The sequence below is a fragment of the Panthera leo genome, chromosome C1 (genome assembly GCF_018350215.1).
Source record: "Panthera leo isolate Ple1 chromosome C1, P.leo_Ple1_pat1.1, whole genome shotgun sequence".
Lineage (NCBI taxonomy): Eukaryota > Metazoa > Chordata > Mammalia > Carnivora > Felidae > Panthera > Panthera leo.
Window position 1 is genome coordinate 17,668,545 of NC_056686.1, and position 56,388 is coordinate 17,724,932.

Here is a 56,388-nt window from a genome sequence, read left to right on the forward strand (position 1 = left end):
TCTTTATTATTTCCTTTCTTCTGCTAGGTGTGCATTAAGTTTGTCCTTCTCTATTTCCTTAAGTTGTAAAGTTAGGTGGTTGGTTTGAGATATGTCTTGTTTTTTAATGTGTTTATATCTAAACATTTCCACCTTAGCACTGCTTTCACTGGGTCCCCAAAGTCTGGGTAGGTTGTACTTTCATTTTTACTCAACTAGTACCTTATAATTTCCCTTGTGATATATTTTTTGACCCATTGGTTGTTTGAGAGTGTGTTGTTTATCTGTCATGGCCGCATGCACAGTTAGTGTTGTAGTGAGAGGGTGAAGACCCTGAACCAGAAGGGAGGTGTAAGCCGTCTCTGGGCCTTTTGTGGGGGACCTACATGGTGTTGCCATTGAATTTACACTTGCCCCAGTATATAAACTATTAATTATGTGTTTTTCATGAAATTGCCAAAACACAGTAACATGTATATAATGGCATAAGACCTTGAAAAAAATCTATATATTGTGCATAAATAATATATATTGAGAATAATATATTTGAGAATTTTCCAGTTTTCTTCTGTAATTAACTTCTAACTTCATCCTGCTATGGTCCGAGAAGATACTTGGAAGGATGCCTAGGTTGTTAAGTCTATTGAGATTTAATTTGTCACCTAAAAGGTGATCTATCCTGGAGAATGTGCATTTGAGAAGTGTTTGTCCCACGTGCATTTGGGAAGAAAGTGCATGCTATAGTTGTTGGGTCGAGTATTCTCTACATATTTATTAGCTCTAGTTCATTTATTATGTTGTTCAAATCTTCTATTTCTTTACTCATCTTTCTTTCTGGTTGTTCTATCCATTATTGAGCGTGTGGTGTTGAAGTCTTAAACTATTACTGTGGAACTATTTCTCCCTTCAGTTCTATCAGTTTTTGGTTCATACATTTAATGGTCTGTGACTAGTTGCATAAACAACTTCTTTTTCCCCTCCTCCTCCTCCTCCTCCTTCCTCTTTTCCTCCTCCTTCCTCCCTCCCCACCCCTCCTCCTCCTTCTCCAAGATTTTATTTTTTAAGTGATCTCGACATGCAGTGTGGGGCTTAAACTCACAACCTGGACATCAAGAGTTGCGTGCTCTACCGACTGAGCCAGCCAGGCATCCCAAACTTATTCTTCCTTTAAATATACTCAAGGCTGATAATTCTTCTCCAGCCAATGGGCAAATCATCCATTTTCATGGCAAGGTGACCTTTTTGCTTACTGCTAGGGAGGGCTGACATTCAACCAGTATGTTCCTGATGGCCCTATTGGCTGTCTAATGTTGATCGATCAGATGTCTGATTGGATGTTGTGTGTGCGACACTAGTTGATCTTTTCATTGTTACTCTTTCTTTTGGGTAATAGAATTCAGCGGTCATTTTAAATTTTAAATTCAATTTTGATTCAGTAATTAAAATTGGTCAGCCCAGGGAATAATCAGAACTCTGAGCTTGATTGACAGTTGAATGCTCTGTCCTTCCTTCCTCGGCCTTCTGCAGCTGGCTAACTGCCAGATCCCTGACATCTCTGGGATTGCAGTCAGGGAAGAAGGGTAAAGGAGAGCAAGAAATTTCCTTCTGGACCGAAAATCTGGTCAGATGGCTTTATGGTTTCCTAGCTTGATGGATATCTAAAGCTGCCTCTTTCTATCATGGGCACTTTGGGGGGCTCTTCACCAACTCCTCCTCATGAGTTCACCTGGTTGCCATTTCTCTACGGTGGGCAGTGTTCCTCCTTAGGCCCTCACTGCTGCAGAAGCTCCTTCAGCTTCTGCCTCTTAGCAGTATCCTTTCATGGAAGGATGCCCCCTCATGGGCAGGATGCCTTTGAAAACAACTCCATATATTGAGGAATATATAAATACTCTGTTTTTTCTTTGCTTTCTTTCCAAAAGGAGTTAAGAATAGATGTGCAAGTTTACTGGGCTGATGATAGCCTGGACTCAGAAGAGTGGCTACCTCTTATTCTACAGCAAGCTGTATTCTGAGATCCTCCTAGAAATATGGGCTCTGAAGACTGTGCCAGCATAGCAGAGTGGCTACAAGCAGAGGTTTTGGTATCACACTCACCCAGGTTTGAGTTCTGAGTGTGTGACTTTGGGCAAGTCACTTAACCTATTTCTCCAGACCTCAGTTTTCTCATCTGTTAAATGGGGATAAAAATACTACTGACCTCAGTAGAGTTGCAGGGAGAAGCAAACAAGATAACGCACATAAATTGCTCAGTGCGGTGTCTTGCTCATAGTAAAGTGGTCAATACTTACTGCTAACGAGGAGCACCTTTAGGGAATGCAAAAGAAAATCCTTGAATATTCTTGAATTCTAAAAGGTAACAGTTATAACAAAATAAAATAACGATATATCAGTTACAGGCAGGGAGATGATACAAAAATTCATCCATGGTGAACCAGAGTCAAGAGATCGGATTCGGGGCGCCTGGGTGGCGCAGTCGGTTAAGCGTCCGACTTCAGCCAGGTCACGATCTCGCGGTCCGTGAGTTCGAGCCCTGCGTCAGGCTCTGGGCTGATGGCTCGGAGCTGGGAGCCTGTTTCCGATTCTGTGTCTCCCTCTCTCTCTGCCCCTCCCCCGTTCATGCTCTGTCTCTCTCTGTCCCAAAAATAAATAAAAAACGTTGAAAAAAAAAATTAAAAAAAAAAAAAAAAAGAGATCGGATTGTCCTTAGGCAGGTTACTTCTCCCCGTGGGTGGATTAATGTGGGTTTAACGGAGACTCCCTTGATGTCTGCTATTCTCAGGAGTGGGAGGCGTCCCATTGGTGTCAAGCAGGCTCAACACTTTCAATCATCCATTAAAACTATGTCAGTCTGTGTGCCTTTTACTGTTGTGGCAAAACATGGCTCTTGTGCCATGGTGGCTTGACTCACAGTCTCTGCAATCAGCTAGAGGACAAACACTGGCCTGCCTGAGTCAGCGGAAAAGTCCAGATGTTTGTGGCTCATTAACTGCCGGACTGACAGCTATGGAGGTTGTCACCTATGATGAATAAGTACTTCTTATTAGTATCAAGTCCCCTTATAGAAAGACGTCCCACACGCATAGTTCTTAAAATTGGGGGCAATACATAACCTGTGGTCTTTTAAAAAAACTTTTGGGGCACTTGGGTGGCTCAGTAAGTTAAGTGTCTGACTTTGGCTCAGGTCACGATCTCACAGTTTGTGGGTTTGAGCCCCGCGTCGGGCTCTGTGCTGACAGCTCAGAGCCTGGAGCCTGCTTCGGATTCTGTGTCTCCCTCTCTCTGCCTCTCCCCTGCTCACGATCTGTCACTCTCTCTGTCTCTCAAAAATGAATAAACGTTAAAAAATAAATTAATTAAATTAAAAACCTTAAAAATTCTTTTGACTATTTCTTTTCTATGTAAATTCACCAACTCCTCTTTCAGATCCGATGTCAGAGAAGCAGTCATAAATAACCGGGTGGGAGTATAGCATCCTTAAGGCCAGAAGCCGGAGACTGGATTTTAACGCCCTGATGGTGGGGGGGTAAGTCAGAAGTCTTACCTAGATATTTACTGTAGTAATTTCACCTCTACAATGTATTTAAAGGAAATTTATTTAACAAAATGAAGATGTATCTACAGGGACATTCAGATCAGCATATAATAGCAAAAAATTGGAAATGACAGTAGGGGATGGTGACATTCATAACACGGTCATAATATAAAATACTGTTAATGATCTAGGTAAGTATACATACACAGAAACAGGTTCACAATATATTGATTTTATTTTTTTAATGTTTATTTATTTTTGAGAGAGAGCGAGAGAGCGCATGTGGGGGAGGAGCAGAGAGAGAGGGAGACACAGAATCGGAAGCAGGCCCCAGGCTCCAAGCTGTCAGCACAGAGCCCAACACAGGGCTCGAACTCATGGACTGCAAGATCATGACCTGAGCTGAAGTTGGATGCTTAACCGACTGAGACACTCAGGCACCCCATCACAATGTATTGAGTTTAAAAGGAGGTTTAAGGGGTGCCTGGGTGGCTCAGTTGGTTAAGCATCCGACTTTGGCTCAGGTCATGATCTCGCGGTTTGTGAGTTCGAGCCCCGCATTGGGCTCTGTGCCGACAGCTCAGAGCCTGGGGCCCGCTTCAGATTCTGTGTCTCCTCCTCTCTCTGCCCCTCCCATGCTCATGCTCTGTCTCTCTCTGTCTCTCAATAATAAATAAACATTAAAAAATTTTTTTAACATGAAAAAGAAAATATACCATTCATGACCATTTTTATGAAGAGAAAAAACCCACAAAGATCAGTAATTGGAAGCTAAGTACTTCAAAATTGTTGATTTCAGGCATTGTTCTGAGTACTTCCAATATGTTGATTTGTTCAATCCTCACACTCACTGTTAGGTGTTGTGATTATCCCCATTTTACAGGTGAAGAAACTAAAACAGAGAGGTTGAAAAGCTGCAGAGCGGAGACTGCGGGCAGGCTGTGGCGTCTGTGCTCTTCTGCACACTGCCTCTCAGTATGGAAAAAAGACTGGAAGGACATTCCCTCAAAACCTTAACAGTGGTTACCTCTGGGAGGTAAGATGTTGAGTGATTTTGTCGTTGTTGATCTGCCTTCTACGGTTAATACATGTTACTTACGTAACAAGACACACTCTGACAAAAATGTTTAAGGTGGATGTCTATTGCAGACTTGAACCAGTCTCTCAGAGCCTCGGTTTCTTCACCTATAGAATGGTAATAATGCCTATCCTGTCGCGCTAAGGCCGAGATTGAGTGAGATAATGTATGCGAAAAAACTTTGATAGTGTAGATTTGGAACGTGTTCAAAAGGCTATAGGTGCTGTAATACAAGGCAACACAAAGTAGAAAGCGGGAAGACAAAAACATCCACGGAAATTCAGAGACTGTCGAGCTGAACAAACATGGCAGGAGCTTGAGTGGTTTCCTATCTCACCAGATTCTCTTTAGAGCCTTCCATGATACCTAAGGACAGTGTGTCTCTTCTTCTCCTTTTCTTTCTTCTTCTTCTTCTTCTTCTTCTTCTTCTTCTTCTTCTTCTTCTTCTTCTTCTTCCCCTTCCTCCTCTTCCTTTTCTATTTCTTCTTCTTCCTCCTCCTTCTTCTCCTTTTCTTCTTTTTCTTCTTCTTCTTCTTCTTCTTCTTCTTCTTCTTCTTCTTCTTTTCTTCTTCTTCCTCTTCTTCTTCTTGATAGTGTGTCTCTTCTTCATATCATTGGTGTGAATAATTGGGAGACAGGTATAGTCATGGTCTTACATAGAATTCGATGGCTCCCATATTCCAGTGTTTTTTTTTTCCAGTGAGTATAGTATTGGGTGTCCCAGACTTCTTGGTATCAATCTGGTTGCCAGTCTGAGCCTGTCTGGATTGTTCTTCTCAAGGTTGCTGCCCACCTTTCTGTTCATACAGCTTCTGGCCTGAAGGACTGGGAGCTCAGACCTCACAGTGGAGCAAGAAATGGACAGTTTGGATCAACAGACTAGCAAGGAAACTGGTGGTAGACCTTGGGAGTCCGCCTGTGTGATGAACACTTTAAAAAGCTGATCCAAATAACTCTGGGTGTTCGTTTTTTGTGGTTGTCTGGTATAATCACCGCCTTTGAGGATTACAAAGGACAAAGGAAGTCCCCTTCACACATACAAACCACCTCCCTCCCATCAGGGGAACTGCTCTTGGAAAAACCGAGACCAGTTCTCAACCAGAGTGAGACAGTGGAATCAGCTGTGTCGGGGAAACAAAACCTTAGCTCCACCCTCTCAGGGTCTCTGGCCTGAGAATTAAAATGACAGAAGGCATTAACAGGAGAAAAACACACAGATTTATTTCATATAAATTTTAGGTGAGAAGGAAATAAAGACCCAAAGAAATGACAACGCCTAAATGCCTTCCCATTAGGTTGAACAAGAGATAAATCGTGGAAGAGTAACTAAAATACATGGGGAGGGTAAAGGAAGGTAAGTTATTTTGACAAGGTCTGTTAGGACAGAATTCTCCAGGCCTCCACTCCCATCTCTGGTGATAAGAATGTTTCTTTCCTCCTGGTGTTGGAGGACATCTTTCACATGGGAATTTTCTGTTCTGTCTTCAGGAAGACAAAGGGAGGAGAGGTCAGAGTGGCCTTCTTGCACCTGCTGTTTTTCAAGTGCCTTTAGTTCAAAATAATCCTTATTTGCCACAGTGGCAAATCTGTGAGTGGCACATTCGCCACTCTTTGAGCTCTGCGGGAACACCCATGCAGCCATCCTCAAAGATTCTGATTCTGGGGTGCGAGTCCATGCATCAGAGTCCCTTAAAGGTCCTGGAGGCTGAGAACCCCTGGGTCAGAGTCACAGGAAGTGTGGGAGTTTAGCATTGACTTCCTGTACCCCATTTAGTAATTCGGCTGAAATGGCTGTGATGACTGAGAACTGATTTGCAACAGCTTGGGAATCTGTGAGCAACCGGGGAAGCGCAGCAGATGCTTCCCCAGGAAACGCATTCACGGTGTGTGGAGGGGTGTGTGTTCTGATACCAGTTTGGCAACAAGAGTAGAGCCCTAAGGGACATCAAAACATCAGACAGGTGTTCCACTTTGCTTTTTTGGCAAGTTCCAAGAACTCACTTCTCCTAACTGAAATTAGCCATCAGTTGACTGGCCTGCAAGCGTTCAAAGTTGTATTTTGAATTCACAGGTGAGCTTGAGAAAGACAAATAACCAAACCAGCTTGTTTTGAGATAGACAAACTGGGAGGTACATGATGAGCCTGAAAGCCAGTGGGTCCAATTAGAGACTTGTTTGAAAGGTGTGGCAAACCTGGGTGATTCCTCACTGCCCTGCCACTCACCGGGTCTAAAATACAGTAGCAGCCTGCAACTCGCCAATCCTACAAAGCCAGACTTTCCAAAACACCTTTTTGCCCCACTTCTATTTACAGATTAGGTGGGTAAATTTTATGTCACAGATTTTGTTGATTTTGGTTCCTGCTGAGACATAATTCAAAACGCATCCTCCTGGGAAAGGATTCCTTCGAGGGTGCGAATCCCTTCCTTTTCCCCTCCATTCTAGGGGGTCCGGGTATAATGTCTATAACCTGCACTCCATAGCAGGTGGATTTTTGGGTTTACAATTGGCACTGTCTGTCCTTGAGTCTTACGGGAAGAACCGAGGAAATGAATCTCCCCAGACATCCAGTTTTCCTCTCTGATAACTTGTCCAGGGAAGAGCCTTTTCTGTTCCTTTACCCTTGGGATGGAGCCTCATTCACTTTTGTATCCCCAGGGCTTGGCAGAGTGCCTGCTGCAAAGAAGGCAGCAGATAAATCTTGGTTAAATAAATGTTTTGTATTAAACACCCACATACTTATTATGCATGTGGCTCCCAGCGTTGGTGACTGATCTACATCCTGAGAGCTGTTTCTCTGTATCACCATTTTCCTGTTTGAACTGAGAACCACTAATTGGATTGTGTTGGTGGCACTGACTTTAAACACTGGCAGGGGATAGGCAGAGGCTGCAGGGGATGTCCTGAATGGGTTATGTTTTTAGCTCCTGCTCTCTGGTTCTGAGCTGTAATCAGCGCTTGGTTAAGGATGAAGGATGAGGCAGGAGCTATACCGAGAGGCTGCTGGGAGTCTGGGACATGGTAAAGGCTTTCGCAGCGCTCTCCTGAGGGCAACCTGGCTCTGACCTAGCAGAAATGGAGGCTTCCAACTGCCCAAGCAACCCCGCAGCCCAGTCAACAGGTACTCAGCGTCTGCTCTGGGCAAAGCACCTTTCAGGCACCGGGAAAGACAGAGGTGACTCAGACACAGATGCTGCAGGGAACACAGAGCCTGGGCTCCAGAGTCTCAGCACTAAACTGCCTGGGCTTCACATTCTTCATCTGCACAGTAGAGATCAAAATAGCACCTACCCCAGGATTTGTGCAAATAAGCAAAAACAATGTAGCACAGGGAAGGGGGCCGTGCAGAGAAAATAGCCAATACATTGGAAAATAGCCAATACATTGTGTGTGTTTTCAAAACACAAGAGGGCACCTGGGTGGCTCAGTCCATTAAGCAGCCCAGGCCATGATCTCATGGTTGGTGAGTTCGAGCCCTGCCTGGGGCTCTGTGCTGACAGCTTGGATCCTGGAGCCCGCTTCGGATTCTGTGTCTGCCTCTCTCTCCGTACCTCCCCGTTCAACACTCTTATCTCTTTCTCTCAAAAAATAAACACTCTAAAAAAAATTTTTTTTTTTTTTAAATAATCCAATATACTACATGGGTAAGAATCAGAGGGCAGGGCGATTGAATTCTGTAATACAATGTGGAGCCAAAGAATTATTATTATTATTATTATTATTTTTTAAGTAACACAGTAATAAGATCCTGTGGAGAGCAGAGAGAAGAGCACAGGGGTGGGAGTGGAGTAGGGATGAATTTGAAAGGTATTTCGATGATAGGAAGAAAAAAGAAATAGAAGCAGCTGCTCAGACTGAAACCGGACTGTTCACTTTACAAACCATTACATTAAAAAAAGTGTATTGCAAGGGTCTTTTTCGAAGTTAAAATCTTGAAGTCATGAAAATACAGCCTGGCAATTACCGGGCATCTTGAGTTTTTAGGAAACAGATGACACTTTGAGTAAACTAGCTGGTGCTTATTACATTCATCTTATTTGACTATAATATGATTAGCACCAGAAAGCCCCATGCTTAAAAATATCTCTTCTATGTATTTCACCAAATTAATTTGATTAACAAACTCCTCTTTTAAAATGCAGCAGCTTAAGTAGGTTTTCTTAAGAAATCTTAAGAGCCGTGACTAGAAAAACATAGGGGTGGGGGTGGGGGGATGATGGCGGCGAAAACCTGAAGTCTAAAAAACGAATTACGTGGGACTTAACAAAAAGTGGACATAAACCCGGCAATGGACCTGCTCGTATGTACAGAGAACATGGCGTTCTGTTTTACAACACTCATTTTGGGTTGCTTATCCATTTACCCCAAAGAAGTTGTCCTTTCCCTCTTCCCAGCACCTCGCTGGCATCATCACCTAAACTAGATCTTTTCTCCCCGTTCACACTTACAATTGGGCAGAAAGGGGAATAAGGGAGCCCCCGTTCTCGCCACAACGTTTTCTTGTTCGAGAGGCTCTGTTCAGAAAACTAAAAGCCGGCCTCGCCCTTCGAGGACGTGGTGGCGGGTGGGTGCGTGGGTTTCAGACACAGGCAGCCGCAGTTACCGCGCGGGACGTCGAAGGGCTCTAACTGAAGTTAAGGACCAGTGGGGGCACAAAGGAGGAAGTGATGGACTCGATCCGCGCATGTGTCGGAAACGCCTTCACAAGGGCGGCCACTTGGGGAAGTTTCGAGGCTGGGGCGGAGGACACGAGAGAGACCCGCAGGAGAACCGCAAGCTTTAGGAGCTACAAAGAAGGTCCCGTGATGTAGGAGAAGGAGAAGAGCGTCAGGAGCAAAGTGGGGAGGGGCCAGGCCTCGGGAGGCAACTTTGTTGAGTATCTTCCGCCTGTAAAAACCGGTTACGCGGCACTGCGAACCCACCTCGGGAACCGACGCCGCTTCGGTAATCCGCACCCCCCGCCCGTGGGTGGGAGGCTGGGCCACCAGGGGTCTCAGGGCCACGGGGCCCGCGCGCCGGTAGCCCAGGCTGAAGCTGCGGCCCCGAGGGCGGCTGACGCCCCCTCCCAGACGCCGAGCGCGCGCGGGCAAGACGGGCGCCTGGGGTCGCGGGCGCCGCCGCGTCCAGTGGGGCCGGCGGCAGCGGGGCAAGGCCTCCGCGGACGGACGGACCGGCGGGCGGGCGGGCGGCCGCCGGGGCCTGAGCAGTTGTTCCCGACATGCTCCTCTCGGGGAGGATTTCAAACCCTGGGCCACAAGCTCGCCTCCCTCGCCCCGGCCGGCCCCAGCAACAGGCGGTGGCGCGCGTCTCATTGGCCGGGCGGCGCGTCGGCGTGTGTTGATTGGCCGCGGTGCCTCCCGGCCCCGCTTCGGCGCTCGTCGCCTCCTCCATTTTGTCGGTAGAGGCGGAAGGAGGAGGTCGGGTCGGGAAGCTGAGGCGGTCAGCAGCTAGCTCATCGGTGCCCGTGGGTTTCGTACGTCCCGCGCCTCGTCTCTCCCTGGAAGGGGAGGGGGGCTTAGACGCCGAGCAAGAGCCGCCGCCGCCGCCGCCGTTCCGAGCTTGAAGTCGGTGAGTGGCGGCGGCGCCGCGGGCGCGGCCATGTTGGCGGCCGCGCTCCCCATTGTTGGGGGAAGGAGGGGAGATCGGGGAACCGGGTCGGGCGCGGGCGGCCGGGGAGCACCGGGGCCCCGGGCCGGGCTCGAGAAAGGGAGCCGCTCGGAAGCCAGGCCGCGTCGGAAGGCCCGAACTTTCCGGGCTCGCGCTGTGAATGACTCACGGGCTGTTAAAATAGTGTGCAAGGGCCTCTGAGCCTTCCGAAAAGAGGGCTTATTTGTTTGGGAACTTGGTTTCTTGGGGTGTTAAATGAAAACTCGGAATGGTTAATGCTCACTGTAAGGAGGCATGTCTTACAGTTCAGAGGGAACATCGGCTTGGGTTGTGACTTGGGAAAACTTCAAGATGAGGTGGAGTCGAGAGTTCGTAACTAAAGGAGACACTTCTGGACGTAGGCGTGTTGGGCGAGGAGGCTTTTCGAAAACGGATACGCGATCTCCCGCAAGATTGGAACTTTCCGAAAGGATTTTAAAAACATGGGTCTCTTTAGGAAACTCCTTTTAAGCCAGCTTCTTGGCATGGCTGCAAAAGCTGATGCTTCCCTAGTCTGAACATACTGGTGACAAAATCCGTGTGAGACTCAGAAAAGTTCCCCAGTAAAGGTAAAATAATTTGTGGGACTCGCAGACCCCCGTCCCCAAATTCCCCACTTCCTGGATCTCAAGGCTGAGAGGAGCTTTTAAATGGTGACAGTTACAAGGTTATTTTCTACCTTTGTTAGTTCAGGAAGTAGCCGTTCTTAACTGTATTTCCGCCGTAAATCTAAGTGATCGCTTTCCCCCGTGTTTTTGAGTTGAAGTAATGAACTAGTCTTTGCTTTTCTAGCTAGGACTTCTCTCATACTTGTGTGCTGAGGAGACTCAGATGTTGGCCTCAGCTCCTAGGCTGAACTCAGCAGATCGGCCCATGAAAACTTCTGTATTGAGACAAAGGAAAGGATCCGGCAGAAAGCAACATCTATTATCCTGGGCTTGGCAGCAAGGAAGGGGACAGGTAGTGGAAATCCTGCAATCCGAAAAGCAGACTGAAAGGTATAAAACTCATGTTGTGGGGGCAAACATCCTAAACCGTTTGTTTTTATTTTTTGTTTTTGTTGATTCAGATTTGTGGAGAAGCTTGTTTTTAAGGTGATAAAGGCTGTGAATATAATGTGTGTACACACATAGGATGGGGTTAAAGCAGTTGAGTAGCAATTTTAAAATGATTTCTGGAATTACAAGTTGAGGCTTATCTATAGAAGCTTATTAAAGTTTTGAACTTTTCTTACTGGAATTTTGCTCAATATTTTCCCTTTACTTACAGGTGACAAAGAAGCTGAAGATGGGTGGTGGAGAGAGGTATAACATTCCAGCCCCTCAATCGAGAAATGTTAGTAAGAACCAGCAACAGCTTAATAGACAGAAGACCAAGGATCAGAATTCCCAGATGAAGATTGTTCATAAGAAAAAAGAAAGGGGACATACTTACACCTCCTCAGCAGCTGCACGGCAGGCCATGCAAAATGGGGGGAAGAACAAAAATTTTCCAAATAATCAAAACTGGAACTCTAGCTTATCAAGTTCTAGCTTACTTTTCAAGTCTCAAACTAATCAGAACTATGCTGGAGCCAAATTTAGTGAGCCACCATCACCAAGTGTTCTCCCTAAACCACCAAGCCACTGGGTTCCAGTTTCCTTTAATCCTTCTGATAAGGAAATAATGACATTTCAACTTAAAACCTTACTTAAAGTACAGGTATAAGATAAAATACTATTTAAACTTAGTTATATTGGAGGGTAGTTGTCAATTGTTTCAGACCAAATTCACTAATCTATTTGTGTAAAATTGCTAATGAATGTAGAAAATCTAATTAGACTTCATCTTAACTTGTTTTATGTGTTGTGTGCACTGTGATGTGATGGTGGGATCAGTGCAACTTAAAATAACAAAATTATTCATCATAGTACTTGATACTAAGTGTTCTCAACTGAGTAACTTAAGTGGTTTAAGTTTAGATTTGGGGAATGGTAATCAACTTTTCCTATCTGTTGGGTGAAAATACTAATTTAAGATTATCATTCATGGATCACTAGATTGACCTGTTGAAAGCTAGTAAATCTGATTTTAAGCATCTAGTTAAGACATACAGGGACTAAGAAGTAGTTGAGTATTTGAAAGTTTAAAGTCCTAGAAACACCCAAACCAATAATATGCCAACAATCCTATGCACTGCCAAAAAGAAAATGTGACTTTTTCTTAGAGAATGGTTGCATTTTAGTAAACTGTATGCTGGTGAATGTAGAAAGGGCACTCGTGGCTGTCTAATTTAGAATGAGACCACATACGCCAATGGCCATTTCTTTCATGCAGTGAGTGGATAAGCGTCTGCCAACTAATGCACCAAAACCAGTTTTTATACAAACAGTATTTGGTGGTCACTGAGTAGCTTTCAGAATACATTTTTTGTATTCTAGCACTGCATAAGCTATTCTGACAGTGATCTGGTCTCAAAAGTTATCCCTGCAAAGCTTACTTAAGTGGGGAGCTGTATAATGTGAAAGTTTTAAGTACCTAGGAAAGAGCCATGTAAATATATGTAATAAACTTGTAGCATATGTAAAGTTTTGTTGGCATTTATCCTATAAAAATAGAATATTTTAGTATGAATTTGCTGAATGTAAGACCATGACTCTTGTTTTTTATGCTATGGCCTGATTTTAAAGGTCCAAAATAATTTGTTTTTAAGGTTTGCCCTTGTGCTAAAGTGCCGGTGTATGTATAATTGATCTGGTGGTAAACTATATTTCAAAGTAAACCCTAGTGTAATAAGTTTTATATAACTGAAAAGGTTTTTAAAGCTGCTAAAACACTTCCTATTTTTAAGAGATGTGAAATGCAGTATGGGACTATTTTAATTTTTCCTCCTTAAGCCCAAAGATTAACCATTAAAAGGTCCCTCCAATCTTAAAGATTCATTTTGGCTTTTAATAATTTTTGTAATCTATAACATGAATATAGTTTAGTGTATGATGCCAGTATATATATTTTTTGTTACTAGTAAGTGCAACCCAGGGGACCACTTAATGTAAAAGATGTAATTTCTTGCATAACTTGATAACATACTTTACCTAAATATAAATTAACCCAATAGTGAATTACAAATGTGTGTGGGAGAGTCAATTTAAAATTTCTGATTTTAGGTGCCCTATTCTAACTTGGCAGCTTTTGACATTTTAAAGGAGAAGGGTGAAGTTGTATTTCTCCAAGTAAATTCAGATGAGGTAATATTGCCCAAATCAAATAATGGTATTCTAAAGACAAGTTTACATAGTACTTAATGTACATATGCAAATTTCAAGCATGAAATTAAAAAATAAAATTGCTTCTTCCCCCCCAGTGGTTGGTTTGTATTTTGTAAAAAATTACGACTATTTTTAACGCACTCATAATCCAACTGAAGAAACGGTAGGACTGCTGGTTTTTACAAGGCAACCAATCTGCCAACTGATAGACACATTTGGATCAGTTCAACAGCTATACAATTAAACCTGCTGTTTATGACCAGCCCCCCCCCCCCCGAAGCAGGGCTAACAGTAAAAGGACACAGCATACTTTGGAAACTAAGATTCTAGTTCAAGAGAGTAAACCAGGTTTAATTCCCTGCATCTCTCCCTTTTCTCTACATTCTAAGATGACTGAGGTTTATAGAAAACAACATTCCTCAAATTGACAAGAACAGTTACATATGTTCCTATGTAAAAGTATAATTTCCACCAGGAGGCTTTGGGGGGGGGGGGGTGGGTTAAGGCATCAGAATACTCCATAGGTTCCAAGAGATAGGGGTAGCTTAAACTAGTTCAAGAATAGGTTGTTACCACGGCAAGGCTATTACTTTATCATGCAAACCATAGGAAATAAATGATTTGGAGGAAGTAAAAATTTGAGTCTCCATTTTCCCCCCATTCTGTGTAATGTCTACAGGCAGTGCCAAGGACTGTCAAATTCTTTACTATAACCAGTGGAATTTCACTAGATTTAACAGTTCTCAGCCTAAGTGTGTTAATTCTGGATTTATGCAGTATTAGGTGTTTGGTTTGGGATGGACTCCAGCGGTTAGTTGTTCAGACTTGAGGGTGGGTGTAGAAAAGGCTTCTAACTGAAGTTTTTAAAAGTTAAGGGTAACCTAAAGAAAAGGTTAATGATTTCAACATCTCACATCCCAGAGAGGTACTAATAGTTTTGGTTAGCCTACAGGAATTATAGTGACAGAAATTCCTTAACCATTGTAGTTGTGAGAACCAAAAAGTTGTTTTAGAAACAACTGGCTGAAGTCAGCCATAGCGTGAAATCTTAAGTCAGTCAATGTTCATGTTTAAATTTGTCATCTTTTTGATGGCAGTGTATAGTATGATAGAATAACTGTAACCTATCCTTACATCTAATTTCTGGTTGGTTAAGTTCTATTCTTCCCCAAAGCAAGCACAAAGTGGAAAAAAAACTGAAGGTTTGGGTAAGTTTTCTGGTTTCTTTAATTGCATTCTTATTGGCAATTACTTTGCAAAACAGGAGGGATACATCTCTAAAGCCTCCTACTCAAGTGAGGAAAGCCCACCCAGCCACAAACCTGGAGGGCAGAGTTAAACCTAAGGAAAAGAGAAAGGGGGGAAAAAACCCCAAATTGTTTGGCTCCTAGACCAGTTGTTTATTTCACTCTCTAGCATTCAAAGAGATGTGGATCTACAAAAACTAGACACAAAGGCCTTTTACTTCTTTACAAACTACTCTGTCAATTATCAATGAAAGGAATTTACATGCCTTGCTTTTTATTCCAAATAAAGATTCCCACTTTAATAAGGGTGAAACAGCCGTTAGGAATACACAGAAACACAGAATGCAATAAACATAATAACCAACACTGTTGGAGGAAGGGGCAGAGACAAAAACCCTAGAGAAGGAAATTTTTCTATAGTAACTATGTCAATAGTTGAACGAAAACAAGTAGGTTGCTTACTTCATTTATCAATGACAACAGTTTGTTCCTAAAAGCTCTGACCTGGTAGAAATGCCATTAAGGTTATTCCTCCACTATCATTGTGCTGTCTCAAATCACAGCCTCCTCCTTTCAAAGTATCTCAGGATTTTGTAAACAAGAATATGGTCAAAATGCAATACAATGCAACTGAAATTTGGAAAGCCAGGATGGAGAGCCTGAGTCACAATAGCTTGAGATCTTGGGTTACATTTAACCTCTTTTTCATCCACAAAGTACAAACAAAATACTTTTTGATATTAAATCTTTTCCATAAATCTATTAAATCTTCCCTCTGCATGAACTCTAGATTCCATTATATTAATTTTAGTAAGTTATAAAAAATCTTCCATTTGATTAAAAAAAAAAAAGGCACAAAACAGGAACCAAATGAAAAAACCGTTAACTCTAACACAGGATCTGCCACTTACTTGCTGTGTGATCTTAGGCAAGTTTGAAAAAAATTTTTTTAATCAAACGGATAAAAATACCTACATTTCATATCTCCAACCGTTATGTATATTCTGCAACTTTCAAAATTTTTTTTTTGTAAAGGCTTAAACACTTCCATACTTTTAGATGAAGAACTTCACACGAACAACTTAAAATATGTGGCAGAAATGACAAAAATCAAGTATGAGTGATGGAAGAATCAATGTATAAACAAACTTAATATCCTAATAAGGAACTAAGGAATCCAAAACATTTTTGTGATACTATAAAAGTTATTTATTCACTATACACAGAACATGTCCCCTATAAAATGTACAAGTAAATCACTAAAAAGTATAATCTGGTGAACATTTTCTCAATTACAGAACACACTAAATCAGTTGGGATAACAGCTCTCTGTCTGCCTCAAAATAATCTAATTATAGCACCCAGAGTCTCCTTTAGATCTAATGCAAAGTTACTTATTTTTGGGATTATTTCCTAATGTGTGTTTGAGGAGGCAGAGTTAACAATTTAATATAACTCTAGTATATTACAGTCACTGCACAATGAATCAGTTTATTACAGATTAAAACATCATTTTTTCATTATTTGTATTAATGGGATGCAAACAGAAATACTGGATACTTTTAAATGGCAGATAACCACAAAATGATCATTGATAGTATTCTGGGTTTTATAATTACATTAAGATATGAATGGTGTAAAATATCGTTACGAAAAATACACCTCAAAACAATGAGGCCATACTGTAATGATTGACTAGATTGTGCTCAGTAGGTATTTATTAAGTCAATTTTCTCTATTTTTCTCCCCGATTACCCAGGACAATTTTTGCCCACAGTAAGGGCTCAGTAAATAAATGTTTGCTGAATATACTGACTTAGGACAGAGGTGAGAAGAGATGGACCCTCTTAGCTAGATGTCAAGTATTCTAATTGGAATTTATCTGGAAAAGAGAGTGTAAGATGTAAACTGCACACGGCATACAAGTAAATAAACTCAGATGCCAACAAAGCAAACCATTAAGCAGAAAAACACTGGCACTGGAATAAACAAAGGCAAGATTTGCCAATAGCGAAAATGGAACTGACTTTAAGAGATAACCAAGAAAAAGTTTATATTGGACCATACCTTTTCTCACCCAATTCAGTTTGAGACAGACCAATAGAGGCACTGTAAGAGACTATGGCTGTCTTCCTTGATATTCAAACATCCTAGTTTCCAATAGTTTATTATGGACCTGTTACCCACGAATCAATATAAACCTATTCAGATTTAGGGATTAGTTTCCACAAGTACAAAGTTGAATTTCTTTTTATTTGTCCTAAAATGCTTACTTTCAAACTTGAAGGGACTTCAATTATTCCATGTAGTTTCGATAACATTCTTTTATCTTTTCAGACCAGAGTCAAAATATTCGTACAGTATTCATACTGCAGCACCTTCCACCCACCCTTTGGTCGCTTGAACTGCCCTTCTTTGGTTCTTTTTTCCGCTTTCTCAGATCTTTCTTGAAGTGTAGTAAGCAGAACTGTACTGGGTATTCCAGCTGCAGTTTGGTCTTAAATAAAAGAAGGATGTTTGTCAGTTTGGTTTTCTTTATTCTTCTCTGTGGTATACAGGATTTTGTTAGTTGAACTGGATGTAGCAGCTTACTGGGCCAAATTTGCAAGAGAATAGTACAATAGTTCCCAGGTCTTTTCCCTGGGTTGTAAACTTAACAGCTCATACTCTATGTAGCACCTTTCCTTTCTCACTGAAGCATTATCTGTCATTTTTCTTCTTGCTTACTTGGCTTCAAAACAAAACAAAACAGAACAAAATGCAGAGAGATCTTAAGTAAAAAGAGAGGTGAAGTGTCAGTCCTCACTGCGTCTTGATATGATCTACTCTAATAGTGACAACAGTGCCAGACACACAGTGGATACTCCAGAACTGTGGAACTAAGTAGCCCAAAATTAAAGCACTGTGTAAGGATCCTCATCAACTATGAGCAGGATCCTATCCTGGGTTCAACTATAATTTAGTCCTTCTGAAGCTCATTAGGTAGGTCACTTTAGGAGTAACAAAAAGTTCTAAAGGAAACCATGTGAGTCATTTTAAGTGACACAAATAAATAAAAATGAAATCATCAGGCCTTCTATTTCTACACAAAGACTGAGAACAGTTTCAATGGGCTATCCACCTCCTCAATCTATCTCTCTCAAATTACAGTCCATTAAAAAGAAAAAAAAGTCACGAAGGACCAGGCCTGGGCTCAAAGCTTCGATCTGCCTTTTTTAAGCCTTTTCTTTGTATCTCAATTTCCTTATCTACGATATGGGGTAAATCAATATCTTTCTCAAAGGGTTTTGTGAAAAATAAACGAGTTAACACAAAATTTTTAGTAGCGTGTCTGGCACATCATAAATGCTAAATATCGGCTATCGTTATCATTGTAAGTAGCTAGAACTCAAACCATAAAACACCTAAATCAGTTCCCCAACGTGGTTATCACTTAATATACTAACTGCTCACTGACATTCAATGCAAACATATTTAAAATCAAGCCATTAATATAAGGCCCAACGCATCTTGTTTAGGACAAGGAAGAGCAGAATTATTGGTCCATTCAATAATGAAAATATAAACTTACAATTTAGCTGACTCAAATTTCATTTTAATACTTAATACTACCAATAATCTCTAAGTTATTTAACCCAAGGGGCTTAATAAGCAATCATGAAACAACTTTGACATTACATAAGGAATCTTTAAGTAGTATGTAAAAGATGTACCTTTCTGGCAAGTTCTATCATTTCCAAAGTAAAAGTTAGTTGTGCCTAGTGCAACACTGTGATTAAAAATATTCCTCAACCTACAAAGGATTGTTTCCACTGTTATTTTAGAATCTCATTCAAAACTATAATAATTCCAGTTAATCATTATTTCCTTCATTTTGTTTTTATTATAGCATGTTTGCTTAATTTACAGCAAGCAGAAAATAAGCTGGGTCTTGTTTTGATCCAAACATTGATGTTTTAAAGGTTGTACACAATATTTGTTAAAAAGAACATATAAAAATACCTTTTTAGAAGCTTCTATAAGAAAGAAAATACAAAGTTTAACCCCACAACTTTCCTCTTTGCTAGAACTGCAAACTACTGCTACAGTTTTAAATAGACTTTTTGTTGTTTAAACTATACATCCAGGAAAATCTAAAAAATTAAAGAAACGTGCATATAAATGATTGCATAGCAGAACATGAACATTAACTGCAAACAGTAAAGAAATGAAAGTTAGAAATACTATCAAATATACAAAGGTTCTAGAATCAATCCTTTAAACACATTCCACAAACAGTATTTAAAAACCATCTTTTGTTCTTTACAGGCAAGGCCTATATTACTAAAACCAAAATCAAAAAAAGTAATCCTCTAAAAGGAATCGTTTCCCCACAATATTTACTTATACCTGCAAGCAAGCAATCTAAAATTTTAGAGATGCTAGCTTTTATTCTGAAATGAGATTGGACATGTCCCTTTTATTGTCCCCAAAAGATCTCTCAGAGAAATGCTAAAAATTATAAATGGTTAGGGTATTGGTTTTTTGTTGTTTTGTTTTGTTTTAGTCAGGTACTGCCAGGTACTACATTGATAATCAAACTCAAAGAGATGAGATTCCTACTGAAAATTCTTTTTCCAAAATATTTTAAATTTCATGGCACCACAGAATCACCTAGAGTGGGAGTGTTCTCCTTCAACTTGCCTCACATGAAATAAACTGAAGTGTGAAGAACAAGCCTCCTTCATAAAGTAGCAGGCAAATTTTGATACAAACGCACAGACCGAGTGCTAGAAGCATCAAAATTCAGTTTTACACTATGCATATGCATAAACAAAACCTACTTTGAAACAATTTACTTGCTGCTTTTTTTAACAGCAGTAAGAAAACTAAGCAATACGACCAACAATGCTCCTTAAAGTTTAGAGTAACTACATGAGAGCATTTTTTTTTCCCTTGAAATTATTTCTGCCATCATTGTCCTGCTCAAATTTTAAGGTTTGAGTTCTTCCCGTGTTTATATGTTCCAACTCTTCATAGAAAACAGAAAAAAGCAGTGAAGGCTCCATGTTTCGGTCAAAAACACTCAATCGTGCCCCAAATCCTACTTAACCCAGTTGGCATCATTCCCCAAGACAGTGGGGTTAACAAAAGAACTATTCCACGCTGTCATAAATTAACTATTATTATCACGGGCCTAAACATCTCAACAAGACAAAAAGGTCCACCCTGAACCTAAATGTGTCTGATCAGTCAGTGTTGTACTGTGGCTACAACTCACTTTTGTATCATTCTATCTTATTAGCAAGCTACATTTCTAGGTTAACAGTTCTACCAAATATGGATATGAAAGTTTATTTTTAATAAGACAATGTTGCAAATTATGGTCAACCAACATCTTTTCACCAATACTTCAAGCATAAAAAATGAGAATCTTTACAAAAATATACAGAGACACCACAAATTGGTAGCTGCCCATAACATTAAACAAACTGGACTCTTAAGAGTGGCTTCTCAACAGCATATCATTTTAATTATAACCATTTGCCTGGTACAGGGAAAACTGACAAGTGTTTTTTTAAGCATCATTGCAACATTGTATTCCTGATAATTTAAGTAAACCAAACTATGAGTAAATGAATGATACATGCCTAAAAATATCAAGGTTTATACTATCAGTGGCCACTGGACTTAGGACTAGTCCAAGACCTTGATCTAGATTTTGACCTAGACCTAGATTGTGATCTTGACTGAGATTTGGATCTAGGTGGTTCTTTTTTCCTTGATTCCTTTTCATATCTTGAGCCAGACTTATAATGTGTTTTGGAATCTGTTTTAGAGGTGCCTCTAGTTTTGGTGTGAGATGCAGACCTAGAACGTGATTTAGCCTTCATTTCTTTCTTGGGCTGGGACTTGGACCGTGATCTTGAATTGGATTTAGATCTTGAAAAAGATCGATTTCGGTGTTTGAATCTTTCAAAACAGAGGAGAGATACAATTAGAGTAAAAATTAGATTCTATGTTAATCAAATTTGTTATTTTTAGAGCAAAAGTTCACTCTGAAATTGAAAAATGTAGAAGTCGTTTTCAAAGCAAAGTTATTTACCTATCATTGTCGGAATGGCTTCTGCTACGCCGTGGTCTTCCAGCCGGTCTACTGCTAAAAAGTACATCAGAAAAAGCAAACAGTGACAAATGTCTATTTACACTCTTCTCAAGTTTCTAATTAAAAAAACTGAACCATAAAACTTTTAAAATAAAGCACTAAAATAATTTTAGTCTCAATGAAGCATACAATGTATATAATTAAAGTGTACAAAAAGATAAAAAAAATTAAAAGCTAACAAATCTTTTCTGACAGATTACTGTACTACACATCAAACTTACTTTCTAGGACTATAAGATCTTCTATAGTTGTAATCAAAGGACCGGCTTCTTGATCTTCTTCTTTCATAACTTCGGCTTCTAGAACGTCTGTATCTGTCATAATCATCATAGCGTGAAGAACTGTACACATTCCTCCCTTCCTTGGCTTTCATTTGATTTGGAGCTATGAAATACACAGAACGGAGATTTAGAAAACAGAGATATTTGAAACCTAACCTAGTATTTTAAGTCTTCAAATTATAGGGAAAATGTCTGCATTCTCTTCCCTTATACCCCCAATCTGTGTCAAGGTTAAATGTGAGACTATTAATCTTGGAAAAGGTATTTGTTTCCAAGGAAGTCTATAAGAACACTGTTTTAGGTTAAAAATGATACTCTCAAATATCTTCCCAACTATTTTCTTTCAGAGACCTTTCACCATCTAGCTTGTCTAAAAATATGCCAACTATTTCAACATTGAGAAAATTTACCATATTTAAAAAAAATTCCAAATTAAAATACAAAATGACTTTGAACCATATACTAATTTGGAATTATTTTGCGTGTTTTTCATTTATTAGAAACACAATTAACAACGACAAAATACTTATTGGTAACCTATGGACAATGCTTTAGCATCAAAATGCAGTAACATATGGATCTAGGGTTCTGAGATCACAACATAAGTAGAAAAGAGTGAACATTTATTGGATGCCTTAGACCCACCCACACCCCTGGACAGTCCTCAAATTCCTATGTTATCTCATTCAATTCTATGAAATGGATACTAAATGCATATGTGCGTTTAAGTAAATAACACAGTGAATACTGAAGGACCCATCACCCAACCCAAGAGCCAGAGAATTATAGCCTGTGTCTGAGCGCTCCTCTCTTCAGCAGCTATTTTCACCTCTAACTTAAAACAATTTTTTTCAACGTTTATTTGGGGGGGGGGGGGGCGGCGCAGAGAGCCCCAAAGTCAAAGTCAGACACTTAACTGACTGAGCCACCCAGGCACCTTCATCTCTTTTACTATCTTGCCTAAGGTAACAAAATGGTTGAGCCAAAATTTAAACCCTGGTCTACCTGACTCTGAAGCCTGTACTCCAGCCTCATTAGCATGCAGCTAACACCTAGTACATGCCTGCATAATAAAACCACATACTAATGTAAAACGGATTCTAGTAATTCCGTAATCATCTGTTTAATTCTATCCGTTCATTTCCACAGCCACACACCTACACAAATACCCAATTATACCACGGTGCCGGTGTATCAGTCGGTTAAGTGTCTGACTTCAGCTCAGGTCATGATTTTATGGTTCATAGGTTCAAGCCCCACAACAGGCTTTGAGCTGTCAGCACAGATGACACACAGCCTGTTTCGGATTCTGTGTCTCCCTCTCTCTCTGCCCCTACCCTGCTTGTGCTCTCTTTGTTACAAAAATAAAATTAACATTAAAAAAAAAAATAAAACAAACAACAATACCCAATTATACCTTGAAAATCTGTATGAAGAGAAATGGCTGAAAAGACCTAATACTTTCCAAATTATTTCCCTTTTAATTCCATCCCCAGAATATTAACCATGCCAGAGTCCAATTTCTGTCATTCTGATTTTCACATTCTACCTTTCTGCAAAGTATCTGAGTTACTCTATCTTTTCAAGATCTTTTTAGATTTTAAATAAGACAAACTGCAAATACTTCCAATAAGAAACATCAAAGCACTGTTTTAAAAATGACGTATTATACGTGTAATAGGCATAAGGGTACTTACTCTTCCGATCCCCCTGTGCAAACTGTATTTCAATTTGGCGTCCACAAATCCATTTTCTGTCCAAATTATGTAAAGCGTCTTCGGCATCACGTACATCCTCAAATGTGCTAAATGTTAAGGGGCTTGGGAAGTTTTGCATACTTTGATAACGAGTGAACATTCAGTTGGTAAGTCTGGAATATTTCACAATCTCTCAACATTATTCTAGAAAATCATCCAGATCTCACTTAACTTAGGTTGGTTAATTCAGCTACAGATATTTGACAGCATTAAAGCACTTGTGATTTCCTACAGCATACATTTGAAAACACATGTGAATATATAAAATTATTAAAATAAGATCTGTTATAGCTGAACTACCAAGTAATCCTATCAAAAAATTTTCCTGAGTTTTAAGTTTTAGAAAACAAAAAAGAAAAACAAATGTCACTTCTGTTGTATGCTAAAACAAAAATTTCTTAAAATAAAACCAAAACCGCTTTTCATGTTTTTGTTTCAAAGAAAAAAAGAAAATGCCAATAGTTCTTGTGTAAGCAAGCATAATATACCTTACCTTACAAAAGAATTAACTTCAAATTTATTTTGCTGTTTTTCTCAGATATATCTAACACTATTATTTCACATAGCTGTCTCCCTTATACTATACAGGAAAGATTGGTATGCTATCCATTTGAGGATATCAAGATAGAATCAATCAATCAATCGTCAAGACATCGCTACACCAAAAGCATATTACACCCATGCAAAGACTATAAAAGCATGCGGTCAAGAAATAACAGACCATTTCTAAAGATTCCTGGACTGAAAAGCCCTAACCATAATACTAAACATATAGCTTACTGCAAAGAAGTGAATTTGGGACTGGTTTTCAACCTGAGAAACTTCAAGGTAACATTTATAAACCTGACCCAGGAACTGTTGGTACCCTGACTGGAGAAGCTGCCTTGCCCTCTTCCCTCCTTGTCAGCAATAGTACTATGACAACTCTTGGCTTTACAAAGTTATTCTGTCCAAATTTAGCTCCTTTCCTAAAACCACCATTCTGACGGAAGCCAAGCAAATCAGAGCAGTGTTTGATATAAAAGCTCTGGAAAGGGACCTAGGTTAAGTTGGAGTGTAGATTTTCATTCTATCCTAAAAATTACTATTCTAACGTGTCCATTTATATTTCTCAAACTTGAGAGACAAAGAGTGTAGATCTTAGGCTGATTAAAAAACAGTGCTGATGAGACATACTCTCTCCAAGACTGATACTAATATCTGTTTATTTCAAGTACTAAAACGTCTACCTCACCAGATTTCCTATTTTTCATTCTGAAAGGAATTAAGGACCACTGCCCGTTCCCAGGTCTCTCTTCCCGAATATATTATGTATATGTTAAAGGAGGAGAGGTTTTCCCAAGTCTAAGTCATAGGACTTTCAACAAGAAACGAAAAAGGTTGACAGGGAGTTCAGAACCTTCAGTACTATTATAATTCAACACCTGTCAAGGTTAATGCATTTGGGCTCTAAAATATTAAAAAGAGTAAGCTGGCTTAACATGTATACCACTTTATTTATTACCCCAGGATGCAGAATACAATTACTTTCTAAAGGATAAAATTAAAAGGTGTAAAAATTATTGAGAGTAAATCTAAATCATTCTTTGGGTCTACCCTCAAAAACAGAATCCTGAGCTGAATCAACCATGGCAAAGTTTTACTATATACAAAAGAGAAGCCTAATTGGGAAGTGTCAAATATCACTCTGATGCTAGTTATGGAGAAATCTGTACTTGGGATCTTTCCAAAATCCTGAGACCTACTTCTTTTTAACTATTTTAAGACCATAGAAAGACTTTGTGTATATGAAATACATGATCCTCCTTTAGATGACAACTCTCTTCTAGCTCAAGTATCACATACTCTTGAGGCAAACTAGTGTTGATCCTGGTTCCCAGGCCACCCCAAACCAAGTAAAAGCAGGTCAGCATTGTAAGCCAGAAAGCATCGCCTTTTAAAAATAGACAAACAAACAAAAAACCAAGCCAAATATAGCTCTTAACCTCTCTGTAACAGAACTTTGCAACCAATCCCCCCAACTGTCCTTGATCATTAGCTTTGTAGAAATAGCAGCTTTCAGCATTTCCCCTAAGTCTCACTAGGGCCCCTGCTAAGTTTCAAGAGACCCAATGAATTTAACAGGAAGAACTTTTCCTAGTCTGACACCCACAGCCCAAACCCTTGCTGTCTCACTGAAGGAAGTAATGTCACCTAAAACTCTGGGTCAGGGAATGACTTCCCATAGGTCCTGATTAGGTACCTATAGCAGGGATAAGGCCTTCTGCAATCCACTCAGAGCCAACTGATCGTATGTGCTAAAGCAGTGCAGGACCAGCAGACTTCACAGAGCTAAGTTTAGAAGTCAAGAGTATGTGTGTGCCCATAGCAGCCACTTTAAAATCTCTAAACAGGTAGTATCTCCAGTGGATTTGACCTTACAAGACCACCAGAGTTGTTTCTAAGGAGGTCCCAGTGCGAGCACCTGTCTCCCTTTAAGCACGGCTCTGTGGAGTTAGCCTGACCCTAGAACCTCATGCTACTCCAAAGAGCATTGCCTATTACCCTATGGCATCTGACCATATGGCCCAAAACAAAAATATGCTGAATTTAAGCTTAACAACATTACATCCTGATACACTTTAACTTGACAATCTAAGAGAAAGTGCATTTATACAAGACCACAATCACAACATCAAAGGCCCACATAAATCAAGTTACAGGTTTTGTCACTAGACCAAACCAGAATAGTTTTGAAAATTAACTGCTTACAAACATTAAAAAAAAAAGAAAAAAAAAAAAAAAGGAAAATAGTTATTCTGTAGGATACATCAGGTATGACTCCTTTAATCTTGGCCATCATTCAACTTCATCTTGACCTTTAACTCTTTAAGTGCTTGTCAGAAGGACTTGTCATGAGATGCTTGGCCAAATATGACAGATGGCTTTATCTTTAACTTTGAAAAACAACCTTTTCCCCCTTTTGTAGATAAAGCGAGGCTTTGTCTCCCATTAGGCTTGTCCTTCTTCCAGCTTTTCTTTATTTTTTCTTTTCCCAAACTCTCCCTTCTCTTCAAGCCTGATCCTTAAGAGGTCTTTGGCTTGTCTACTTGCCTTAAGTGTTGAATTCTACTCTAAAGGTTCTTTCATGCTTTCTCTTTGGGGTCGCCATAACTGTACAGCTTTACATTCTCTGAGGTAACAACAGAGGACAGCAAATTAGGGGACAATATTAAAGAAGTTTACCTCATTGTTATACAATTTGTTTTTGATCAAGTGATTCAAATTAACAGACAATACCAAACTTTAATTGCTAAGCACAAGAACATATTAACTTTTGACTTACATTAAAGGTGGTAGCAACCAGAGTGTATTCAAATTTAAATCACATATTATAATCATTGATTTGAGTTTCAGCAGCATGAATGGGAATTTAAATATTTTATTATTTTTGGATTAACTTTAAGAAATAATTAAGAGCAATGTGTGAGTCATAATTAATTTTCAAAAATTTGAAGACAAAACATTTATTATTAGAGGACAAAAGTAAACTACTTTTTAGATGTTACCTCTTACATAAACTTGAATTTCAAACTTCAACACCCCTCACTAATCAGCCATCTGAAGAAAGGATATTGAACATAAGCAAATCCTCTTGGACGACGCGTGTAGAAATCAAGTGGAACATACACATCAACTATAGGACCATAACGACCAAATTCTCGTCGTAAATCTTCGGACCTAAAACATCATAAAAAGACCCCCAATTTTTATGTTCACTCCCTTAAAAGAATGTCTCTGTAAGAAATAGATAACTTTCTGTAATCTGTCATTTAACGAAAGGGGCTGTGATGTATCCCTGGGTTACCTGAAACAGACAAGCTTTCTAAATCTCAACATCAAGAGCCAACTTTAAGAACATACAAAAAACAAAGGAAAGCTAAGATCCAAGATTCTGGAAGATAATGCAGTTTGTAATAAAACCCATTACTATTTTACATTATAACAGGAAAACACATCTAAGGAAACTTAGTCACAGTTTACCTATTGTTTCTAACCACATCTTTTAATTTTTCGTAGAGAGTACAGTAACATTAGGTTGTATTAAGTATTAGTGTTTTTTTTTTTCTTACACTATCAAACCAACATTAGTAGTCTGAAAAAATACCAATCACTTTCATCCCCAAAATTATAGAGACAGGGTTAGACACTTGATAGGAGGTAGACAAAAGTTGGAAAAATAAAAGGCACAAAAATATATGTTACTCCTTAAATAATAAAGGTCAAAATGTCCTAAGGAGGAATTTTTCTGGACGCTAGAATACTGCTTACTTTCCTACTTAAAGTTAGGACAGAATAATGTAAATCACAAGGCTACCAAAATAAAATTGACTTGTGGGGGTGGGGGTGGGGGGTGTCAGAGTGATTGTGAAAACGCAGTCTCTCCTTGTGATAAGATCTGTTCCAAAAAATTCTGACGGCGACTACAAGCAATTAAGGGAATTGGTGAGAACAAAGGCACGGACTGGATTAATCCAATTTAGCTTATCAAGGCCCAAATGGTAGATGCTTCCTAAACCTCATTTCTCGAAGGGTGACCAGTTATATTTCCGGGAAATGAGAAGAGCTAGTTCGCAGGGCCTACTGGAATAATTTTACCTCCCAATTTTCGACATTCTCTTTCTCTAAACATCTCCAATGTTTTAAAAAATCACAAACGTAACACGACAAAAAAGGGGTAGCGAATGCTTCGCCATAACGCCCCTCCCCCGATCCCGTTATTTCGCTGCGATTTTTTAACTACGGGAAAAAAAAATCTCTGGGCCGAGGGGGCGTGTACCCCAAGGAACGTGAACTTCAAATCCATGGGGAGCGGATGTTCGGCCGCGGCGGGGGCTGGACGCGCCGAGAGGAAGCGGGGAGGAAGAGAGGCCGAGCTGCGGAGGGGGAGGGGCACCGAACTCGCGCCACGCGGTCCGCGTTCCCGGCCGCTGCCTGGGAGGACCAGGGGCGCCGCCCTCGCTCCCACGAGGCGGTTGAGCCGGCGACGCGGCCTAGTTGGGCCCGAAAGCCCGCGCGGGACCCGCCATCTTCGCGCTTCCCCTCCCCCGGCCCAGCGCGCCGCCGCCGCCGCACGGGTCCTCCCCAAGCGCCTGCGGCCTCCCGGGCTAGGCCCGGAGTACCTCCTCGTACATACCTGGTATCGTCGGCCACGTTCCTTACGAACAGAGACGTGTTGGGGGGGCGCAGGTAGCGGGACATGACGGCGACGTGAGTCTCGGCAGGGGCACTAACGGGCTCACTAAACCGTCCGCGGATCCGGCGGCGGATCCTCAGACGCTCAGCCAGAGGGCTCCGCTACGAAACCTCCTCTTCTCGCGAGACTTCACTCCCGCCTCCACCCCCCCCCCCCCCCCCTCCTACCTGGGCGCAACGCCTGGACCCGCAACGGTTCTTTCCCGCGAGATCACCCGACGTACGCCTGCGCAGGCGGGCGGCTAGGGTACGTGCGGCAGCCTCGGTCTCATTCATTGGCTTCTTGAGCTGTGTCTTTCCCCTCCCCCAAGCCCGCTCTTTCTTTCTTTGGTGCTTTATTTTCCCGCCCTTTTCTGCCTTGCAGCGGTTTTTCCTTTCCTTCCTCTCTTCACCCCAAGTCAGGAAACAGCCGTTTTAACCCCTACGCCAAACTTTACAGTTATTGCCAACTTAGACGGAGTTTTAAACCTTAGACTTGAGAGAGACTGCCATACGGTTTCCTGTCTGGTCCAAGTAATGCCCTGGCTTTTATTAGATTGCTGATCAGCCGCTGGTATTGAGTATGAAAGGGAAGGAAGTGTGTGTCCTTGAGAGGAGGTGGGCCTGCCTCTCCAGGGCTTTCAGCACGCCGTGGGTGCACTCCCAGAGGGCCTGTGCCAGGGCTGCCCCTCGCTCACACCCTTCTCACACCCTTCTTCCACCTGCCCACCCTGTTGCCTCTTGATCAAAGGCCCTTCTCAACCTTTTGATTGGACCGCAAACCTCACATTTTAGTCTCCGTTGTCATCCACAGCTAGCCCTTGTTGCTAACGGCCTGTGTCGCAATAGTCCTTTCAACTTTTTGGTCTCAGAATCTCTTTACGCCCTTAAAAATTATGGAAGACCCCAAAGGGTTTTGTTTGTGTGGGTTACAGTTAACTAATATTTACTGAACTAGAATTTAATTTTTTTTTTTAACGTTTATTTATTTTTGAGACAGAGAGAGACAGAGCATGAACGGGGGAGGGTCAGAGAGAGAGGGAGACACAGAATCTGAAACAGGCTCCAGGCTCTGAGCAGTCAGCACAGAGCCCGATGCGGGGCTGGAACTCACAGACTGTGAGATCATGACCTGAGCCGAAGTGGGACGCTTAACTGACTGAGCCACCCAGGCGCCCCTACTGAACTAGAATTTAAAACAGAGGAAATTTTAGGGTGCATTAACACACAAGCACACAGCCCACTGTCCTTCATCACGCATCCTGTGGCCCCTGGGAAGCTCCGCTCTCTGCTTGTGAAAGACTGTGCAAATGAAAAAGATAAATAATGTTCACTATAGTTTTGATCCCTTGAAAGTGTCCTGGGGACCCCTACCAGACATTGAGAACCACTCCCTGCTCTATCAGACTCAATTTTTGGAGATGAGGGATCACTTATTAAAATGCCTCTGGCATGTAGCATAATGTCAAACAGACAGCAGGAACTCAAGTACTGTTTGATTATATGAACTTTTACTTTATAAAAGGCAATAAAAGCATTATTTTTGCTTCAATCCAAAGCAGTTACGTGACAACGGTGGTGATGGTCGGCTCTGCTCTGTAGCAGAGCTATTGTTTTCCTGCACTTATGTTTTCCAAGAAGCTTTGGACACAGTTTGTTAAAACACTTATTAATTACCCATCATGTGTCAGACATTGTGCTAGATGCTGGAAATTCAGGGGTGAAAAACATGGAACTTAACGTTTTCATAGAAAATAAAACAAGGGGTGCTTGGCTGCTTCGGCTCATTGAGCATCTGATGCTTGATTTTGGCTCAGGTGGTGATCCCAAGGTCAAGGGATTGAGCCCCTCATCGGGCTCCATGCTGACTGTGGAGCCTGCTTAAGATTCTCTCTGTCTTCCTCTGCCCTTCTCCCTCGCTCGCACACACGCACACACTCTCTCTCTAAAAAGAAAGAAAGAAAGAGTAGAGAAAAAAAATATTCAAAAATTATTAAGATGACAGACAATAGCAGAGCACTAAGCCAAGTGCAGGGTTGGTTTTTTTTTTTTTTTAATGTATTCATTTTTTGAGAGAGAGATGGAGATAGAGCACGAGTGGGGGAGGGGCAGAGAGAGAGGAGGAGACAGAATCCCAAGCAGGCTGCAGGCTCTGAGCGGTCAGCACAGAGCCCGACGCAGGGCTCGAACCCACAAACTGTGAGATCGTGACCTGAGCCGAAGTCAGATGCTTAACCGACTGAGCCCCCCGGGCGCCCCCAAGTGCAAGGTTGTTTTGAGTGTGGTGCCCTGTGTAACTGCACAGGTGGCATATGCCCATGAAGGCTGTTCTAAATGTTAGCCATTATTGTCATTACTCATAATGTTTGAGAAATAATAGGAGCAGGTGAGGTGTGAATATTTACTAACTGGAATTGCTTTCGGCTTCACATACCAAGTGCCCCTTTGATCTTTTGTGTTTTAGAATCCCAGAGCCTCAAAAAAGATGCTGTTGGGAAAGGCAGAGAAAGCCAGCGTCTTTCAGCCAGCAGGAGCTTGAGGTGGACGGTTTGCCATAAAAGCACCACATTTCACTCCGAGCACACAAAATACCAGGACTGGTAATTTTTTCGAAGACCAAACGTTAATCTCGGAAAATGGTCTGTGAGCACTGTGCTGCTTCTGGAGGAAATTATGTTTTATTGGGATTTATGTCAGAAAACCACTTTCCTTGGGTAGTATCCTCAGAACCGCACAAAGAAGACCAAAACGTACAATAATACAACTATGAATTTCCTTGATCCTGAGACTGCTCTTTCTTGATTTACGGGCCGTAGCATAGACGTCATGCCTGAGTGAGTTGTGCTGTTTGCTAGAGGGAGACTCACAAACACAAAATCCAGGTGCTAAGGCCTTGGAATGATGAGCCTGTCTCCATCAGCAGAACCCAAACGTTGCGTCAATATATCAAGATTAACTTTACTGGGATAACCGTTGAATTCAGATGATTGTCACAGACAGTGCTTAGCCCTGGGCCTCTGTCTCCATGGGCAAACAGTCAATTAGAAGCATGCTTTTTAAATTTATTTCATAAGACATGCCTGATTTTCCTATGAGCCTTCTCACTAATGAGTAGGCAACAGGCCAAGTTCCCCAGACTGAGGAAGATTTAAACATTCCTTATTTGTGGGTTGGGAATTTTGGAGCACACGCGTTATGTACACATTATCAGTTGTGTTCAGGTTCTTATAACCTCTGGCTCTCACTAGTTCTGCTCTGAGGGTGAAGACACTGTGAATATGCACATGTGTTCATCATATTCCTTAGATAATCTATTAGCACATAGGTTGCTACCTTGAATTTGCTTAAGGTAAGAAAAAATTACTTGGTATATCTTGGCCTCATTTTAATATCTTAAAATAACATTTTTCGTAGTTCTAAGTGTCCAGCATGTATTTAAAAAATTTCCGAGGGGCGCCTGGGGGGCTCAGTCGGTTGAGCATCCAACTTCAGCTCAAGTCGTGATCTCGAGGTTCATGGGTTCGAGCCCCACATTGGGCTCTGCACTAACAGCTTGGAGCCTGGAGCCTGCTTCAGATTCCGTGTCTCCCCCTCTCTCTGCCCTTCCCCTGCTCATACTCTCTGTCTCTCAAAAATAAATAAACATTAAAAAAAATTTTTTTTAATTTCCGAAATAATTTCTTTACTATAAAGAAAACAGGGGCACCTGGGTGGCTCCAGTCGGTTAAGTGTCCGATTATTGGTTTTGGCTCAGGTCATGATCTCGTGGTTCCTGAGTTCGAGGCCCACAGCACAGAGTTCGGGCTCTGTGCTGGCAGTGCGGAGCCTGCTTAGGATTCTCTCTGCCTCTCTCTCTACAAATAAAATAAATAAACTTAAAAAAGTATTAAAAATGAAAAGAAATATCACCTGTGATCCTACAACTCAGAATTCATTAGTATTAACACTTTTATGCATTCTATGCATGTATCTAATTGTTAAAATTGGAGTCATACTGTATAGTTTCATAACATGGTTTTTTTTTTTTTTCCACCAGATAGATTCCCTGGCCTTTAAATAGTTTTAATAAATACAGTTTTTTTTAAATTTTTTTTAACGTTTTATATATTTTTGAGACAGGGAGAGACAGAGCATGAACAGGGGAGGGTCAGAGAGAGGGAGACGCAGAATCTGAAACAGGCTCCAGGCTCTGAGCTGTCAGCACAGAGCCCAACGCGGGGCTCGAACTCACGGACCATGAGATCATGACCTGAGCCGAAGTCGGCCGCTTAACCGACTGTGCCACCCAGGCGCCCCAGTAAATACAGTTTTTAATAGCTGCTGTAGCAAGTATAAATTGGGTTCAATTGCCAGTAACAGAAGCCTGAAATAATCTTGATGATGATAGCTAACACTTATTGAGCACTTCAATGCCAGGCACTTTTCTCACAGAAAAGCAAAGAAAAAAACTCACATAGTAGAATGTTACAGTTTTAGCAGCCATTTAACTCATGATTTTCAATTATATGTTTTTTTTTTATTGTTTAACTTTATTTTTTACTTTGAAAAATTTACATCCATGTTAGTTAGCATATAGTGAAACAATGATTTCAGGAGTAGATTCCTTAATGCCCTTTACCCATTTAGTCCATCTCCCCTCCCACAATCCCTCCAGCAACCCTCAGTTTGTTCTCCATATTTATGAGTCTCTTCTGTTTTGTCCCCCTCCCTGTTTTTATATCCTTCTCAGGCCAGGGTGACAGCACTTGTCCCTTCACAGTACAACTGTTAAGGGATGTCCAGAGGGATCTAACTAGATCACCTGGGTTCCACACATATTCCTCCCAACCCCCATGGCGGGACAATAATAACCCTACCTCTTCCTACTGATGTACTTTAAAATGGTTAACATGGTAAATTGTTATATTACGTGTATTTCCCCACATTAAAGAAAAACACCAGGCTATAACATAGAAAAGACTTTAATCATTCAGTAAAATGCTGGATCTTTGCATTTACCCTCCCCCGAAATTTTCATTATTAAAACTCACCGCGAGAGGAACGTCATTGCATATCCAACGTTTTGTACATTTTGGTTGGGACAGACACATTCCTAAGTGTTGACTTGGTGGGTCAAAGAATATGAATTTTAAGAACTTAATATATATGATCAAAATACGCTTTGGAAAGATTCTACCAATTCACCCTCCTTATATAGAGTTTGTGTATATTATCACTATGGCGTATAAATATATGGTAACAAAGAATTGTGTAGGGAGTTTTTTTTAAACACATACACACGTACATATATACACTCATTGTGTGTAATTATAGTTTTCTTGTTATTTTTGGGCTCAGATTATTGCAGAGATTTAAAAAATACCAGTAAACAAGCTTATTAATGTTCTTCTTGGAACCATATTTCATAACCACTTGGTATTTATTTCTGTATCTGGAACATGAGAAGAGGCCCACGATTATGGGGAAAAATCGCATTAGGTTTATTTTTCACATGGAGAGAACTTAGGCACAAAACGCAAAGACACAGAGATTTAATTATTTACTCTTACTGTACTCACGACTATGTGACTTGGTGACCGGCCAGCCTGCTGGCATGTGGGAGGATCAGGTGACTTGGAACTCTCAGTGAAAAGTTCAAGGTGTTACTGGGTTCTGATTTAGGGCAAGATGACCTCTGCCCATCTTTTGACTTTCCTCTCTCCTGGCTCCTATGCACAGTGTGTCCCACTTTAGAGCATCTGTTTCTTTCTCTTTTTCCTTTCTTTAAGTCTGATGCTTTCTAGAATCCTCTTTGCTCACTGATAACTGTTGGAATGGAATAACTTCTGGACCATTCCCGCTTTTATTTGTTTCTTAAAAAAAATTTTTTTAGTGGGTTCTACACCCAACCTGGAGCTTGAACTCACAACCCCTAGGTAAAGCATCACATGTTTTGCCAACTGAACTGGCCAGGTGCCCCTGGACCATACCCATTTTTATTTAATTATTTCTTTATTAAAGAATTCTTTTGAAATGTGTATTTATTTTTGAGAAGGAGGGAGGGGCAGAGAGAGAGGGAGACCCAGAATCCGAAGCAGGTTCCAGGCTCTGAGCTGTCAACACAGAGCCTCATGCAGGGCTCGAACACACGAACCGCGAGATCCTGACCTGAGCGAAAGTCAGACACTCAACCAACTAAGCCACCCAGGCGCCCCACCATACCCATTTTTAATGGGCATTTCAGCTTAGTTCCTTGCCCTGATGATCAAAACATAATCACCTCTAGCTGTGCTCCTTATGGGTTCAACTCTCTCCTGGTTTCCAGTCTTCTTTTTCCCAATCTTGCCATACCCACGAGACGGTGGGGGGGGGGGGGGGGGCGGCAAATCCCTCAGGTTTGTCTTTGTCTCCTGGACTTTCACCCTGTGAAGTACGTATTATTATCCTTATTTTTGACTGAGGAAGCTGAGGCTAAGAGAAGACCAGGGGTTTCCCCAAGATCCACAGCTTGAAACTGGGTAGACATTTGCTGTTCTTATTTCCTGTTCGGGGGATTCCCGCCTTTATGTGTCTCACTGAGAAGGAAAACCTGCCTCACAGTTTAGATGCTATAGAAGCGGACGCTTTTTTCCCCAGCCTCCCTTGCAGCTAAGGTGTGAACCTGCGATCTAGGCTTAACGCATCACATACCTCTTTTCAGGATTTGGATAGCCTGGGCTGGAGTCACAAAGAAGCAGGGACCGCAGAGAACTCTCCTTGGTGGCTGTGGTGGTCACAAGAGTGGCAGAGACCAGTGCCTGGCCAGTTATCATTCAGCACTCCAGGACGGGCAGCTCCTCTGATTTGAGTGTGGCGTTGGAGCCCTGGGGTTCAAACCCTAAGCATCATGGGGGTTTGGGGATGAGTGGGGTCTCTATGGCTGGGCTGGGCATGGAGGAAGTGGATGCTATGGGCCGTCAACTTTTTTTTTTTAATGTTTATTTATTTTTGAGAGACAGAGAGATACATGGCATGAGCTGGGGAGGGGCAGAGAGAGAGAGGGAGACACAGAATCCGAAGCAGGCTCCAGGCTCTGAGCTGTCAGCACAGAGCCTGATGCGGGGCTCGAACCCACAAACCGCGAGATCATGACCTGAGCCGAAGTCAGATGCTCAACCGACTGAGCCACCCAGGCACCCTGTGGGCTGTCATCTTTTAATGGGCCATATCATTTTGGGTAATGAGCATCTTACTGTCAACTTGGATAGAACAAAGACAGAGAATCTTCCCCCAAATTTCAGGATTGCCTAAATGCTCTGATACCCAAGTACAATTCTGAGAAGGATGTGGGCCTCTATGCAACTAGGATTACATTTTCCCATCCTGATAAGTAAGAGTTCAGAGCCAGCTATACTTTGGTGTAGGAAAATAAGGAAACGGTTTGTATCTTGCATCCAAGTACTATGGAGCATAAAATATTAGCTGTACTTGGGAAATAATGCACACATGTTCTTAATTTTATTTAGATCTCAACTTGTGTCCACCCTCATCATCACGCCCACAGTGACTTGACCATTCGTAGCGAGAGGGAAAACTGGGTCTGGGTCTGAAACTTGGGCATTTGCTCATTCAGATGTCTTCTAGTTCTATCGAGCGATGTCAAATCAAAAGACAGCGTCTGTGAAAGAGCAAACGCTTCACCTCTGCTGGACCGTGACTCTCACATCGACCCTCTTTGGGAATGCGATGCATGATCCATTGGGAAAGATCCCCAACAAGCTGGAGACGTGAGAGGGAAGGAAACAAGGGTTGATGATAATAAGCGAGTGTCTCAAAGGCTACCAATTGTATGGAATCAACTCTCGGATCTGGGGTCTTGAGGGTGAGGAGGAAAGCACAGCAGTGGCCTTAGGGAGGCCCAGAGAAGCAGGGACCACAAGGAATTCTCCTTGGTGGCTATAGTCATCATAAGAGAGGCACAGGAGTTTAGTTGGAGCCCAAAAGACTAATACACTTTAAAAGTCAGAGAATGCAAACAGCTAAATAGTTGTCGCTATAGGAATTGCTGCTACTTGCATATCCTAAAAAGGACCCAAGCCATCACCCCTATTTGACAGATGAGAACGCTGAGGCCCACAGAGTGGCAAAAACATCTGTAGTTAGTGACAAGATCGGGATGGAAATTGGCGGGTGCCGACTTTCCTTCCAGTGTGTTTATGCTGCATCACTGCCGTTTCCAGCTAACTGAATGACTTGTTCACTGATGTCCCAAGAGTGTCAGGTTTGTGGGGGGATTCCAAAGCATCCAGCAGGTGAGATGGACAGTGGAGTTAAAAGAGAATGAACTTTGGAGTCAGAGGTGGGTCTGAATTCTTGTCCCAGCCACTTTCTCGCGGAATCCTGGGCAGTTTCCTCAATATCCCTTATTTGAAGGATAAAGATGATAATCACAGGATTTCATCGGGTTTAAATACATGTATGCTAACCATGAGCAAGAGTTAATCCTTGAGAGTACTTTGTTCAGTATCGTTATTAATGTAGTTTTATCTCTGCTGGTAGGGACCCATGGTAGGGAAACAATGGGTATTAAGAAAATAAAAAGTGAAACATTAAATATTTATAAGATTGAAGAGTATCATCAAGGTTGCCATGTATGGATGTTTAGGTTATATACCACCCAACACAGGGGTATAGTTTACACAGAATATAATGTGAATGGTGACCTCTGGATTTGCTCAGTGTGCGACCTGAACAGTCATGGTGGTGGCCCCGAGGATAACCTATGATTAATGGTCTTCATTTAATAATGGGATGTTTTGTAACAAGGAGAGCAGAAAGCAGTTAAAGAATTTTATGGTTGGAAGGTCCCTTGGAGATTATATGGTTCCACTTCCTCGTTTTCCAGATGTGGAAACTGAGATCCAGAGAGGGAAAGGGACAGGCATCATCCAGGGAAGAACTGGGACAAGAATCATGTCTCTAGGTTCTTTGGTAATTGCCCTTTGTGTTTGCGAATGATTTTCTTTGTTGGTAGGAGTTAGTATTCTGCACCATATTTTAAAACTTCCACAGAGAAAGAAGATCTGTGGCTGTTTTGCGTCTTCTAAACTTTGTTCAGAATAGACTCAGGAGGGCTCAGCAGAAATTTATTTAGTTCTGGGTCCTTGCACTTCAGTGTCTTAGAAGTTTCCTCAGGCCAAAAAATCCCTATTGAGCAACACCCCTTGCAAGCACTCTGTTTGCTTCTGTTTTTGACTTGATATTAGTTGGCAAGCTGTGTAGTTTACTAACACCCTCGACTAGGTTGTTAGCTTGGGATTAACTCAAGAACAGTGTCTCTGGAGGCCAAGTGAACTCCTTTAAAGTTTGCTGTGCAGGGTTGACAAATTGCTTCAAATTATAATTCAAAATCAGGGGCGCCTGGGTGGCTCCGTCGGTTAAGCGTCCGACTTCAGCTCAGGTCATGATCTCGCGGTTCGGGGGTTCGAGCCCCGCGTTGGGCTCCAGGCTGACATCTCAGAGCCTGGAGCCTGCCTTGAGTTCTATCTCCCTCTCTCTGCCCCTCCCCCACCAGGCTCTGTCTCTGTTTCTGTCTCTCTCTCAAAAATAAATAAATATTAAAAAATTAAAAGAAAATAAACGGAGTATGGAGAAATTATGAAAGGGAGTTTGGTCTAGCTTAGCAGGTCCTTAAACCTAGGCTGCGGGGTTTGACTACTCCTCTGAAAGTTTTCTGTCTGTAGCTTTCTCAAAAAGATGCCCCTCGTTGCCCACTTCTCCAATCCCTGGGGCAGGACTTGGGTTAGGAGCCCTCCTTCCTTCCCAGTGCCGCTTCTGAACCATTTCTAGCATGAAGGCCTTGTTCCTACCGCTCTCCTATCATCCAGTTCACCCACCTCTGCCCTGTCCTCTTCCTAGGTTATTTCCTCTCATCCATTGCAGATTTTTTGGAGGTGGTATCATCCAGAATGTAGGCTTGAGGAGTCAGGTATTCCCGGGCTGCGGTTTCAGGCATGCCGCTTTGTAGCTATGTGATCTTGGGCAAATTACTTAATATCTGAACTTACCTTGCCTTAGATGTAAAATGGGATAGAAATAATACCTTGGCATTCCATGCTCATTCAGCTAGAAAGTAAACAAATAATCATCAATCGGTGTATATTCTGTGAAGGGCTTGAGGTAGAGAATAAAGAGGGCCTACATCGGGGAGGGGGTCTGGGGGGGGGGTGCCACTTAAGCCGAGACCTGAAGAAAGAAAAGAAAGATTAAATGGGATGAAGATACGTGCGAACACTCAGCACAGTGCTGGCCCACGGTAGGCACTCGATAAACGTTAGTGATGATTACTTCTGTTGGTGTTGCTGTATTGGGCACCTGGCTCTGAGCCTCCTTCTGCGTCTTCAATGTCTATGCAGATGGCCCATTCCACATCCACTCTGGTAGCTCCTTTCTCTTTTCCCCACTTTCTTGAACTTTATTATTTTTTTAAAAAAAATTTTTAATGTTTTTATTTATTTTTCAGACAGAAAGAGACAGAGCATGAGCAGGGGAGGGGCAGAGAGAAGGGGAGACACAGAATCCGAAGCGGGCTCCAGGCTCTGAGCCATCAACACAGAGCCCGACGCGGGGCTTGAACTCACGGAGTGTGAGATCGTGACCTGAGCTGAAGTCGGACGCTCAACCGACTGAGCCACCCAGGCGCCCCACTTTCTTGAACTTTATTAAAGAAAAAGCAATGACGGTCAATCTCTAGAACATCCTCAATTTTCCGGGGTCCCTCCCTGGAAAAGGTGGCATTGGGTTTCCAAACGCATGCCAGAGTGTACGTGATTCCCAGTTGCACGAAGCAGGTGAAAAGCTGAAATCCTAAAATGTTCATCCTCCAACTTTCCCCGGTCTTGGTTTGTCTTCCTGCTGCCACCACCCACCCCCCCCCACCTTACTGCCCCCACCTTGGTCTCTGGATCCACAAGAATCACCTGAACAGCTGCTATGATTTCATGAATTTTTGTCTGTAGCTCTCTGAGTTCTTCCAGGTGCAGAGATAGCAGAATTTGAGCAGCTTTCCTAAGAACTGCACTTCCTGTTCTGAGATAGTCTTATCTAAGGCGCCAGGCAGGCCCTCTTTTGTTTGATTTGCTTTGGCAACCGCATCCTGCCGTGGTAAGCACGACCAGGTCGTCACCCTGACTTCCCCAAGAAGGTTAACTAAAGCCATGGCACCAGCCCGAAGACCAGAGTTATTTACATCCAGACTGATGGATGGTTCTGCATTTTTCGTTGCAACACCAATACGTTTTGCATTATCTGGTACCAAGTTCTTGTATTTTTCAGCATTATCTCCGTGTTCAAATCGGACAGCTAACCCGAGAAGGCAGTCTGTTGCTTCTTGGTGATCTTGAATCTTGAAAGGACAGTTAACATCTCTGAAATACTTTTCAGAGGCACTGGGCCAGTCTCCGCTGTGGATGCTTCTTAAGTTACTTCTGTCTTCGATCCTGTAGTGTCTGATTTCCTGGTCTTTGGGCTAAATAATAAAGTTTCTGAATCGTGTATCGTCTTTGCAGTTGAAGCTGGTATGCTTGTGGCATGGTCCTAGCTTCTCGCTCCTTTACCTTGGGCTTCTGCCAGTGACGGGAGAGGTGAAGAGGAGTGGGCAGCACAGGCCGCCATTGACACAGCAAGGGCAACCTGCTAGTCCTGTGACCCTCAATACCAGTGACTTTTACGTCTGCTTCCCCTAAGTGGCTACACCCTGCACCTTGCCTCACCTAGGACTCTCTCATTTCTTAACTCTTAAATTCAGGTCTTGAGCCTTAAAGGCTCTGTAGGGGAGACAAAGCTTCACCTCCATTCCATCTGGGTTTCCGGCCAGACCTGAGAATTAAGTTGACCAAGACAGATTAACAGGAGAAAGGCACGTGGATGTTTACGTGGCCATGGGAGCCCCCAGAGGAAAATGAAGATCCAAAAAGCAGAAAGGCCCAAGGGCTTACATACCAGGTTGAGCAAAGGGAGACAGTTGTGGAAAAGTAACTGAAATATATGGGGGGGCCAAGGGAAGGTAAGAATTATTTTGACAAGGTCTGTTTGGACAGAATTACTCCCCATCCTTGGTGATCAGAATTTTTCTTTCCTCCCGGCATAGGAGGACATCTTTCACATGGGAATTTTATCACCTGCTTTCAGAAAGAAAAGGGTGGTGGTGGGGGGGCGGGGAGCAGACTGTCCTTTGTACCTTCTGTTTTTCAAGTGTCTTTAGCTTAAAATAATCCTATGCCAAAGTGGCGTATACTGGGGTGGCGTATTCTGCCACTCTTCAGCTCTGTCTGGACAAGATCTTTTGATTAGGGTTATTCATGGAAGTGAAGCAAACAGAAAGGCGGCTAGATCTCCAGGTGTGGATTGTCAAAGGACCCCCAGAGCTGTCCCACACAGCCTGTGCGGCCCGGAAGGCAACTGACACACGTCCAAAATAAAACTCACCACCTTCTCCCTGAAATCCATTCTCTTCCTGCGTTCCCTACCCAGTTCATCTGACTACCATCTGCTCATAGAAATCAGTGTGTGAACGCTCGACTTCTGTCCTTTGTTTGCCCTTCCCCTAAAGACGTAATCAATCTCTAATCAATCGCCGCCCCTGGCAAAAGATATGTTGAAGTCCTAACTCCCAGAACCTCAGAATGTGACCTTGTTTGGAAAGAGGGTCATCGTGGGTATGATTAGTTAAGAGGAGGTCATGTTGGAACAGGGTGGGTCCTTGATCTGATACACCTGGTGTGTCCTTGTAAGAAGAGGATATGAAGAGACAGCCACACAGGGAGACACCACGGGACTGCAGAAGCAGAAACGAGAGTAGGCAGCTATGAGCCAAGGGACACCAATGATTGATGGCCACCTTCAGAAACTAGGGAGAGCGAAGGAAGATCCTACCCAGCTCTTGGAGGGAGCATGGCCTGGCTGACGCCTTGCTTTCGGATGTCCAGCCTCCAGAACCGTGAGATAATACGTATCTGTTATTTAAGCCATCACCACGTTTGTGGCACTTTGTGATGGCAGCCCCAGGAGACTCACACACGCCTGTCTCGGAAAAACCTGTGTCTTCTTTACTTTCACAGAGAATGCTTCTGACACTTCTGGTCAAGAGTTTGTGGGGGGTTTTTCCAAATGCCAAGCGATCCCGTGACACCAGCTGGGCACCCTGCAACTTAACTCACTTTTGATACTGTGTACCAAGAGATAGTGTCAGATCCCACCGGTTAAGAGTTTGGTCTCAGGAGACTGTTTCCCTCCCCCTCGCCCCCCCTCCCCCCACTTCAAATGCCCACTGCACGTGTAGGTCCCTAAGTTACCCACAACTTCTGTCTGACTTGGCTACCAATTGGAAGTTTCCATGACTTCTTCCCCCTTGGACTTGATTATTTGCTAGAATAATCTGGCAATACTTAGGGAAACAATTGCCAGCTTATTAAAGGATAGGATCAAGGGTACAGATGCACGGTCAGATGAAGAGATACGTAGGGTGAGGTCTGGGAGGGCCCGAGCACAGGAGCTGCTGTCTCGGTGGAGGTGGGGACTGTCACCCTCCCCGTATGTGGACAGGTTCACCCACCTGGAAGTTCTCCAAACCCTGTGCTACTGGGGTCTTATGGAAGATTCCTCATATAGGCATGATCGATTATTTTTTTAAAATTTTTTAATATGTTTATTCATTTTTGAGAAAGGGCGGCGGGGCGGAGGGGGGACAGAGAGAGAGAGTGAGACACAGAATCTGAAGCAGGCTCCAGACTGCGAGGTAGCCAGCACAGAGCCTGACGTGGGGCTTGAACTCACAAACTGTGAGATCATGGGCTGAGCCAAACGATTAATCTATGGAGCCACCCAGGCGTCCCTAGGCATGATTGATTATTAATTCTATTTCCAGCCCCTCTCGCCTGTCTAGAGAAGTGGTGGTGGTGAGTGGCTGGAAATTCTAAGTTTCTAATGATGGCTTGGTCTTCCTGGGGAGCAGCCCCCATCCAGAGCCATCAGGAGCCCACTCAGGGTCCCTTCAGTAAAACAAAAGAAGCTCCCAGTGCTCTTCTCACTTAGGCATTTACAAGAGTTTTGAGAGCCTTGTGTCAGGGACTGGCAACAAAGACCAAATCTGTATTTCTTATGATAAATCACAGTATCACGAGGCCCTAATTCATTCACTCTCTGCCTCGGTTTACCGGATCCCTCATTTGCTGCAAAAGCCACTGAACTGGCCTCCCAGTTTCCAGTGTTGCTTTCTTTCCATTCATTCTCCATATAGTAGCCTGAACAAGATTTCTAAAGCTCAAATTCCTGCCCTTAAAGATCAATTCCGGACTCCTTTACCTGATCCTGAAGGCTCTACGTGGCTTTCCAGCATTGATTTGCATCATGCTCCCCAGCTCCTCTTGAAGATTGCAATTCCCCAAAGTTCCTGTGGTGTCCGACCTCGGGACTTAATTCCCATTAGCTGTCCCTTCTCCCAAGCCATCCTCGGCTCCCCGAACACTGAGAGTGCCCCGCTGCATGCTGTCTTAAAGCCTGGTTCCTACCCCATCAGAGCCCAGATTCCACTAATTATGATACATGCCTAAGGTCTGTCTGCCTCCCTCATCAGCTCCCGGGGGCAGGGTCTGGGTCTTCTACAGTGTGATAGCATCAATGTCCAGCAGTGACTACCCCATTTCAGGTGCTCAGTATGTTGGACTGAAGGCAACAGAGGGCTGACTGCCTTTTATTGTCCTTCGCCCAGGTTTCAGATTTTGAAAGCTTTGCACCACTAAACACGATTTACTTAAGTTAACCTATTTGGACTTCTCAGGGGATTTAATGAGTGGGGTTCTTTTTCTTTTATTATTGAAAATTGCTTGAAGATTTGCCAAGCTGTTTGCTTCTGGGGGAATAACTCAGCACCTAGCAGTCCTGTTTTTTGGGTTTGCTTTTGTTTTTGTTTTGTATTTTGGTTTTGTTTTTTTAAGTAGACCTCGCGCCCGACATGGGGCTTGAACTCACGACCCTGAGATCAAGAGTCAGACGCCCCACTAACCGAGCCAGCCAGGCACCCCTGGTTTTTGAATATACTCAATCTCCCCAAATTTAATTGATCAGGAAAGTGAGGTCGAGGGAAGAGGAATGACTTTGTAAGGTTTACGGTGAGTTAATAATGACACGAAGTTAAAACTCAAGCTCTCTGACTCCTCTCCAGAATTCTTATCCGCTCTTTCCACTGGCTAAGCCAGGTGTGTGTTTGGTGCAATGCTTAACAACTGGCTCCCCAGAGGGGAAACGAAAAGCCTCGATTTGTAGCATTTGTCATTTTCTGGGGTGTCAAGACTTTCACCTTGGCTAATTTCAAGCCACCTATACGAACTCGTTGAACATGAGAGCTGGTCCCAGCAGGCTCCAAATTTCCATGCTCTCTGCTCTCTCTCAGGCTTGTGGTGCCGGAGGCTCCAGCCTCTGAGAGCATAGCTGTTGCCAGAACGCTCTAAATTCTGGTGATGAAATGATGCACGCGGCTATAAATAACAATAAAGGATCCCAAAGGAATGACCTGCTGAAAATATGACAAGATGGAAAACGTGTATGAATGCAGAGTGTTGTTCATTGTCACGCGTTAGAACCAAAAGCCAGTGATAACCTCCACAAAGATGAGTTAATGAACCAGAAATACAAGTCCCCTGCAGCTCCTCTTGGTAGATTTTCTGATTTCTCGCAGGCAAAAATAATTCCTCCTTCCTAGGAGTTTCGATATATCTATACTCAGTCGCCTTTTTATTTTTAGAATTGCCTACAGAATATATCCAAACTCCCTCGCTTGGCAGAGGGACCTTTTCCCAAGTAGTTTCAAAGGAGGTGGGGTAGGGTGGCAGGAAGAACACAGGCTTTGGGGCTTGAGCAACTTTGGGTTCAACTCCTGCCCCACTGCTTAGCGCTCTGAGGTCTCAAGCCGGTGTCATAACCTCCTGGCCTCAATTTCGTCATTCTTAGATACCTTCCTGGTAAGGTTGATACAAAAGTGAAACAACATAAGACATGTCAGGTACCTAACACACCACCTGGCACGTGTTAAGGATACAAGAAATACCTGTTCTCTTCTCTTACAGGTGAAGCATTTCTTGCCTGTTCAAATCGTCATTACATTTTTGAAGAGCTTGCTTTCCTATGAATGAATTAGTTCATGTATTCAGTCTCCTAACAAATACTTGGAGCGAGAGAGTTTCTCTGTGGACTCCATCTCTGGTTCCATTGTCTTTATTATCTAGTGGTTTTGCAGAACTAGGACAGGGTAAGCTCTTGGGCTCAGGGATCGGGGAGGCAAGGTAAGATCCAGTGAAAGGTGTTCTTAAATATGGACCAAAGTGCCCTTAGGGCGGTAATGAAAAATGTGTTCATGATTACGTCTCACCAAAGGAGAGCTATAACTGTGAATAACACTAGTGCCCCCACTAAGGGCTGGGGACTTAACCCACAGCCTTAAGCCCACTGCTTTAACCTTCATGCGAACCCCATGGGGGTAGAATTCTCCCCATTTTGCTTCAGAGCAGTCCGTGCATTCTATAATGTTCCTTGTGCACCTATCAAGTGCCAGGCACCATTCTAGGCATTGAATGGAGCATAGATGAAACAGACAAAAATCCCTGCCCTCACGGAGCTGATACTAACAAGGCAACAAACAGGATAAACAAGTAAATCATGGTGTGTCAGGCGGTGCTTAGCGCCATGGAGAAAAATCAAGCAGAGCAGGAGTTGAGGGTGGAGGGGAGGCTGCAGTTTGATCTAAGGTGATCAGGGAAGGTCTCCTGGAGAAGGGAGACAAGGAGGAGAGGGGAGGGAGTGGGCCATGTGGATAACTGGTTCAGAAACTTGCTGAGATTGCCAGGAAGTGACCTAGGGCACCAGACTCGGTTTGTCAGGCTCAGAAGCCAGTGCTCCTATTGAACCAGTTCTCTTTTTCAAGAAGCAGTACGGCTGTGCTCCAAGGAGGGTGTGTGTGTGTGTGTGTGTGTGTGTGTGTGTGTGTGTGTTTGAGAATGTGTTACATTTCCCTGGGCTGATCTTGCTGTTGGGACTCAAGATTCCCTACTGACCCCTTCCAGAGGCTGAGGCCTCCCGCAGTTGATTTTCATGGAAACTTGGCAACTTCCTAGTTGCCCCGCCCAGCCCTGCACCACATTCCTATGGCTTTATTTGTGTGCTTTGGAGCTCTGCCAGGGCTGGGCCTGGGACAGGTTGCCATGGCGATCTCCCACTCTTTCCAGCTAGAACTTCTCAGGGATGTTGCCCTTGGGCCTGAAATAGTCCAGGCCTGCTCCCAGCCCTGCTCCCAGCCCACAGCAGGATGAACTTTGGCATGGCGAACTGAGTTAGGAAACCGGGACCCTGGGTGAGAAAGATTTCTGGGGAGTGTGCTGTGGGGCCCCGCAGGTTTAGAGTTGGGATGGTTTTCCTTAGGCCGCGGGGACAGCTCCTTCTTCCAGTTGTTACATTCCAGGTGTTAGATTCAGAGCCCGCTTCTGAGAGCCCTGCTGAAACAGAAGCTGTTTTAAGAGATCGGCCTCGTGGAGGTATGGATCGCACATGATAAAATGCACCCATTTCGAGCGTACAGTTTGATGAGTTTTGACAATGCATACACTGGGGTAATGACCACTACAATGAAGGTATAAAACTTTTCCGTCGACCCCCAACGTTTCTTCTGACGCTTTGCAGTTATACCCCCTCCCCCCCGCTCCCCCTTGCCCCCCGCCCCCCCCCCCCCCCCCCCCCCCCCCCGGCCCCGGCTGATCTGTGGTCTGTCACCACAGATTCTAGAAGCTCTTACGAATGGACTCATCTAGCGCAGACACTTGGGTGGTGGGCTTCTTTTCTTAGCGTGTGTTTGAGATTCATCTGAGTGGCCACACTCCACGCTCCACGCCTTTTCATTGCTGGTTCCGTTGTGCCGAGTGGCCGCCATTTGTCTGTTCTCTTGTTGATGGGCATTTGGATTGTTTTCAGGCCTTGGTTACCGCAACTCCGGTTGCCAGGTACATTTGTGTACCAGTCTTTGTGTGAACATATCCTCTCCTCTCATGGCCCTGGGTAATACCCCGAGGAATGGCTGCGTCCACGTGGTGGCAAATGCATACTTACCTTTTTAAGAAGCTGCCAGACAGCACGCGTGGAGGAAGACCTGGGGGCAGTTAGGGTTGCTCCCAGGGACTGGAACAATCAATGGCTCCTGAGTACGACGCAGGGGGATTCCAAGGCAGCAAGAAGGGAGACTGGGGTCCTTTAATGGTAACTTGCCTGTTTACTTGGGGAGGTCCATGAACACCTCTTGGTAGGTGATGAGGTTTTTGGGGTGATAGTGGGGTTTTGTGGGGTCCAGAGCCAACGGCCAGGAAAGAATTCTTGAAGACATCTTGGGTGCAAAAAAGGTGATTTTATTAAAGAACGGGACCGGACCTGTGCGCAGGAAGAGCTACCCCCCAGGGACCATGAGGAGAGACTAGTTATATACTATGGGGTTGGGGGAGGTAAAGTCCAGGGGAAGTTTCCAGTGAGGTTTTCATATGCTAAAGAAGACTCTGGATACTGGAGGCCTAGCTGTTGTCAAGCTAAGGTTGTTTTTTCCTCTAGCAAAGCATTAGCGTTAAGACAGCAGGGAGTTCCTGGAGATGCATTCCTCTTTGCCTGCCTCAAGTAGTTCTCAGTGGGCTGCTGGTTATAAGGAAATTCGATTTTATCTGCCATTTTCTTCTGCCTTTGTTTCTCAAATCAGTCGGTAGCTGTGAACGGGGCCAGGTAGGAAAGTGGCCGCAAGAAGTAATGTCTGAAGACAATGGCCCGCGACTGGGTGAAGGGGGGATTGTGGGGAATTTAGAAAGATATGGTGGGGGGAGCGGGATTCAAGATCACATACACCGACATCTCAGCACAACGTCTGGTTTTCAGTGATCAACAGCTCTTTTCAGGCCAGCTTGCTTTTCTGTCCCATTTTCCACTTTGGTCTATCTGCTCTTGTCCAGGAGAAAGGAAGGCAAAAAGCGGAACACACGTTTGCCACTCGGTGCTGGGTGCTTGACACACCTATTTAATCTTCTCGGTGACTTGGTGGGGTCTGCGTTCTTCTGGTTTTTGAGACCAGCAGTGTGGACACTTGGTTATAGAGAATTCTCCAAGGAGAGTGCTAGGTGGAGTCATTGTTATTCATAGAAAAGGGGCAGCCGGACCTGGGGGCTAAGGCACCAGGGTAATCAGTAGCTGAGAGAATAAAGAGAGACTGGAAGATGAGAGAGAGAGAGAGACTGAGAGGCAGAGGCAGAGACACACACACACACACACACACACACACACACACACACACACACGGAGGGAACAACTGTGGCCACTGCCAAAGGGAGAGAAATTTGAGGAAAGCACTGAAGACCAGCACAACATGCTACCCCAATATATGACTGTGGGACCTCAGGACCTTCCACCCTCAAATACGTTGCTTTGGCATATTGATTATTTTGAGCCATAGACACTTGAAAGACACCACAAGCAGGGAGAGGCGTTCTCTGAACTCTTCTCATCTGCTTAAAACTAAGTCTTCCAAAAGGAACTCAATTGTCATAAATCCGCTTCCTGGGAGCTTCATCAGTCAGAAAAGATTGAGTGGACTCTTATCACAGGAGAGGCTAGAAGTGACATCGCGCTAGGAAAGCTAACGCATCTCCCGTGTGTTCCTCTAAGGGCCCGTTCAGCTTTCTTGAAAATCACCCTCTCTCCTTTCCTACATCCCCTCTCCCTATTAAGATGGTATTTAATCCTGAAGTCTAAAGCTAACTCTTTGGTGGCTTTTTTGTCTTGTTAATCTTTCTTGTTAGTCTTTCATTACAGGGATCTCAGCCAAGAATTCAGAAGTGTAAAGGGAAAATTGTTTTTCCTCCCTTACAGAATCGAGATTTTTGGGAAGTTTGCTATGTGATATGTACAGTGATTCCCTCCTCCAAGTAGTGAAATAGGACTGAGTAGTGAAATAGGAAAAAACACTGAATTCAGAAAATTGAGTTCAAATCTGGATCCAGGGGTACCTGGCTGGTTCAGTCGGTAGAACATGTGAGTCTTGATTTCGCGGTCATGAGTTTGGGTCCCACATTGGGTGTAGAATTTACTTACAAAAAATTTTTTAAATACAATCTTTTTTAAAAAATCTGGATCCAGATGTGGGATCTTGGGCACTTGAAGGAAAAACAAGACCACATTATTTATCTTTGCCTTTGCAGTTGTGTGTGTGTGTGTGTGTGTGTGTGTGTGTGAACATTTAAATTTTTAAAAATGTTTATTTATTTTTGAGAGAGAGAAAAAGAGAGAGAGAGAGAGAGAGCAAGTGGGGGAGGAGCAGAGAGAGACAGAGACATAGAATCCAAAGTAGGCTCCAGGCTCTGAGCTGTCAGCACAGAGCCCAATGTAGGGCTCGAACTCATGAACCATAAAATCATGACCTGAGCCAAAGTTGATGCTTAACCAACTGAGCCACCCAGGCACCCCTTAATGTGATTACATGTGAGATTGACTTTAAGTCTTGGGTAGGTCCAAGGACACTTAGTTACATTTGAGTGACATGTCAATGGAGAAACCAAGAATAATTGATTTGAGAGAGAATAATTCACCCAAGATCCCACATCTGGATCCAGATTTTTTTAAAAAGACTTTATTAAAAATTTTTTTTGTCAGTAAATTCTACACCCAATGTGGGGCTCAAACCCATGACCCCGAAATCAAGAGTCACATGTTCTACCGACTGAGCCAGCCAGGTACCCCTGGATCCAGATTTAAACTCAATTTTCTGAGTTCAGTATTTTTTTCCTATTTCACTACTCAGTCCTACTAAGAACTTGCCTTGGATGCCCGGGCAAGACACCATCTTCTGTTTCATAATTTCCAAATTTTTCCAAGATTCCAACTGCAGGTGCAATGTGGCTGGTCCATATAACCTGTGAAGGAGACCAGAATATGTCGCCCTAGAACAAACTGAGGGTTGATGGGGGTGGGGGACAGGGGAAAGTGGGTGATGGGCACTGAAGAGGGCACTTGTTGGGATGAACACTGGGTGTTGTGTGGAAACCAATTTGACAATAAATTTTATCTATCTATCTATAAAAGAATATGTCACCCTAAAAGATGCCTCTTTCATGTAAGAATTATTTTACGCTAAAGGCAATTAAGAAACCACAAAATCAGGAAGAGTTCTCTATACCTCCCGCTTTTTTGCCTTAAGACAGGATATAAGTTTTCTTTTACTTTAGACTCTTGTCAGCCCAGAGATGGCACCTGAGGAATCCTTACTCTGTTAGTTACTCTTCATTTATTTATCTTCGTACAGTTTGCCATCCTTGGAAGCCTGAAGCCACTTTCCTGTGTCCTGCCATTTCTCTTTGTTGAAGATGCTACATAAGCCTGAGTTCTAAGCCACTCTTTGAGTTACTCAGCCCTGAGTTTCCCCCACATACACATGTTAATAAAGTTCTCTTTGTTTTTCTCTTGTTAATCTGTCTTTTGTTATGGACTTAGAACTTAAAATTGGTAGAGGAAAAACGTTTCCTAGCCTACACCTGACATCTGAAATTCACACATATGGCATCTGAATCACAGAAACACAAAATAGTATTTGCCTGCAGATGTCTGATTAAGAAACTCATATTTTTAGCTCTGCCCACATATTGAGCACCCCCTATATATGGTGTTAGTTTTGGAATTTGTGCTGTGTGAGAAGTATGCCACCTGTGCAGAGAGAGAGAGAGAAGGTGAAGGTGTAGAGCTTCAGAACTGGAAGTGGCCCTAAGATAATTTAGCTTGATTCTCTCATTTTGGAATGAAGATCCAAAGCCCAGATAGGGAAGTGCCTCCCCCAGACCACCGCCCCAACTCTCAGGCCCTCTCCCAGTTTGCTCAATCAGGACCTAGTCATTTTTTTTTTTTTAACGTTTATTTATTTTTGAGACAGAGAGAGACAGAGCATGAACGGGAGAGGGTCAGAGAGAGGGAGACACAGAGTCTGAAACAGGCTCCAGGCTCTGAGCTGTCAGCACAGAGCCTGATGTGGGGCTCGAACTCACGGACCGCGAGATCATGACCTGAGCCGAAGTCAGATGCTTAACCGACTGAGCCACCCAGGCGCCCCAGGACCTAGTCATTTTTAAGGCTCCCCTGTGGACTATTTCAATCTGTCCTGTGTTCAGTGTTTTCATTTCCCGCTCTGTCCCATAGCATCAGTCATGTGCTTCTTTTGCCCCTCCCGCCCCCTCCCCCCCCATCACTATCACAGTGTCTGCATGGCTCCACTGGTCTGTTTGCATGTCATCACACTCAGGCTTGGAGCTTCCTGAAGGGAGGAATGATGTCTAGCTCATTTTTGGACCCTAACGCCTAGCATAGTGCCTGGTACATAGCCAAGTACTCAGTGAATCTCCTTTTATTTAAATGTAATGCACATTTGTAAACACCTACACCTATTGAGAGTGTGCTTACTTCCCCCACAGCTCCCATCTCTAACCCCTGGTCAGTCTCTTACGTGATTTTCCAGATATTTTCTCTGCAGATACCCAGAATGCACACCTTTAAAAATAGAAGGTTCATGCTCTAGAAGTGATTATATTATTTATTTCTTTTTCCCACCAATGTTTTGTCCAAATTCACTGTATCAGTTATCTGCTTCTGTGTAATCAACCACTCTCAAGCTTTGTGGCTTATAACAACCATTGTTTTGTTTGCTCTGGCTTCTGTGGGTCAGCTACGTGGCCGGGTAGGGCAGTTCTTCTTCAGGTCTTGCCTGGGATCACTCTACAGCTGCAGTCAGCTGGTGGGTTGCTTGGGCCCTCAGTGAGGATGAGTCACTGCTCCTTGTGGTTTTATCTTCAAATAGGCTGCCTGGGCTTCTTGGCATGGCAGGCTGGGGTCCTTGGAAGTCTACTGCTTTCCCAGGCTCTGCTCAGGAGGGAAGTTCAGGGACCTTCAGGGGAAGATCCTGCAACTTATGCAGTTCTGGGGGCCTTCTCATGAAAATTAAAAAAAAAAAAAAAAAAATCACTACTATAAAATCAGGCATAGGACCTTGGAAGTCAGGGGCCCAAAAACTTGAGCTTCATGATCCCCTGGTACATCCACTTATGGCCTTCTCTGCTCTTGGGCCCTCAGTGAACCTTTATGGGATTCCACTGTCATTCCCATCCTTGGGAAGGGACCAGAAACTGAGGGTGGCAGGGGGAAGGGCCCCCATACGTTTCCCTGCTGTCCTCACAACCCTGGGCCTGGAAAAACTGCTCTTACTTTATTTCACATTCTTCTGAATTTCTTGAGATATAAATGTTATGCTCTGAATCTTTCATGACTAAGATTTAATTTTTTTTAAATGTTTCTTTTTGAGACAGAGAGAGACAGAGCATGAGCGGGGGAGGGGCAGAGGGAGAGGGAGACACAGATACCGAGGCAGGCTCCAGGCTCCGAGCCATCAGCACAGAGCCCAGAGTGGGGCTCGAACTCGTCAACAGCGAGATCATGACCTGAGCAGAAGTTGGACGCTCAACCGACTGAGCCACCAGGCGCCCCTTTCATGACCAAGATTTTAAAATTCAACATCCTCTTTCCCTCACCTCCCTCTGCCTGCTTTTTTTTTTTTTCTCCTTCAAATATGGCCTTGGCCATGAATTTCAAGGTCTATTTTGAAACTCGAAAGCTAAGAATGGAGACTTTGTTCTGCTATATCCTCCATCACTTCCCAGAGGGAGAGCTTCAAATGCCCTGGCTGCTTCTTGCTGAGGGGAAGGATTCAAAGATAAAATCCACATCAGATTACACCGTAAAGTAGGAGGAAAAAAAAAAAAAAAAGTACCCGCTGCATGGTTAGAGCTGTTTATGTACGTAGGCCTAGGAGCGCCAAGGGAAATAATTCGAACTTTGCTCTCACTTGGGATAGAATTTGTTTGGGCTTATTTGGTGGGGGTGGGTGGGTGGGTGGAGTCGATTGGCAGGGAGTGGATGAATTCACTGTAGGTGGACTATGTTCCAGGGAGAGAAGTGACAGTGGGGAAGAAGGAATCTGGCCCCTCTGAGCTCAGATTTGGGGCCTTGGGTGGGATGTGAGCAGTGGCTCTCTGCCCAGGCTGAGGCTGTATCTGGAATCCCTTGGTGGTGGCTCCTGGTTACACAGGACAAGGAGAGTGCTCTGGGCAGAAAAGCTGAGAGGGTCGTAGCAACGGGAGCCCAGCCAAGCAACAGAGAAAATGGAGTTCTTCCCCTGCCAGCAGCAGACTGGCAACAGCAGAGACAGATATATAAGTGGCGACTGGTGGTGGTGCATTTGGCACCTTGTGGGCAGGAACAGAGAGAGGTTGGAGGCAGGCAGGCAAGTAGCAACAGCAAGGTCCGTAGCCTGAGGGTGAGGATCTGGGTGATAGGTAGTGAGAGTTGCAGGAAATTTTGGCACACGATAGCTCTGTCCAAACCTCTGCACTTTGAGACCTGACCGACCCTAGCAGGGCTTCTAGAAGCCTAAGGTGGAGTCTCTGGGTTGACCCAGCCCCCTTTGGAGGTCCTGTCTGGAAAAACTCAGGGCTGTCAAAAGAAGTTACTGTGTTCTAGCCAGAACCTGGCATAGGCTCTGACCTCTTTCTTAGAGCATTTACTAAAAAGGGCTTAGAAGTCCTTCTTCTGTCCTTTTGAGATGTATAAGTATTTCCTACAAGTCAGGAGTGGCTTTCCCAAGGTCCCAAGAGCCATTCCTTTGGAAAGTAATTGTCAGGAAGGATAGTGTCCCAGTGTCTTCCCTCCCTACTCCCTCCTCTTTCCTTTAAAACACCCAGTCACCTCTGCACAGATTGGAATAGAGCTCAGAAATTTTCCCGGCTGTCAGTGGTTACTGAACAGACTCTGTTTTTGCTGCTTTAGCTCATGTCCAGCTTTGTTTGACAGTTGCTAAGGAGGTGACAATGGCTGTGGAGAACTCAAAGCCAGATAAGGGACAATCAGAGCTGAGCTGGGTGTTCAAGTCAATGTGACGCCAGTGGGGAGGTGACCAATGGGACTGGTGCCTTAGGGCAAGAGTGGTTTGGGCAGTGTTGGCGACCACATTAGGGGTCACTACAATGGTGCACAGGGGCTTTGGTCGAAGAGGGGCGACAAGATGTTCAGTCAGAGAGGCTCGGTGTGGGCTGAGGATATGAGAGACACTCCCTGGAGAGATCCAGTAGGGGGCCAGGAGCCCCAGAGAGGAGGAGCTGGCGTCTGGCCCTATCACACGTGTTAGCTGGTGAAACAGCAACCTTTCTATCTGTTGATAGGCCTTCATATGTGCACACAAACCACAGAAGCAAACCCCCATGTGTCACTGTGGCAATTCTGGGAGATTCCTGTTCACCCATGAATCTCTTTGTTGGGTATCTTTTCTGGAGGTCAGGGTCACTGACCTTTTGACTGACTTTTTTTTTCTTTTTTCCAGCAGGAGAGAAAATTTCCTTTTGAGGAGGAGAAAAAATGGTAAAAAGAAAATTCTAGTAAATGGGAAATGATTTGGAAGGCTTCCTCTGCTCTTGGAAAATATAAGAGGGCTCCCAGGGTGAGGTCAGACTTTTGGGAAATTAAGGAAGGCCCGCCAAGGGGGAAGATAGCTGGAAACAGTATGAAGCCGAGAGCTCAGGATGGTGTGGGGACTTGTATGGGCTGGAGGGGCCACCAAATGTGGGGCCTTCCAATCAGGTGGAGGCCTGCAGCATGGCAGTGAAAGAACTCACCGGAGGCAGAACAAAAGCAATAGAAGTTTTTGAATACACTGCAAGGGAGCAGAGGGCAGGACAGCAAAGGAGACTGTTCACCATGTGGTGGTGGTGAGGGGCTATAGTTATAGGGCAGAGTGAGGGAGTATGGGGACGTATGGAATTTTCTCTTTTTTGGTAATCTTAGGACCTGTGCCTGTCTGTAACTGGTCAGTTAGGGCCTATAGCTATTTCAAGGTGGGTTCCTTAATGAGCCTGTATGCATTTTGCTAGTAGTCACTGTGAGCCCTTTTGCCTTGCTCTACAGACAGGTGAGGTCCTTGCCTGCCCTTTGGGGATGAAGAGTGATAATTTCAAGCCTGGATTTCAGTGATGTTCAAGTGTTATATGAGGACTTAATGTTTGTAATATTACACAACTAGGTTTCCTTCTATATTTTTGTGCTAGGATGAACTGTTGTTCCAAATATTTTTTCCCAGATAAGTGGAGCTGGGCACATGCTAAGTGAGTAGGTACCCGAAGTAAATGGTGCTTAGCTGACCCAAGGGCTTCTGCTAGAGGAGTTCAGCCAACCTATATTCAAAAGTCAGCTCTGTTTTTTAGATTTAAAAATATATTTAGGGTTGAGTGAAAGAAGCAAGATAAGCACAATTTTGCACTTGATATGAAGTTCAAGAGCAGGTAGAAACTAATATATGGTTGTAAGAGTCCCGAACAGTGTAACCTCCGAAGGGGCTTGACCAGCAAAGGTTCATGAAGACTCATGAAAAAAAACTGGGTTGATAAAAAGGTCCTACTGTTACCCAAACCTGGGTTCACCTCTTGGTGGGTGTCGAGCCAAAGACACAACCAAGCCAAAGAACAGGAAAAAGAGGTTTTCCTTGCAACAAAGACCACCAAGGAAATTTCCCAAAGCGGTGTCTCCTCCAACAACAAAACTCGGGAAGGTGCACATGTATTCATGCAGGGGCTGCACGATGGGGAATTCCGCATGGCATTGGGGCGAAAGTCATCTCAAGATGACAGAGTCCAGGTTGAAGTCACAAGGGCAGTAAGGGTCAACACCATCAATTTTCTGGCTTCAGTTGGTCCTGTACCTGAGTACTAAAGGGGTTTAAATCCTGCAAAGATAACTTAGGAATTTGTATCAGGTCAACCTTTACTTTCGAATCAGCACTGGGAGTTTTACCACTGACTTACTGTCCCTGATGTGATTAGGTCATCTCTTGGCCCGACAGTGGCTGTTCTTATATTCTTTTGTTCCCTTAAAATCACTGACTCCTGGGATCTATTCTTTTGCAATCTCAACATATCCCAGGAAATTCTGTGCTTTGGGAAAGTAGTGCCGGTCAGGCATAGACCTCAGTAAGATGTCCCAGGGCCTAAAATGACTTCTCTTATGTCAAGAGAGCTATGTCTCATCTTTCTTTTTCTGGGGACTCCTAACCCTTTCTACTTGTTTTAGGTATTGGTATTATTGTTTTACATATTTGTCAAAACTCATCAAACTGTACACTTAAGACCTGTGCATTTTTCTGCGTGCAAATTATACTTCAACAATAATTTTAAAAAAATCTTAAAAGACACAGTGAGCTCCCAAATTTTGAATGGCAAACTAGTTTGGGTTGCCATTGTAACCGAACCCAAGTTCATGAGCCCGATGTGCAGCCAAGCTGATCGCGGAGACGTTGAATGTGCCGCAAGGAAAAAGTTCATTCGAAAGGCTGCCAAATGAATGGGGTGGAGGGGGTGGGGGGGTGTTGAGGACACAGCCTCAAATCCGCTTCTCCAAAGGGAAGAGTCACGGATTTTTTAAGGGCAAGCAGAAAAGGGTCTGGCTGAAGGGGAGAAGAGCTACTTAATTCAAAATCAGATAAAAGAAGTCACTAAGTAAAAGAGGGTTGATTTCTTTTTTTTGTTCGTTTGTTTTTTGTTTTTTGAGCTCAAAGAGGAGGTCACTGGTCCTGACTGGTTCTGGTTCAGTCTGGCTGCTTCTCCTCCTCCTCCTCTTCCTCCTCCTCCTCCTCCTCCTCCTCCTTCTTCTTCTTCTTCCTCCTCCTCCTCCTCCTCCTCCTCTTCCTCTCCTCCTTCTCCTTCTTTCTCCTTTCCCTCCTCCTCAATACAATGTGGGACATTGTATTGCTTCTTTAAAAATCAAATGCTTTGGGGGCCCCTGGGTGGCTCAGTTGGTTAAGCATTAGACTCTTGATTTCAGCTCAGGTGATGATCTCATGGTTTGTGGGATCAAGCCCTGGGTTGGGCTCTGCTTTGACAGTGCAGATCCTCCTTGGGATTCTCTCTCTTCCTCTCTCTCTCTCTGAATGTGGGGAAACTTGTGTAGCTGACCAGCTGTCTGAAAGATGTTTGCAGTTGAACTGGCTTTTGTCATCAACTTGGTTAGGGGGCTTCAGATATTTATATCTTATTGTGGAGTCAGAGGAGCATAATTTAAAAATTTTTTTCTTAATCTTTATTTATTTTTGAGAGCGAGAGAGACAGAGCGTGAGCAGGGGCTGGGCAGAGAGAGAGGGAAACACAGAATCCGA

General features: G+C 43.3%; 2 protein-coding genes, 1 long non-coding RNA gene and 1 pseudogene across 10 annotated transcripts; 2 read left to right on the forward strand and 2 right to left on the reverse strand.

Annotated features, from left to right (window-relative positions):
• The first annotated feature begins 9,283 nt into the window (after positions 1-9,283).
• Positions 9,284-13,580, forward strand: PNRC2 (proline rich nuclear receptor coactivator 2). Of its 2 annotated transcripts, none has more exons than XM_042949387.1 (3): positions 9,284-9,536; positions 11,031-11,236; positions 11,508-13,580. In XM_042949387.1, exon 3 carries the CDS (start codon positions 11,526-11,528, stop codon positions 11,943-11,945), a length of 420 nt encoding a protein of 139 aa, XP_042805321.1. In that variant the 5' UTR covers positions 9,284-9,536; positions 11,031-11,236; positions 11,508-11,525; the 3' UTR covers positions 11,946-13,580. The 2 variants fall into 2 exon arrangements, with proteins under 2 accessions (XP_042805321.1, XP_042805322.1); XM_042949388.1 differs by lacking the exon at positions 9,284-9,536 and adding an exon at positions 9,810-10,160.
• A 3,385-nt stretch (positions 13,581-16,965) lies between these two features.
• On the reverse strand, positions 16,966-28,173 carry SRSF10 (serine and arginine rich splicing factor 10). Of its 7 annotated transcripts, none has more exons than XM_042949386.1 (7): positions 28,093-28,173; positions 26,532-26,636; positions 22,857-22,960; positions 21,100-21,262; positions 20,819-20,872; positions 20,584-20,685; positions 16,966-17,230 (listed from the first exon to the last, which is right to left on the reverse strand). In XM_042949386.1, the coding sequence occupies exons 1-7, from the start codon at positions 28,155-28,157 to the stop codon at positions 17,170-17,172; spliced, it is 654 nt and encodes a 217-aa protein (XP_042805320.1). In that variant the 5' UTR covers positions 28,158-28,173; the 3' UTR covers positions 16,966-17,169. The 7 variants fall into 7 exon arrangements, with proteins under 7 accessions (XP_042805320.1, XP_042805318.1, XP_042805317.1 ...); XM_042949382.1 differs by lacking the exon at positions 16,966-17,230 and adding an exon at positions 17,237-17,464; XM_042949384.1 differs by lacking the exon at positions 20,584-20,685 and having other exon boundaries at positions 20,819-20,869.
• A 109-nt stretch (positions 28,174-28,282) lies between these two features.
• On the forward strand, positions 28,283-30,910 carry LOC122226364. The gene is made up of 2 exons (XR_006205594.1): positions 28,283-28,398; positions 30,595-30,910. It is a non-coding gene; the product is annotated as an uncharacterized LOC122226364 (long non-coding RNA).
• Positions 30,911-38,848: 7,938 nt separating this feature from the next.
• LOC122228560 lies at positions 38,849-40,595 on the reverse strand (annotated as a pseudogene).
• Between the last annotated feature and the right edge of the window lie 15,793 nt (positions 40,596-56,388).

What these genes read in the sequence shown, in the direction of transcription:
- PNRC2 (XM_042949387.1), top strand. Translation starts at nt 11,526, where the DNA reads ATGGGTGGTGGAGAGAGGTATAACATTCCAGCCCCTCAATCGAGAAAT.
- SRSF10 (XM_042949380.1), bottom strand. Translation starts at nt 28,157, where the DNA reads ATGTCCCGCTACCTGCGCCCCCCCAACACGTCTCTGTTCGTAAGGAAC. An exon ending in AACGTGGCCGACGATACCAG is followed by an intron (nt 26,637 to 28,092) that starts GTATGTACGAGG and finishes ATGATGTTTTAG; the next exon opens with GTCCGAAGATTTACGACGAG. An exon ending in AGAGGATTTGCTTATGTTCA is followed by an intron (nt 22,961 to 26,531) that starts ATATCCTTTCTT and finishes AACATTTAGCAC; the next exon opens with ATTTGAGGATGTACGTGATG.